A 72089-nucleotide genomic window follows, 5' to 3' on the forward strand; every position below is an offset into this window, starting at 1 on the left:
ACTCTGAGCTGCAGATGGAATAACAATAGATTGGCTGAAAATGAAACAAAACAAAATAGAGAGAATGAGCAAAGACTAAAAAAAAAAAAACATAGCAGAATATCCATGGACTATGGGATAACTATAAAAAGAATGGCATATGAACAGTCTGACCACCAGAAGTATAAGCAAGAGAGAAAAGAACAGAAGAAATATTTGAAACAATAATAATTGAGAATTTCCATAAATCAATGTCAGACACTAAACCACAGAGCCAGAAAATTCTGAGAATATAAAACAGGATAAGTGGCAAAAAAAAAAAAATGCTGTAAAAATTTTTTTATTTGTTATTTTTCTGAAATTCAAACAGAAAAGGATCAACCAGTGTTTTCACTGGGTGACCTAAGATTCATCTGCTAAACTTCTCTCAACACCTCAGACCCTCAGCCCAGGCCATCCACCCAGGCCTTTCCCATGACCCCTTTCCTACTTGACCAGAAATTCATTTTAAAAATTCATTATGGGATGCTGGGGTGGCTCAGTCAGTTAAGTGTCTGCCCTCAGCTTAGGTCATGATCTCAGGGTCCTGGGATCTAGTCCCACATAGGGATTCCTGTTCAGAGGAGGGTCTGCCTCTCCCTTTCCCACTCCTCCTGCTTGACCTATCTCTCTCTTTCTCTATCAAATAAATACAATCTCTCAAAAAATTAAAAAAAATTATTTAAAAAACCTTACATGTTGGTAAGTAACTTTCAAATTACAGTAATCAAGACAATGTGGTATTTGTACAACAGACAAGATCAATGAAACAGAATAGAAAGCCCAGAAATAAATCCCAGTAAGTATAATCAAGTGCTCTCTGACAAAGGAGCAAAGGCAATTCAATGGAGCAAAAAATGGTTTCTTTAACAAATGATTCTGGAAAAAGTTGACATCCATAGGCAAAATAATGAATCTAGCCAGTCACATATCTACCTTCACCAAAACTAACTCAAAATGAATCATGACATAAATGTAAAACACAAAGCTATAAAACTACTAGAAGTTTACATAGCAGAAAAACAGATGATTTGGGGCATGATAATGTCTTTTTAGAAGCAATACCAAAGACTAGATCCATGAAAGAAATAAATGATGTTAAACTTCATTAAAATTAAAAACTGTCCTTTGAAAAAGAATGTCAAGAGAAAGAGAAGTCAAGCCAAAGACTAAGAGAAAATATTTATAAAAGACATATCTTGGGGCACCTGGGTGGCTCAGTGGGTTGAGTCTCTGCCTTCAGCTCAGGTCATGATCTCATGGTCCTAGGATCGAGCCCCACATCGGGCTCTCTGCTCAGCAGGAAGCCTGCTTTCTCTCTCTCTCTCTCTCTCTCTCTCTCTGTCTATATCTCTGCCTACTTGTGATCTCTGTCTGTCAAATAAATAAAGTCTTAAAAAAAATTTTAAAAATTTTAAAAAGGATATACCTGAAAAAAGAGGATCATCCAAATTATGCAAAGAACTCTGGGAAACTTAACAAAAAAAAAAAAAAAAAAAGCAACCCAATTAGAATCAGGCCAAAGGTTTTTAACAGAGCCTCATCAAGGAAGATGTACAGATAGTAATCAGGCATATGAAAAGATGCTTTACATCATATGACATCATGGATATGCAAATTAAAATGATATACCACTACATACCTATTAGAATGGATGATGCAAAATGGTACAACCAAATGAAGTTTCTTCCAAAACTAAGCACATTCTTCCATACAATCAGCAATTGTACTCCTTGCTATTCACCAATACTTAAATTCAAAAACACACAAAACACACATGAGAATGGTTTTAGTAATTCATTCTAAATTGCTAAAACTTGAAAGCAACCAAAATGTCCTTCAATAGGTAAATGGATAAATTGTGGTACACCTAGACAATGGAATATATTTCATCACTAAAATGAAATGAACTGTCAAGCCATAAAAAGACATGGAAAAACCTTAAGTGCATATTACTAAATGTTAATAAAGGAGATAATTTATCACCTGGTGTACTGTTTTCAAGAGTTTATTATTGAAGAGCACAAGAGCAGAATTAACCTCCTATAACACAATTAATGAAAAATCAGCCTTATATTAATTAATGAAGAAATAATACATCTTTATAGAAAATACTCTTTCTTGAAAACAACTGCTTAAGCATAAGAGCAAATAAGGTCTATGAGGGCAAAAATGGTTGTCTCCTGATAAATACTAGGTGCCTGGAAGAAGACTTGTCATGTGATAGTTGCTTCATGTATATTTGAGGAAAGAAGTGCTGAAAATGTTTTCCTATTACAACTTATTTTTATTCAGGAAAGTTCTTTATAAGAAATGAATTATCTGAAATTCATTTAGATAATTTTTAAGTCGTTCTTAACACAAAGCACCTTTATAAAGGGTAAGGTTGAGTTTTTGTTCCTTGATAAACTAGTTACTAGATCTAAACCCCTGACAAATTTTAAGTAGCTGAAAATAATACTTTTTACACAGTGTGAATTTATTTTCTAATTTACCAAATGTTTTCATTTCTTGGTAATATGTGATTTTAATAATAATTTAACTTTTTGTTCTGAATGATTGAATTCTAGATTGAATTCAAGAATTCTGAATGATTGAATACAAAAAGACCAGAGAAAGTCTCATTTCCACAAAAACACTCTGAAATAATGGTGTGGGTGACCTATAGCACCAAAGGAAAAGGTGAAATAAATAGATGAACTGATTAGGAAAGTGAAACATGGTAAGGAAAAATAAGAAAATAACTTGCTATTTAATTTCCAGTTTTTGCTGGATGTTTCCTAAGAAAAAAGAAACTCTTGGACTAAGAAGTAAACTCACCCCAATGAACAGAGATAATTTATATCCCACTTACTATTGACAAATAAATAATCTGACAAAGATGATGATTTGATGTGAAAGGACATTGTTGTTTTCCTTGACTTTAAACCCACAGATAAGGATCTACCTTTATATCCATTCATCATAAAATGTACAGATGTACATTCCCACACAAAAATTTGTTTAAATCATATGTACTTTTTTTAAAAGATTTTATTTATTAATTTGACAGATAGAGATCACAAGTAGACAGAGAGGCAGGCAGAGAGAGAGGAGGAAGCAGGCTTCCCACTTAGCAGAGAGCCCGATGCGGGGCTAGATCCCAAGACCCTGGGATCATGATCTGAGCCAAAGGCAGAGGCTTTAACCCACTGAGCCACCCAGGCACCCCCATATGTACATTTTTTAAGAAATAATTTACATGACTTGGGAAAAGGAAAGTTAAAGGGAACTATTTGTCAGGTTATCTAACACTTTCTTTTCATATTTCAGTAAATTGTACACTTTCCATATAAAATTTATATCTAATTCTTCCTTTACTTTGAAGTTAACTTATTAGTCCTATTTTCATTTACTTCAATATTTTATACCTTTTTTCATTATATATATTTCTTGACATTTAACTATTGCATGTCTAAATAGACAATTACTCTATTGCATATGTTGAGTTTAATCTCCTGTAGCCTTAGTATATGTTGAGTTCTTTCAAATTGGAGATTTTGCTCACTTTGGAGGATACATGTGTTCATGCTGATGCTATGCAGATTTTTCTCTGTAAGGAAAAGAAATAGGTATTAATAATTCCAAATACTCCTAGTAAGTCTTGAACTGAAATTTTACACTAAAATATGGATAAATATTGTGCTCAAAATACTTGCTATGGCTGTAAGAGATGATAACTTCAGAATCAATCAGCTTACATTTTTGTATCAGTATGCTTGTGTTATCATGTTGAGAAAATGTTATTTTATTTCAAAACAATGATAAAACAAATTAAATAGAATCATGGAAGTCTCTTTAATGTGGGGTCTCTATTAATACTACAATAATGTCTATTACTTTACATATTTAAATAAGACCAGTGTATTAGATTAAATTATCAAAAGGGAATCCATTTCTAATTATAGTTTGACAAGTAATAACGGACCATTCTCTTACTGCATCGTCTAAAACATTCCAAACATGTTGCAAATCATATTTTTCCCTTCAATTAAATTTTTCCAATTTAAATTCAATTAATTACCATAAACTGTATTATCAGTGTCATATGTAGAGTTCAGCAGTTCATCAGTCTTATATAATAGTACCCAGTGCTCATTACATCATGTGCCCTCCTTAATGTCCATCACTCAGCTACCCTATTCCTTCTCCCTTTTTCCCTCCATCAACCCTCAGTTTGTTTCCTGAGATTAAGAATTTCTTATGGTTTGTTTCCATCTCTGGTTTCCTCTTCATTTTTCCTCTCTGCCCCTATGATCCTCTGTCTTGTTTTTTAAATTCCATGTACAATTGAGATCATATGATAATTGTCTTCCTCTGATTGACTTATTTCACTTAGCATAGCATTTCTAGTTCTATCCATGTCACTGCAAATGACAAGATTTCATGGCTGAGTAGTTTTCCCTTATATATACTTCTTTATACACATGCAAAGAGGAAGCAAATGTAACATCAAATAGTTCTCACTAATATGTTAAAGAAAATAGAGGGAAAGATTAAAAATGGATAAAAAGATGGAGAATTCCAGAAGATATTTAAAATTTATAAAATTTCTGATATTTAGAATTAATTGAGTTTAATAGCAGACTGGACATACACAAAAAGATAACTTGAGCTAACTCAAAGAGAAAGCACTATAAATATCAAAAGCAAAGCACAAAAAGGAAAATAAGAATAAAAAAATAGAATCAGGGCGCCTGGGTGGCTCAGTGGGTTAAGCCGCTGCCTTTGGCTCGAGTCCCGCATCGGGCTCTCTGCTCAGCAGGGAGCCTGCTTCCCTCTCTCTCTCTCTGTCTGCCTCTCCATCTACTTGTGATTTCGCTCTGTCAATAAATAAATTTTAAAAAAATCTTAAAAAAAAAATAGAATCAAACAAAAAAAGAGTTAATCCCACAACATTAATAAAATAAAGCAGAAATTCAAATGTTCATCTTAGGATATTCAAAATTAAGTTTTTGAAATTGAAACCACTTTTATTTTTTAAATTTCTGCAAAAATTAGGTAAAGAAACTTTCTTAAGTTTCTTGGTTGAAGGGCATTAAAACCCTCCAATTAACATCAAGCATGATGTTGATTTTTATTTAAAAGAGTTTATTAATTTATTTGAGAGACAGCTAGAAAGCAAGAGCAGGGGGAGTGGCAGAGGCAGAGGCAGAAGCAGGCTCCCCACTGAGCAGGGAGTCCAATGGATGTGGGGCTCCATCCCAAGACCCTGGGACCATGACCTGAGCCAAAAGCAGACTCTTAACCCATTGAGTCACCTAGGTGCCCACATAATGTTGATGTTTTAAATACTTTTCTACTAAGGTCAGGAATAGAACAGGAGTTCCAATATCCCTTTCTCATGTTAACATTGTACTTGTAGGGGAGGAAACATTCTCTACCCATATTGGATATCTGGCCAGGCCCAAGAATTAGACTCACATAAGACAGATTACAGAAGAAAACAGAAGAAAAGCATACAAATTTTATTGAATTTTTACATGTACCTGGAATCCCTCACAAGAGAATAAAAACCCAAGGAAGTGACCACCTTTGGAAGCTTTTATGTCTTTTAGACAAAGAAACAATAAATTTGTGAAGAATTGACAATACAGAAGGATTTGTCCTATAAGTAGTAAATGGTGAAGAAATAACGAGAAAGATAAGTGTTAGTTTAACATGCATTATTTTACAACCATTTTGCCCCTAGGATATCTTTCACATGAAAGATTATCTCCAGCTTTCAAGAGGACAAATGAGGTCAATGTCTTTGCACCAGCTAATTCTAAAATAACTTTGATTCAAAATAATCAATATGTTGGGGTGCCTGGGTGGCTCAGTTGGTTAAGCCTCTGACTTAGGCTCAGATCAGATCTTCCAGCTCAGCAGGGATTCTGCTTGTTCCTCTGCCCCTCCTCTAAGTCTGACTCCTCTCTCTCTTTTTCCAATAAATAAATAAAATCTTTAAAAAAAAATGCTAACGTTGCAAGCCGTTCAGCTGGAAGTTCTAACCATTGCAATAAGACAGCTAGAACAAAGACAGAAAAAGTTGAAAGGAAGAATTAAAACTAACAACATTCATTGTTGATGTAATTGTACAGCTAGAAAATCTACTTATGAACTACTTAAATTAATATATGAATTTAGCAAAGTTGTTTACAATAGCAATATACATAAATAAATCAATTTCTATGTATTAGCAGGTAATAATTGTGGCATGAAATTTAAAAATATCTTATACTATATATAATACCAAACAGCAATTGTTATTCAGAATTCAAATAATGAAAATTATGTAAGACTCATGCAATGAAAACTGCAAAATATCACTAAGAGAAATTAAAGAAGACCTAAATAAACAGGAGGGTGGACTATGATTATACTTCACAAGATCAAGAATTGCTAAGACATTGGTATAATGACAGATGTTATACCAGAGAGCCCAGAAATAGCACCCCCTCACTAAATCAAGTCTGTATGATTTATTTAAAACAAACAAACAATAATAAAAACCTCACTGTAATTAAGTGGGGGAAAAGATAACCTTTTCAGTAAATAATGCTAGAGCAGTTAGACACACATAACAAAATCCATATGTTTAGACCCTTTCTTAAAGTTTACATAAAAAAAGTAATTTGAGGGGCACCTGGGTGGCTCAGTGGGTTAAAGCCTCTGCCTTCGGCTCAGGTTATGATCCAAGGTTTTGGGATCAAGCCCCGCATTGGGCTCTCTGCTCAGCAGGGAGCCTGCTTCCCTTCCTCTCTCTCTCTCTGCCTGACTCTCTGCTTACTTGTGATCTTTGTCTGTCAAATAAATAAATAAAATCTTTCAAAAAAAAAGTAATTTGATATGATGTATATATTCAGTTATAAAATTTAAAAATAAAAGAGCTCTTGGGAGAAAAGAGAGAAGAATATCTTTATGTCCTTGGAATAGGCAAAGATTTCTTAAATAGGGCACAAAATTTAGCAAATTATTTTTTTAAAAGATGATAAGTTGATTTTTATTAAAATTAAAAACCTACATTTATCAAAACTTATGTTTATAAAAACTTTGTATTTACAAAAAATTCAAGTCAAAGCTTGGGAAGGAATACTGGTCAGACATATATAAGAAAATGGCACCCATATAATATAAAGAATTCTATAAAATTACTAAGAGAACAGACAAAATATTAATGGAACAAAAATCGTGGTAGGCACTTAGCAATAAAACATACAAAATAACAACAAACAAGACAAAAGTGAAAAACAAAAAATGGTTTTCAGTGTTGTGCCTTTACCTAACAAAACTCAGAGAGAGTACAGAATTAAGTATCTAAATTATAGTGCTTACTTTAATATCCAAGATCTTATCTTTCACCCAGTGACTACTGATTCCATATTTCATACTCAATCTTAAAGGTACCTGCAAAAGAAATTCAATTAGGAAAAGATAGCAATATTATCACGAGATATGCATATGAACACACACACACACACACACGTGCGCATGCGCACACATATAAATAGCATTCACACATGAGGCAAACTGTATAAAATAAATAATAAAACTTTTTGATCTAAGTGAGTACAAAAATTGAGACCCTGGTTGTGGGTGTTTACATTCCCTAACTCTTTTCTTTGCCTTTTTGGTATAAAATCAGATCTTAAATCATTTACTTATTGTGGTTATATTCTGTGTTACTATAGTAGAAACACCCAATCTAATTAAACTTAGATTGTTCTACTAGTAGTGTATATTTTTAAATCTTTAACAATATCTTTAAATCTTCACCTTCATTCAATCTTTCCAATGTTCCCATCTCTGGTATAGTTATCTAACTTTATAGTATGTGTATAGAACAGCCAAACAATTTTTGGCTTCTTACCATAATTTTCTGCATGATAGGCATGTTTAGTTTCCAAACTGCCCCTAAGCAAGTATGTGCCTTTGATGGCTATTTTAAGACAAATACTAAAAATACTAAAATTGAGTCTAATTGCTAGTTTTCATTCTAACACCTCTGCTGGCCTAAGAAGCTGCATGTTTCTCTCCACAATTTCTTTAATCTTACTTTAGTATGTTGATATTCTTGTAAAAAGATAACAATGTTTATTTTGAAAACTTACTATTTTATAGTAGTAAGTCATTAGTATTGGGCACAGTGTCATGGGAAGCAGCAGTAATAACACTGAAAGATAATACTGAAAGAGCAATAGTCTTAGAATCAAAAATCACATTGGTGAATCTTAGTTGCATCACATATTATCTTGTTCAATCTACAAAGGGTCTTTTTCTTTTGTTAAAAAAAAATTGTGGTTAAAAAAAACATAACATGATACATAGTTAAGTATAAATGCAATATTGTATCAGATCTTACATAACAAACTACACCCATTGAGTACCAACTGCACAGTTCCCCTTAACCCTTGTTCCTCCCAACCACCGTTCTTCTTTTTAAGTTTTTATTTAAATTCCAGTTAATATACAGTGTAATATTAGTTTCAGGTGTGTAATTTAGTGATTCAACATTTCCATACAACACCTGGTGATCATCACAACAAGTGCCCTCCTTAATCCCCATCACCTATTAACTCAAACCCTACTCCCACATCACCCCTCTGGGAACCATCAGTTTGTTCCCTATAGTTTGATTTCTCTCTCTCTTTTTTGTCTCTATGAATGTTTGTTTTGCTTCTCAAATTTCACATATGAGTGAAATCATATGGTATTTGTCTTTCTCTGACCAACTTATTTTGCTTAGCATAATACTCTCTAGCTCCAACTGTATTGTTGCAAATGGCAAGATCTCACTCTTTTTAATGACTGAGTAATATTTCTATGTGTGTACCACATCTTAATCCATTCTACTTTCTGTTTCTGTGAGTCTAGTTAATGTAGATACCTCATATAAGTGAAAGCATGCAGTATTTGCATGTAATTTTTAAAGAAAGTGTTAAAGATGCACCTTGGCTTTCTCTGACTGATATGTAAAAATGTGAGAAGAGGGAAATTACTTATAGATGGAATTATTGAGCATTAAGGAGGCAGAACTTAAAGATTTGGATAATTCTCAGCCTATCGAAATTGCAAAATGTGAGGACATTAAAGGTGAAGCCATGTGACCACTTGTTAAGAGTAGTATGATTAGTATGATTCAGCCATCTAAACAGAAGCCAGGAGATATTGTTCAAGATAATGTACAAATACCCCAAGATAATGGATAAACAACTATAATGGAAGAATGGCCTGGAAATGATTCAGAGATCAAGAAAGCCGCTCCCATCACAGGCCCAAAAGGCTTGATGCACCTAGGTTTTAAAGGATAAGGATGCATAGCAGAGCCCAGGTGTGGTACCACAAACTGGGAGGGCCACAGTTCTCAGCTTGCTGAGAACTACATCAGGGTGGGGCCCCAGTAAAGCTGTAGTAGGTTGTCCCACAGAGCCATGGGGGTGACTTACTACCCCACTGGGCCTGGTAAACAGAGCATGAGCATTGAGAGGAATATTCTCAAACTTAAGTTCCAGTGTACTTTTTTCCATTAGGTTTTGGGTTTATTTGGGACCTGTCCCTCCTTTCTTCTTTCCTATGTCTCCCTTTTGAAATGGAATGCCTACACTATCCCTGCTTCAGTGTTGTATCTTGGAACCACATAACACGTTTGGTCTCACAATTTCACAGCTAGAGAAGAGTGGCCTCAGAATGACTCATACCTTGAGTTTGACCCAAATCTGATTTACATGATGTTTACATGAGACCTTGGACTTAGTCTTTAAAGTTAGTGCTGGACTGAGTTAAGACTTTGGGGTCTAGGGATGCCTGGGTGGCTCAGTTGGTTGGACGACTGCCTTCGGCTCAGGTCATGATCCCAGAGTTCCGGGATCGAGTCCCAGCTTCATGGGGAGTCTGCTTCTCCCTCTGACCTTCTCCTCTCTCATGCTCTCTCTCACTGTCTCTCTCTCTCTCTCAAATAAATAAATAAAATCTTAAAAAAAAATTAAAAAAAAAAAGACTTTGGGGTCTTTGGGGATGGAACAAATGAACTTTGTATGCAAAAAGGACTGAATTTTGGAAGGGCCCATGTTGGAATGCTATAGACTAAATATGTCCTCCCAAAATTCATATGCTGAAAACTAATCACCAGTGTAATGGAATTTGGAGATGGGGCCTTTGGGAGGTAATTAAGTCATGAGGGAGGAGCCCTTCTGAATAGGATTAATGACCTCATAAAGGAGACCCCAGAGAGCTCTCTTTCACCAAGTTAAGACACGGTGAGAGGATAGATGTCTACCATCTCCTGATTAAAACAAGGTGAGAGGCAGCTGAAATCTGCTGCTTACAACCATGAGTCAAACCTGAAGTTATTGAAACTCCAGCCAACAGTTAGACTTCAACTTCATGAGAAATCATGAGCCAGAACCACCAAACTAAGTGTTTTGGGATTTCCTATTCTCAGAAACTGTTAGCAAATTTTTGCTGTTTTAAGGTATTAATGTCGGGTTCAAAATGTTATGCAGCAATAAATAATAATAAAATGGGAATTCAGAAACAAAACAAATTTATTTAGAAAGTATATAGAAATTATGATTATATATGGAAATTATATATATATATATATATATATATAATTACATATTTATTCAGTATAATAAATAATTGGTGCAATAGTAATTCTTAAAAACTAGGCTATTTTTATCCCCCAGGATAGATACAGCCTATGTTAGGATTCTGGAAACTCAGTCTAGTTCTAAATAAGTTACAAAATTCTTGTATTTCAAGGTCATTTGTCCGAAGCTAATCCCCTATAGACTTGCCTTTTAGATAAGAAGTTAGTCTCTTTCAAAGCCCCAGGGAAAATAGCTAAAATCCGGTGCTTAAGGCAATTGATTCTCAGTCAGTCACAATCCTTAAAATGGAGCCCCTGATCAAATAAGGGAGAGTTATTGCTTCACCAGAATAAATGCTGATATAGTCATTCCAGACAATGAATTGTCACATTGTGAACTGGAATTGCACATCTCTGGCCTCCCTCTGACTATAGAAGACATCTGTTCCTTAGAACTCAGATGGATAGATGGGAATGGAACCCAGGCTCTGATATGCTATGCATTCTGAAATCATGAAGGCAATGAGGCTAAAGAAGCCTAGTACTTCTTTAATTATTTATTTTAAAAGTTCAGTTTTCCATTAGTTGGGATCCTTTTGCCAGTGTCTGTGTCTCATCCAGGGAGATCTTTGTGTACCCATCTAAAATGCAAAAAGCACACTGCCTGTACATTAGAAGGAATAACAGGGATCAATTTGAAAATATATATATGAAACAATGTGTTCCTATTTTGAACACCAGTTAGTGTAGGACTGAGAATGTAAGAACACAAAAACAAACAAGATGAGCCCTACCTTCACCATAGCTTCTACATGTGGCAATTCTAAACTACACCACAGGAATGAGGAAGCCAAAGTAGAACACATTTGAGTTTGGAAAAGCAATGACAGCTAGAGTAAACAGAGCAGAATAACAGAGATGTAGAGCTATACAGAGAAAACAATAAATTGCAGAACCTGATATAGGGGACACCATAAATCTCTGGCTGAATAACAACACAAGCACAGATATGGTAAAAATCCACAAATCCTAGCAAAGGTGAACTTCAAGGAAAGAAAGAAAATCACAGGATCCTGCAAACTAAAATATTTCCCAAACACACAAATTATAGGGAATAATTCAAATTCCCACCACACAGAGTAGATAGGCCATGATAAATGCAAAGGTCTTTTGCTATCTATCCCAGAAGCACCATACTTTATTAACCAGCCAAAACTAGCCCTCAGATAGAAACTCCTCTGGACCCCTTCCCCTCAAAAGGACCATAAACATTAAGCCGTCAAAAAAAAAAAAAAAAAAAAGAGAGAAAGAAAATCCACCGATCCAATAAAAACTCTCCAGGACAAAACATGACATATAAAAGATATGGAGAAAAGCAGTAAAAATATATAAAATTTATAATTGCCAGCTTCTGACAAAAATATAATCGATTTATGAAGAAATAGGAAAATATTACTCGTAACCAGGAGAAAAATCAGTCAATAAAAGCATAAACAAAATGAAAGAGATGATAAAGCTCATAGACAAAGGTGCCAAAAATATGCTCAATGCTTGGTATTTCAAAAGGAACATTCAAGTAATGAGTATAGCAATAAAAGATATTAAAAAGCCACCAACTCTGACTCTTAAAGATAAAAAATATAGTATTTGAAATAAACAATTCCCTGAACTAGGTGACATGTATTTTAGTTTAAAGAACAACAAATCAGTGAACATAATGAAATAAATTTTGTTTTTAATTGAAGAAATACCAAAGACTTAAATAGGAGGAACAGAGACATAAAGATTTGTACTATACTATTAGGTAATGTCACATACATGCAATGGAAAAAAAAAGAGAGATGACATGGTAAAAAATTGTTTAAGAAATAATGGATTAAAAATTTTCAAATATGATGAATCTATAAACCCATGACCCAAGGAGCTTAAAATATTTTCAATTGTGAGAACCAAAGAAAATTATACAAGCATATCAAAATCAAATTGCTGAAAAACAATGTCTAAAAAAAAACTCTTAATAGCAACAAAGGTCAAAAACACATTATTTTCTGAAGAACAAAGATAAGCCAAAAGATTAATCAGAACCTATATTGTCTAGAAGACAATGAAACAATGTCTAAATAGCATATGTTAAGAAAAAAGCTGACAATTTTAAAATCACCAAAATATTTTTTATTTATTTATTTATTTATTTATTTTATTTTTTTTTTTTTAAGATTTTGTTTATTTAACAGAGAGAGATGACAAGTAGGCACAGAGAGAGAGAGAGAGAGAGAGAGGAAGCAGGCTCCCTGCCGAGCAGAAAGCCCGATGCGGGACTTGATCCCAGAACTCTGAGATCATGACCTGAGCCGAAGGCAGAGGCTTAACCCACTGAGCCACCCAGGCGCCCCCAAAATATTTTTTTAAATTAAGACAAAATTAAGCTTTTTGCAGACAACAAAAATTGCGAGGATTCATTGTCAGCAGACTTATAGTTTAAAAAAAAAGTTAAAGAAGTGCTTCAGGCATTAAAAAAAATCTTAGATCATTAAAAATAGAGAACTCTAGAAATGACAAACTGGTAAATATGTAGATAAAAATGAAATATTTTTTCTGATTGAATTAAGAAGTTCAAATTTGCAGTTATAAAATAAGTAAGTCTCAGAGATGAAAAGTACAGTATAAGGAATATAGTTAATAATATTGTTACAGAACTGCATGGTGACAGATGGTGATTACAATTACCATGGTAAGCATTGAATAATGTATAAAATTGTCAGATCAATATGATGTACACCTAAAACAAATATAATACAATGTGCCAATTATATTTCAACTATGGAAAGGGACTTATTTAAAAGACAAGTATTGGGGCACTGTGTGACTCAGTCCTTAAGCATCTGTCTTCAACTCAGGTCATGATCCCAGAGTCCTCCGATCGAGCCCCGCATTGGGCTCCCTGCTTGGTGGGAAGTCTGCTCTTTCTCTCCCACTCACTCTGCTTGTGTTCACTCTCTAATTGTCCCTTTCTCTGTCAAATAAATAAGTAAAACCTTTTTTAAAAAATAAAATTAATAAAATTAAAAAGTAAAAAAGTATTTTAAATAAAAATAATGCAATGTATTGAGGGATTTGTAACATGTAGAAGTAAAATGTTGGTAACTATAGCACAAAGAATTGGAAGGTAAAATGGAAGTTTAGTGATATAAGAATCTTATATTATATATGAAGTGATACAGTATTTGAAAGCAGATTGCTATAAGTTAAAAACACAATGATCATAAGTATTTTTTTAAGATGTTATTCATTTACTTGAGAGAGAGAATGAGAGAGAGAGAGAGAGGATGAGAGGAGTCAGGGTCAGACAGAGAAGCAGACTCCCCATTGAGCAGGGAACCCGATGCAGGACTTGATCTTGGGACTCCAGAATCAATGACCTGAGCCAAAGGGAGTCGCTTAACCAACTGAGCCACCCAGGTGCTCCTTGTAATTTCTAATTAAGTAATTAAAAATTAATTATTAATTATGTTATTTGTAATATATTAATTACCAAAGCTGAGTAACAAAAAAATAAAACATATAAATTAATTTATAACAATTAAATAAATAATAATTAAATATATAAAATTTTTATTTTATAAGAATTATAAAGAATACTCCATGCCTTAATTGTTTTACCATTAAACTCTTTCAAATTTTTAAGGAAAACATAACACAATCCTTAAATAAACTCATTCAAATATTATGGAAGAAAGATTTACTTCTAGCTCTTATTTTTGTAGCCAGTATTAGATTTGTACTGAAAACTAGATAAAGACATTACAAAAAAAGAAAATTATACATCTCTCATATAAATATCAACCAAATATTTAACAAAATATTTAAATCAAAATCAGCAACACATAAAATGATAATATATCATTAAGTTGGATTTATGACAGGAATGCAGAGTTGCTTTAACATTTTCAAAATCAATCAACTTAACCCACCATATTAACAGAATAAAAGAAAAATGCTATGATCTCAATAGATACAGAAAGAACATATCACAAAACTCAGAGTAAAGTTCAAAATTTTTTAAAAAAGCGAACTATTAACAGGAAGGAAATTCCTCCACCCAACAGAAGCATCTATGATAAACCTAGTATAAGTATCATAATTAGTGGTAAAATATTAAGTGCTTTCTAAGATTTGGAATAAGCACCTCACTTTCTTATTACAAAGGAAATTTTGCCTTAAGCCATAACACAATTAATGCAGTAAAAGTATACACAGTGGAGAAGAAATGAGGCAATCTTACTCACAGAAAAATGTGATTGTATTTGTAGGAAATCCTAGATAATCTATTTTAAAAAGCTGTTAGTATTAACAACTCACATTAGGAAAATTGTAGGATACCACTATAAAATAAAACTATGTGTTTCTATCTATCAAAAATGAATGGTTTTGAAGTTGGTTATACCATTCAAAATAACATTCAAAATAGTGATACATTTAACAAAATATACAGAGAACCTATGTGTACGGAATGATTATAGGGAACTACTGCTGAGGGAAATTACCCAAAGGTATTATGCTGAGTAAAATAAGTCAGACAGACAAAGACAAATGCCATAGGATTTCAATGATATGTAGAATCTAAAAAGCAAAACAAATGAATAAACAATCAAGAAAAGCAAAAGCAGGGGCACCTGGTTGGCTCAGTTGGTTAAGCATCGACTCTTCGTTTCAGCTCAGGTAGTGATGTCAGGGTCCTGGGATCAGCCAGTGTCAAGCTCTGTACTTAGCATGGAGTCTGCTTGTTCTTGTCCTCCCCTTCCCTGTCTACTCCCTTCCCTTCAAGTAAATAAATAAAGTCTTTAAAAATGAAGAAAGGAAGAAAGGAAGGGAGAGAGAAAGGAAGGAAGGAAGACAAGCAGAACAGACCAATAAATACAGAGAACAAACTGATGGTTGCCAGATGGGTAGAGTGTGAGGGAATGGCAAAATGGGTAAAGGGGGTGGGAGATACAGGCTTACAGTTATGGAATGAATAAATTATGGGGATAAAACATACAGAATAGTGAATATAGTCAATGGTACTGTAAATACAGCCATGTATGGTGACAAATGGTAGCAATACTTGTGGTGAACATAGCACAGCATATAAGCCTGTTGAATCACTGTAGTGTATACATGAAATTAATGTAACGTTGTGTGTCAACTGTACCTCAATTAAAAAAAATAACTGTTCTACTGGGATTTCATCAAGATCAAAAGCTTTTGCACAGCAAAGGAAACAGTTAACAAAATCAAAAGACAACTGACAGAATGGGAGAAGATATTTGCAAACGACATATCAGATAAAGGACTAGTGTCCAGAATCTATAAAGAACTTAACAAACTCAACATCCAAAGAACAAATAATCCAATCAAGAAATGGGCAGAGGACATGAACAGACATTTCTGCAAAGAAGACATCCAGATGGCGAACAGACACATGAAAAAGTGCTCCATATCACTCGGCATCAGGGAAATACAAATCAAAACCACAATGAGATATCACCTCACACCAGTCAGAATGGCTAAAATCAACAAGTCAGGAAATGACAGATGCTGGCGAGGATGCGGAGAAAGGGGAACCCTCCTACACTGTTGGTGGGAATGCAAGCTGGTGCAGCCACTCTGGAAAACAGCATGGAGGTTCCTCAAAATGTTGAAAATAGAACTGCCCTATGACCCAGCAATTGCACTATTGGGTATTTACCCTAAAGATACAAATGTAGTGATCCAAAGGGGCACATGCACCCGAATGTTTATAGCAGCAATGTCCACAATAGCCAAACTATGGAAAGAACCTAGATGTCCATCAACAGATGAATGGATCAAGAAGATGTGGTATATATACACAATGGAATACTATGCAGCCATCAAAAGAAATGAAATCTTGCCATTTGCAACAACATGGATGGAACTAGAGCGTATCATGCTTAGCGAAATAAGTCAAGCAGAGAAAGACAACTATCATATGATCTCCCTGATATGAGGAAGTGGTGATGCAACATGGAGGCTTAAGTGGGTAGAAGAAGAATAAATGAAACAAGATGGGATTGGGAGGGAGACAAACCATAAGTGACTCTTAATCTCACAAAACAAACTGAGGGTTGCCGGGGGGAGGGGGTTTGGGAGAAGGGGGAGGGATTATGGACATTGGGGAGGGTATGTGATTTGGTGAGTGCTGTGAAGTGTGTAAACCTGGTGATTCACAGACCTGTACCCCTGGGGATAAAAATATATGTTTATAAAAAATAAAAAATTTAAAAAAAAATAATAACTGTTCTTTATGATTTACACTCCCAAATATTCTCTTTACCTATAAGGATATTGAGTCACTAAATCAGAAGAAAGTAGGGTTATTTTTTCATGAACTATCCTTATTTTTTCCTGGCTTTCCTAGGTATTTTACAAAAGGAAAAAAAAAAAAAAGTCTTTACTTAGAAATTAGGCTGTGATCTAAATATAATAATAGTAGCAAATGTTCATTCAGCTCTTTACTCAATCCCAAGCACTGTGTTATCTAAGTTTTAAGTCCTTAGTCACTTAGAAGTCAAAGTAATTAGAAATAGTATAGTCACTTTATAATTCATTTATACCAGAGCAAGGAGTTTTCCAAAAAGTCTTAGAAAAGTATAACAAATTAATCTTGTTTCTCTTACTCTCTTTTTAGCAGAATTCCAGAACTTCAAGAAAAATTTCTAATATTTCTATTGTTAACTATAAATGAATTCACTCTTTAAAGCTAGATATTATTAATGTTAAAAAATTAAATCTGTTTTTTTTTTTATTTTCAACATTTTGAGGAACCTCCATGCCCTATGACCCAGCAATTGCACTATTGGGTATTTACCCTAAAGATACAAATGTAGTGATCCAAAGGGGCACATGCACCCGAATGTTTATAGCAGCAATGTCCACAATAGCCAAACTATGGAAAGAACCTAGATGTCCATCAACAGATGAATGGATCAAGAAGATGTGGTATATATACACAATGGAATACTATGCAGCCATCAAAAGAAATGAAATCTTGCCATTTGCAACAACATGGATGGAACTAGAGCGTATCATGCTTAGCGAAATAAGTCAAGCAGAGAAAGACAACTATCATATGATCTCCCTGATATGAGGAAGTGGTGATGCAACATGGAGGCTTAAGTGGGTAGAAGAAGAATAAATGAAACAAGATGGGATTGGGAGGGAGACAAACCATAAGTGACTCTTAATCTCACAAAACAAACTGAGGGTTGCCGGGGGGAGGGGGTTTGGGAGAAGGGGTTGGGATTATGGACATTGGGGAGGGCATGTGATTTGGTGAGTGCTGTGAAGTGTGTAAACCTGGTGATTCACAGACCTGTACCCCTGGGGATAAAAATATATGTTTATAAAAAATAAAAAAATAAAAAAATAAAAATTAAATCTGTGTTCTCTTTAAATGTGTATATTTTATTAAAATTGAAAACAGTGTTTATTAAACTGGAAAATCAGAAACAAAAGAATGTTTAAAATTCACAAATTTGGGGGGTGCCTGGGAAGCTCAGTCAGGCATTTGCCTTTGGCTCAGGTCATGATCCTATGGTATTGGGTTCCCTACTCTGAGGGAGCCTGCTTCTTCCTCTCCCTTTGCACTCCCCTACTCATGCTCTCTATCTCTCTCTCTCTGAAATAATAAATAAAATCCTTAAAAAATTAACAAATGTTCAGTTGGCTTTTACTGTAAGAAATATTATTTCCTAACCAGTTCCTCTAGTTTAAGTAACAGAGATTATAAAAAAAGCATTAAGTTGAAGTCATTTTAAAAAATCCATATTTCAATTTTAGGCAATATTGATTGAATTTCTGTTATGCAAGATGGGGAAATTTACACTTTTATATTCTCTCTCACCTCTTCTCCAGTTCATGTATTCTTATATTAAACAGAAAATATGTATTGATTTGTACATTTGCTGTTTTAAGCAATGACCTTTCTTGCCTCTTAAACTAAAGAAATGTTCGTAGTGATCAGTTAACCTCCAATGAAAGGGCAAAATTCAGCTTCTAAATCAAAGTGCAACAAATCCTAATACTCATAGCACATGAGTGGTTTTATAGATGAGTACCTAATTATTTGTTCTTCCATGGTTTCAGGAGATTTTTTAATGCTTCAACTGATTCTTCATTTTTTTTCCCTGTTATACACAGAAACTGAAATATTTCCCACTTATGTATATTAAACTGGTTTAGAATAAGTAAATAAGTGAATCATAAGAAAATGGTTATTCAAGAATTTCAGTTTATATAGCCAAATTGAATGGATTTATTTGGATTACAAAATGTTTGCTCTATAAAGAGGTTTACCATATTTCTTTCAAAAGCAAATTGTCATGAGACACTTAAAATGTTTTGACTCATACAATATGGTAAGTTTACATCTACAATTTTATAGTCATGAGTATGATTTAAATAGCACAAACCTAAACACTTTTTTTCACATCTCATGTACCTCTCACAATGAAAGCATAAGGTCAGTATTATTACAATCCTTCTTTTATGTATTAAGAAACTGACACTCTAAACTTTAAACAAATTAACCAAAGTTAGGTAGTTAATTCATCTGAATCTAAGTTTTGTGTCATTACCAAGTCTCTATGCTAATTACATTTTTCACGCTTAAAGGACCTGAGTTCTATCTCTATTGACTCTTAAATTGATGACTATGTATGTAGTTATGTACAGAAGTATGTAAGAAGTCTGTATGACTTCTTCAGGCTATTTTTAAAATTTGAATATTAATGTAACTCTATGAACTTAAAGGATAACTTCTTGTTAAACAAATAGAGAAAATTATAGTAGATTCGTACAGGCACAAATGAACTCTAGTAGGTCTTCTGTCCATTGATTAAAATAGTGATAATTGTATTACAGGTCAAGCACAGTTGGATAAGATTGGGAGTATTAGAGGTAAATACACTTATAACTCACAAATAAAAAATAAATATGTTACTCTTTCAATAACAACAGTATTCAAGGTGCTTTATAAGTTATACATATTGGGGATATATATATATATGTATATATATATGTATATATATATATATATATATATTCACACACATAACTTTACTTAATTTTCACATAGGTCCTATCAAGTAAGTAAAATATATGTGCAATTTTATGGAAAAGAAAACTGAAAGAATGGACAGTAAAAAGACTCAAAATAACCACAATAGTCACAAAGTCATCTGTTCAGGATAAAAGGCAAAAAAAACAATAACAAAAAACACCAGTTTTGATAAATTGAATATAAACTTATTTGGGATACAAAGTCCAAGAACATTCAATAACTCTGGAATAATAGCTTGGGAAAATAGCTATACCACCTCTCAAATGTTGGGGGGGGTGGGGGGCGGTGCCTGCAGCTTCTGGTTCAGGGCCAGCCCCCCAAGGCGTTGGCCACTGTCTCACCCAGGGCCCCCTTCTGGTTCTTGCTTTTCGGAATTACATTTAAAGAACACCACTGTCTCCCCTTACCCTTGCTTGATCTCCAAACCAGGTATTTTTGCTGTAATTTTTTCCAATGCCTCTTCCCCAAAAGGTGAGCTGCCATCTTAGGAAATTGGACCAGACACCAACTTGGGGGCTTTAAATCAAACCTCAAACCCTCAAATCTCTTCCTGTGTAGGCGTGCAACTCTCTGAACTCTCACTCCCACCCCTGGTCTGCATGGAAAATGTACTGTGACCCCCCCCAACTACCCTTGCCTTTGGTGTGAGATGTTTCCTAGTTCACCCTGAGCCCCCTCCCCCTCTGCCAGCCAACCCCAATCAGCAATAAGGGTCCAAGCCAGGGCCTCCTATCCACGCTCCCTGCCTCCATCCCACACTGGCCCTAGGGAATACCTGATTCCTACGCTGTCCACATACTGTAGCACTCATTCTCCATCTCCCTCATCTTCTCACCTGTGGTGGTTTATGGGTGTGATGGGGTTTTTAAGATTATTATAAACCAGTAAAAAGGAAGAACTTACAAAAAAAAAAAAAAAAAAAACCCTTTCCCTGTAAAACCCTCAGTTTGTTTCTTGGAGTCCATAGACTCTCAGGGTTCATCTTTCCTCTGATTTCCCCCAATTCACTTTTCCTTTCCTTCTCCTAATGTGTTATTCCTTATGTTCCACAAGTAAGTGAAACCATAGTTAATTAATGTTTTATCTCAGTATTACAAAATGCTTCAAAAAAGATGGGCCATTCAATAATTGGTACTGAACTCAGTATTTCTGTACCTAGAATACAAAGTTTACCTAGAGTTATAAAATGTCAACTTTACATGGATTTTTAATTTAAATTTGAAAGGCAAAATTCATCTAAAGAAAAAAGCTACATGTTTTGATGAATGAAGGAGATTTCTTTTTTTAATTGTGTTATGTTAGTCAACATAAAATGCATCATTAGTTTTTGATGCAGTGTTCCAAGATTCATTGTTATGTATAACACCCAGTGCTCCATGCAATCCATGCCCCTCTTAATCCCACCACCAGGCTCACCCATCCCCCAACCCCCTTTCCCTGTAAAACTCTCCGTTTGTTTCTTGGAGTCCATAGACTCTCAGGTTCATCTTTCCTCTGATTTCCCCCAATTCACTTTTCCTTTCCTTCTCCTAATATGTTATTCCTTATGTTCCACAAGTAAGTGAAACCATAGGATATTTGACTTTCTCTGCTTGATTTATTTGACTCAGCATAATCTCCTCCAGTCCAACCATGTTGATGCAAAAGGTATCATCCTTTCTGATGGCTGAGTAATATCCCATTGTATATATGGACCACATTTTCTTTATCCATTCGTCTGTTGAAGATATTTCTTCAACAAGACTCAGTTTGTGCAAAACTTACAAGAAACATTTAATAGACTCAACTCCATTGAAATCAGAGTTTTCCATTAACCAAAAGAAACTATAAAATGAAAAAGATAAGCTAAAACCAAATTTGTTTGCAACACATATTAATCCAGGCATTAGTATCCAGAACATAGAAAGACAAATAATCTACTAGAAAGAAAAGGGCTAAAGGCATGGGCAGGTATTTCCTAGAACACATAAAGGTGAAAGATGCTCAAGGGTTATTTAGGAAAATGCAAATTGCTTCATTACCTCACACTGAACTAGCTTAATACAAATACAAATAGCCTTGATAATATCAAGTGTTGTGGAGGTTGTAGAGTTTGGGAAATTCTCATCAATTGGAAGTTAATGTGTAAATTCATGAAATCTATTTTTCATTTACTTACTGAGATTGGAGATATGTATTTCTTAAAAATCCAGAAATGATACCAATAGTTATATACACTATAGGTAATTTTAAACATGTTTACCAAGAAACAAAAAAGAATATTTATAGTAGCTCTGTAATAGAAATCACCTGAAAACAACACAAATATATATTGATAAAATAATAGATATTGTGTGCAATAAAAAAAGAATGTTCTATAATTAAAACACATATAAGACTAAAAAAACCCTAATGCTGACAGAAGCAATTATAGATATCTATGTACATAAGATACAATTTATGTAAGTCTTTAAAAGAAAAAAATATGGTTTATAGATACATACTACATATATGGTTACACACACACACATATATGACAAACTAATGACAAACTAAGAAAACTTAAAGAATGAATAATAAGTAGTCATGGTGTAGTTATCTTTGGTGTACAGCGACAGGGCTGTGGTAGGGGAGGGGACCCCACTGATCTTCTAAGGTGCTAATAAAATTTTGTTTAGGGGGACACCTGGGTGGCTCCATCAGTTAAGTGACTGCCTTCAGCTCAGCTCATGGCCCCAGGGTCCTGAGATAGAGTCCTGCATGGGGCTCCCTGCTCAGCAGGAAGCTTGCTTCTCCCTCTCCCTCTGCCTGCTGTTCCCCTTGCTTGTCCTTTCTCTCTCTCTCTCTGTCAAATAAATAAATAAAATGCTTAAGAAAAATAAATAAATAAAAATAAAATTCTGTTTCTTAATGTATATGATGAATACTTGGATAGTCAAATCTTACTATTTTTAAGATATGCATAAGTGCCTTAGATCTACATTTGGTACAACCACTCTAAAACTCTCTGTTTTAATTCTAGATTTGGAGGAAAAAATTGATTTTAACTTTAAATGGAACCAATGGGTATAGCAGAAAAAATTCACGGGTTTTAGAACTGGGACATACTTATATTTGAATTTCCACTTGACAACTTCCAGCATTTCTAATAGCAAGCCTTAGAGAGAATATTCTCGTGGCTTCAGTTCTCTGAAGACTTGCGTGAATTGAGAACTTCAAAATTCTTGGCACATCATAACTCAGTCTAAACCTCTGCACCAAAAGATGACCAAGCCTCGACCTGGTGTTTGTCCCTAGAAGAACCCCAAACCCTCCTTAAAAGGCCTCAAAGAAAACTCAAGGCTGCCAGAGGCATGTTCTGTTTGTTTCAGCCAAAACCTGGTGATAGGCAAATAGGCTCCAGAATCCTCTCTTAGAGTAATTACTTTGTTTGTTTGTGTATTTTAAAGTCATTACTTTATAAATCTTGAAACTATAAACCCCTTCTCTGCCATATGAGATATAAAACTACAAACTCACTATCTCTTTGAAATGCAAGCATTTAGGGAGATAACTCTCTTTCTCTTAGTCCCCATGGGAGGAGAAAGGCCTAACTGCCAGAGATGCCTTGTTTTAACTTGCACCACTGCTTCCTGGAAAGGATAAGAAACTCCAACTGACAAATCCGAGTGGCCTAGTCACAAGAACTAACCTCCTTTTTAGCTTTCAGTGCTCTGCTCCTAGCATACCTCAGCCTTTAAACAGTCTCCAGTCTTGGGTTTCAGCAAAATTAGGTTCAGTTCACACTACGCTCTTTTCCCCACTGCAGTTGTATTACTGAATAAAACCTGTTTTTACCACTTTACTGTCAGATCTTATCTCTGAGACTAAAACAGAAAGCATATGTAAGGTACTTATATAATACTTGACCAATAGAAGGTGCTGAAAAAAACTCTGTCATTTCTACTCATGAATAATCTTACCCCCAAGTTTTCTTGGTAGTGAAATTTTCTCAAATAAAGAGAGAATACATTTAAGTCTATGACTGAAGTAAAGGACATTTAAATAGTACACCCAAATCCCCATAAGGCAATTGAGTTCTACTAAATCACTGAGTTCTACTGAAGTTAAAAGTTAAAACTTTATATAGTCAAGAAAGTAATTAATTGTATTAGCATAAATCAATGATTGTTAAACTTCCAAGTCATAGGCTCCTTTAAAGGTTATGTATGGGGGCGCCTGGGTGACTCAGTGGGTTAAAGCCTCTACCTTCGGCTCAGGTCATGTTCCCAAGATCCTGGGATAGAGCCCCACATCAGGCTTTCTGCTCAGCAGGGAGCCTGCTTCCACCTCTTTCTCTCTGTCTGCCTCTCTGCCTACTTGTGAACTCTGCCTGTCAAATAAATAAATAAATAAAATCTTAAAAAAAAAGAAAAAAAAGGTCATGTATGTGTCCTTTCTTCATATATACATAAAATTTAACTGGGCTCAAAACACTTATGGGCCATGATCTCCAAACAAGAACTTCTAATTTAGGGGCACGTGGATGGCTCAGTCATTTGAACAACCGATGCTTGGTATCTGCTTAGGTCATGATCTCATGGGTTGTGGGATCTAGTCCTGTGTTGGGCTCCACACTCAGCAGGGAGTCTGTTTGAAGATTCTCTCTCTCTGCTCCTCCCCCAACTCATGTGAGCTCTCTTGCACTCTCTCTTTCTAAAATAAATAAATCTTTTTAAAAAAAGTTCTTCTAGCTTGCATTGCTATTCACGGAAAACCATTTCAAAATCTTAATATTTAAAAAGACAAAGACAATAAACAAGAACATTTTTTTTTCAAGATAAGTTGGTATTGATTGAATGGAATTTTTTATTTCCAAATATTCCAATTATGATTAAGTGAGAGAGAGGACAGATGGAGTTTGCCTAGTATTTCTCTAAACTGTGTATCTTTCCACCCTTCTTCTAGAATAGTAATAACCAAGAGAAATAAAAATGCATGGGAGTAATTTACCATATCTGTAGTATATTAGATGATCCTGTGTGAAAGGTTGATGAAATCTAATCAGTTATTAATGAAATCAAAAGTACCTTAATAAGGTTACATATTGATGACCTCTTTTATTGTGGATAGTTATTCAAATATGTATTCTATAAAGGGTTTGATGTATTTGATAATGTCATTACCAATCAATATGCAAATGCATGGTATTAAGTGTAGTCTGCACCCGAGGATTTCATTAGAGATGAGAGAATTCACAAGTGTCAGAAGTCGAGAAAAGAAATGTGTATTAATTATATTGCCAACATTCTTTGAGACGTTTCCCCTGCAAGAGTCAGTTTAAATCTCAGAAAAAAATGATTAGGTAACTATATTTTGTAACTTATTGGCTTTTGATACATATCTTTTACTCAATTCTCTTGTAAACTGCTTGAAAACTTGCTTTTCTTCCCTTTGAGGAAAAATAGTTGTTTTCTTACTATTTGCTATTTAAAAAACTGAAACTAACATAAATACATAAATGCATAATAATCTATTCATTCGATCAGTCATTTAATGTATTAGATATGTATATATGAACACTATATATATATATATATATATATATATATATATATAAAGATTGGTATAGATATATACAGATATTCATTGAGCTATCCAATGGTTTTGTGCTTAACACCTATCAGACCCTGTTTTATGTATCAGGGATAAACAAAAGGAAACAAAACAAAAAAAAAGAGTCTCTATATTCAACAAGCTTACTCTCCTTTGTAAGACAGAAGTACAAACAGATACTCATGATGTGTATTATAATAAAAGTGTATGTCACCTTCAAGAGTGGTGTAACTGCAGAAAAAATTCACAGTACATTGTGATGTCATAGCATAAACCTTTCAGGAAACCTGAAGAGTGGCAATATCCGAAACACTAAGTGAATGCATGGGTGTTAGATGAGTTTGGAGATATTGTTGGAAGTTAAAGTAATATATAGGCAAAGTCATTCGTCCTCTATTCTGTAAACAATGAAGAATAAACAAAAGGTTTAATGTAAAAGAGTAATACAATTATTTTTATGTTTTAAGGGAAAAATATTTCATCATATTAGGGAAAATTGAAGAAAAATAATGGTGAAAGAAAAACCATCTTGAAGACTACTTCAAAAACCAAGTTAGACATTGGAAGAAAGTTCTTTAAGCCAGTAGCTATATGTAGAATGAGAAATTACAGAAATAATAAACTTAAGAATCATATTGTTTAACATATATTTTCAACTTATTTGAGAGAAAATACTGAGAAACTAAGGAAAATCCATAGCATTTAATTAAAAAATCTAGACATCAGTAGTGTCATGAACAAGAATAATGGATATCCACAGAAGTTCAATTCGTAAGAGAAGGAACTTGTAACTGTTCAATATTGTATTTGAGGTAATAAGGTGGAAATTTTTTAGGAGAGATCAGAGAATGTGGATTCTTGACTAGGGTTATAGAAATGGAAGCTATTCATTTTAAGAATTATCAAAACATGGGCTTTTGCTTAAAATAGCATTGAGGTTGTTTTTTGTTTTTGTTTTTGTTTTGTTTTGTTTTCCCCATAGAACGAACATTTGGCCATCTAGAGTTGTTTTGTTATTGGGTACATAAGAATAACCAAGAAATATGTCTTTCTATAGAAGATTAATAGAGTAGGAAAGATGGAAAAGTCATAAATATATACAACTAAATATAATATGATATTTGGAAAGTATATGCAATTTTAAGTAGAAAGGAAGAAATATTTATATTTGCCTGGGTGGAAATAGAAGATAGTTAAAGAGGGCACACAAAGGAGTCAGCAAGTCAATTTAACTGTAAAAGATTTAGTTAGAATTCATGAGACAAAGGGATTTATAAAGGATTGTTCAAACTAGAGAAAAAGCAGATGCAAGGTAGAGTAAGAAAGGAGGGTGCAAAAAATCTGGTTTGTGTTTCTAATGCATACTTAATCTATAATGGAGTTCTTACAATTCAAATATTAAAGTCAGTAACATTAAGTCAGTATATTTATGTGTGTATATACATGGGTTAATAAACACACATAAAAATTTACAAATCTAGTCTAAAATATTTCTTAAAACCTACCATTTACTTCTATTTTGGATCAGCTTTTATTACTTGCCCTCTATTTTACAAATGATTATTTTTCACACATGATCTACATCCCTTCTCCACCAGCAAAAAAAGATGAAACTCCATACACATATGATCTTGACTTTTGGGACTTAAGACTCAAGGAGAAGACAAGCAGAAGGCATGGTAAGGGCTCATATTATGGCAGTTGTAGAAAGTATATTCTAGTAATGAAATAAGTGATTCCTCATGCCTTAGGCAACAACATTTTTTTAAATTTTTTATATTTATTTTCAGTGTAACAGTATTCATAGTTTTTGCACCACACCCAGTGCTCCATGTAATCCGTGTCCTCTAATACCCACCACCTGGTTCCCCCAACCTCCCACTCCCTGCCCCTTCAAACCCCTCAGATTGTTTTTCAGAGTCCATGGTCTCTCATGGTTCACCTCCCCTTCCAATTTGTGGAGCATAACAAATAGCATGGAGGACAGGGAAGTTAGAGAGGAGAAGGGAGTTGAGGGAAATTGGAAGGCAACAACATTTTTAATTAAATAATTCCTATTCAGAGTTTGAGACCACTTAATCATTTCATGTAAAGCACCATTAAGAAGGGCAAGTCAAGGGCGCCTGGGTGGCTCAGTGGGTTAAAGCCTCTGCTTTTGGCTCAGGTCATGATCCCAGGGTCCTGGGATAGAGCCCTGCATCAGGGCTCTCTGCTCAGTGGGGAGCCTGCTTCCTCCTCTCTCTCTGCCTGCCTCTCTGCCTACTTGTGATCTCTGTCAAATAAATGAATAAAATTAAAAAAAAAAAGGAAGGGCAAGTCAAAACAAATGTATAACTATCAGTATTTTGGTTATATAATGCTTTTCATTAAAATGATCATTTTCTAAACAATACTTTATAATTTTCAACGAATTTTTTCCAAATATAACTTTGTTTTCCAATTTTATTATTATTTTTGTATCAACAGTGCTTAATGAATTGCCTATCAATAAAAGGCTCAAAAAGTATTTGTTAAGTGAATGAAAGAATAAATCAATTAATAAATTAATGCTAGCAGAGCAAAGATGTCATTTTAACTCATTATCCCTGAAGTCGTATAATAATTTGGATTTTTCTAGACTGAAGGAACATAATTATGTACAAAATCAAAGATGGTAAATTTTATTTCATAGAATGGCCTAATAATGTCTTTCATCAACATATTTTTAATGAATATTCACTGTATGTCAAGAATCATAAAAAGAAGACCAGCATCATAGATATTACAGTCTAGCTCCATATTAATTATGCATAAAGCTTAGTATTTAAGCAAAAATAAACCTTATTTAATATAGAACTCATATGAATTTTAGAAGCAATACTGCTGAATGTGTATGTTATATACATAATGTGTCTGAAGTCATTTTATTGAATGTGCACTTTCTAAACAATTTGAATATTTCCTACCTATTAGAATCAAAAGAATCCCTCTGGAATATATGTTGAGCCAAAGAAAAAAATTTTTAAGTCATTGATCACATACTATTACAATGATTTGGGGCTGCTCATAAAGACAAACCTAAAAGCTAAGTAATGTTGATCATAATAATAATAAAACTTACAAAACTATTTTTTAAAAGATAATTTCTTAAGCACAGCTGTTGGGAAAATTTTTGTTTAATTTTATGCATAATAAGCCTCTTCACAGATTTTCAGTAAGGATAGAATCATATAATTTCAGAAATGAAAGAACTTCAGAGATAATCAGCCCTAAAAACCAGCCCTACTGCATTTGAGATAGGAATGCCAAGTAAATTGTCTAGTTTCACTGAATAAACTTAGGGTCTGATTTAAGCCTAAACATAGTTTTCTGACTCATATTCATCATTTTGTTTGAAGTACTGTATCAATCAGAGTAGAGCTAGGATGTGCTGTACAAACAAACAAGCCTAAATTCTCAGTGGCATATAACAATAAAGGTGGCTTTCAAAGTTCCTGCTCAAAATGTCATTCCCAGTTATCTAGAGTGTCCAAAGCAGGTAACATGGTTACTTCTGAGATTGACAGGGTGGGAGTTTCTATTCACCACCAAATGTGGAGCAGTATATGTTTAGATCAATAATAAAATCTATCACAAAGACTTAGTGAATGACTTCCTCATGAAACGACAGATTCAGTGACAAAACTCTCCTCTGATTCAGGTGCATTCTGTGTCTTTAAGTCCATTTATAAATAAAAGTTACACGTGTGTAAGATGATGGCATTGTACTGACTGGTATTTCTTGGAAACTTCTTATCCACGCTAAATACATAAATCATGTTATAAATACCTCATGAAAAAGGGGAAAAGTCTAAACATCACCTTTGCTATAATTTACCTTCTCTGTCTAGGATTTTTATTGAATTATGTATGAATTATATATATATGTATATTTGAATTATATATTATATTTATATCTATATTGAATTACATATATAATGGTAATTATTTCAGAGTAAAGGAGGGGAGGAGAAAGACTGTGAATATAATAATTTTACTTGAAATCTTCCATTTGCAGTTGTTTTCCTGTAATAATTACAGATAAATAGTTTTGGATACCTTTCCAAGAGGAATTATTAACTTTGAGAAATTATTTTTAGTACATCCTCACTGAACTGGCTCTCTTTCTGTTGTGTTTATATCTTATTTTCAGCAAAGATCTGAAGTGATACATCTAGTTTCCTATAAAATTTATCATAACAAGTCTCAAGAACTATTTAATATCTAATGAATTAGATATTAATTCACATAATTCATTAACTTAAAAAGATTTCCTAAGCAACTTTTAATTTCCCAGCAATTAGCCTATGAGATGTTCCAAAAGTGTATTACCTCTTCTAATTTATTAGTTATTATTAATTAGCACTTAGAATTATAACAATTCATTTTGTTCTTTCTGTTTCCTGAAGAGAACGCCATTAAGGAAGTGGATGTGGATACCTACATGAGGATCTAGCTTGAAAATGAAAGCCCATGTTATGTAGTTTGATAGAGAAATTTAATAATTCCAACTACTAAAGAATTAGAAAGAGGGGAAAGAAAAAAGCCTTTGTACAGTTGGAGCCACAGAGATAGAAACTGTGTTCTCTCCCAAGTCCAGGAGAGGAGCTAAGACAGATGCTGCCATCTGTGGGCTGGGAGCATGGCGGGGTGGCCTGCCTGGTAAGGGCTAGAATCCTGGGGATTTTACAGAAGCTGAGGGAAAGACGACTCAGGGCATCTCCCATCCTCCTACCCTGCATGTTTGTATCAGATCCTGTATTGAACAAAACTATTCCAATGCAATAGACAAAAAAGAAAGTGAACAAGCCTCCTAAGGACAAAGATGTTTTCAAAATGCAGTTTGGGGGCACCTGGGTGGCTCCGTGGGTTAAGCCTCCGCCTTCAGCTCAGGTCATGATCTCAGGGTCCTGGGATCGAGTTCCGCATCGGCCTCCGTGCTGAGCAGGGAGCCTGCTTTCCCCTCTCCCCTGCTGCTCCCCCTCCTTGTGCACTCTCTTCTTCTCCCACTCTCTGTCAAATAAATAAATTATTTTTAAAAAATGCAGTTTGAATGAGACTTCCCCCTGAGGTAGGTATAGAGCCCAGTAAGGACAGAGTGGATCAGAACATAAAAAGGTAAATATTTATGCCATTTTTTAGTATTCACATGGTTTTTGCCAAAGGATTTTTTTTTCTTTTTCAGTAGATTTTGCATGTTCTCATATTTAGAAAGTAGAAGAAAAGAATCATCCAGGAAAGAGTGAGAAATATTCGCATACCTACATCTCTTATAAGACCTTTAAAGACAGAGAATCATGTAAATTGAACGTTTTTGCTTTAAATCTCAGACTTGAAAAGACAGATATGTGTAGGTCTTCAAAAGAACTTATGAAAGGGATTCATTCTGCCGACTATTCACTTGCTGCCCTGACAAACTACCATAAAATAATTTCCTTTGTCATAAGACAAAAGGATCTCTAGACACCTCAGTAGGCATAGGAAAATAGTATTACAGTGATCATGGATAATCCCTAATATTTGAAGAGTACAAAGAATAGATGGTAGTCACATACCATATGTTACATTTTTATTGTATTTTTTATTTCATTTAAATTCTAGTTAGTTAACAAAGAGTGTAGTGCTAGTTTCAAGGATAGAATTTTGCAATTCACCACTTGCATATAACACTCAGTGTTCATCACATCAAGTGCCCTTCTATTAACTGTCACCCATTTAAACCTCCCTCACCTCCCTTCCAGCAACTCTGTTTGTTCTCTATAATTAAAAGTCTTTTATTGGTTTGCCTCCTTCTCTGTTTTTGCTTTGTTTTGTTTGTTTGTTTAAGATTTTATTTATTTGACACAGAGAGAGAGAGGTAGAGAGAAAGAGGTAGAAACAGGCTCCCCACTGAGCAGTGAGCCCAACATGGGGCTCAGTCCCAGGGCCCTGGAATCATGACCTGAGCAGAAGGCAGCCACTTAAACAGCGGATCCACACAGGCACCCCTCCCTCTCTGCTTTTATCTTGTTTTATTTTTCATTCCCTTCACCTCGGTTCATCTGTTTTGTTTCTTAAATTCTACATATGAGTGAAATCATACGATAATTGTCTTTCTCTGCCTGACTTACTTCACTTAGCATAAAACACTCATATATTACACATTTTAAATCAACTAAGAAAAGTTTTTTTTTTTTTTAATTTTTTATTTTTTATAAACATATATTTTTATCCCCAGGGGTACAGGTCTGTGAATCACCAGGTTTACACATTTCACAGCACTCACCAAATCATATACCCTCCCCAATGTCCATAATCCCACCCCCTTCTCCCAAACCCCCTCCCCCCGGCAACCCTCAGTTTGTTTTGTGAGATTAAGAGTCACTTATGGTTTGTCTCCCTCCCAATCCCATCTTGTTTCATTTATTCTTCTTCTACCCACTTAAGCCTCCATGTTGTATCACCACTTCCTCATATCAGGGAGATCATATGATAGTTGTCTTTCTCTGCTTGACTTATTTCGCTAAGCATGATACGCTCTAGTTCCATCCATGTTGTTGCAAATGGCAAGATTTCATTTCTTTTGATGGCTGCATAGTATTACATTGTGTATATATACCACATCTTCTTGATCCATTCATCTGTTGATGGACATCTAGGTTCTTTCCATAGTTTGGCTATTGTGGACATTGCTGCTATAAACATTCGGGTGCATGTGCCCCCTTTGGATCACTACATTTGTATCTTTAGGGTAAATACCCAATAGTGCAATTGCTGGGTCATAGGGCAGTTCTATTTTCAACATTTTGAGGAACCTCCATGCTGTTTTCCAGAGTGGCTGCACCAGCTTGCATTCCCACCAACAGTGTAGGAGGGTTCCCCTTTCTCCGCATCCTCGCCAGCATCTGTCATTTCCTGACTTGTTGATTTTAGCCACTCTGACTGGTGTGAGGTGATATCTCATTGTGGTTTTGATTTGTATTTCCCTGATGCCGAGTGATATGGAGCACTTTTTCATGTGTCTGTTCGCCATCTGGATGTCTTCTTTGCAGAAATGTCTGTTCATGTCCTCTGCCCATTTCTTGATTGGATTATTTGTTCTTTGGGTGTTGAGTTTGCTAAGTTCTTTATAGATTCTGGACACTAGTCCTTTATCTGATATGTCATTTGCAAATATCTTCTCCCATTCTGTCAGTTGTCTTTTGATTTTGTTAACTGTTTCCTTTGCTGTGCAAAAGCTTTTGATCTTGATGAAACCCCAATAGTTCATTTTTTCCCTTGCTTCCCTTGCCTTTTGCGTTGTTCCTAGGAAGATGTTGCTGCGGCAGAGGTCGAAGAGGTTGCTGCCCGTGTTCTCCTCAAGGATTTTGATGGATTCCTTTCGTACATTGAGGTCCTTCATCCATTTTGAGTCTATTTTTGTGTGTGGTGTAAGGGAATGGTCCAATTTCATTTTTCTGCATGTGGCTGTCCAATTTTCCCAGCACCATTTATTGAAAAGGCTGTCTTTTTTCCATTGGACATTCTTTCCTGCTTTGTCGAAGATTAGTTGACCATAGATTTGAGGGTCTATTTCTGGGCTCTCTATTCTGTTCCATTGATCTATGTGTCTGTTTTTGTGCCAGTACCATGCTGTCTTGATGATGACAGCTTTGTAATAGAGCCTGAAGTCCGGAATTGTGATGCCACCAACGTTGGCTTTCTTTTTCAATATCCCTTTGGCTATTCGAGGTCTTTTCTGGTTCCATATAAATTTTAGCATCACCTTGATCCCAAAACCAGACAAGGATCCCACCAAAAAAGAGAGCTATAGACCGATATCCTTGATGAACACAGATGCGAAAATACTCAACAAAATACTAGCCAATAGGATTCAACAGTACATTAAAAGGATTATTCACCACGACCAAGTGGGATTTATTCCAGGGCTGCAAGGTTGGTTCAACATCCGCAAATCAGTCAATGTGATACAACACATCAATAAAAGAAAGAACAAGAACCATATGATACTCTCAATAGATGCTGAAAAAGCATTTGACAAAGTACAACATCCCTTCCTGATCAAAACTCTTCAAAGTGTAGGGATAGAGGGCACATACCTCAATATCATCAAAGCCATCTATGAAAAACCCACCGCAAATATCATTCTCAATGGAGAAAAACTGAAAGCTTTTCCGCTAAGGTCAGGAACACGGCAGGGATGTCCATTATCACCACTGCTATTCAACATCGTACTAGAGGTCCTAGCCTCAGCAATCAGACAACAAAAGGAAATTAAAGGCATCCAAATCGGCAAAGAAGAAGTCAAATTATCACTCTTCGCAGATGATATGATACTATATGTGGAAAACCCAAAAGACTCCACTCCAAAACTGCTAGAACTTATACAGGAATTCAGTAAAGTGTCAGGATATAAAATCAATGCACAGAAATCAGTTGCATTTCTCTACACCAACAGCAAGACAGAAGAAAGAGATATTAAGGAGTCAATCCCATTTACAATTGCATCCAAAACCATAAGATACCTAGGAATAAACCTAACCAAAGAGACACAGAATCTATACTCAGAAAACTATAAAGTACTCATGAAATAAATTGAGGAAGACACAAAGAAATGGAAAAATGTTCCATGCTCCTGGATTGGAAGAATAAATATTGTGAAAATGTCTATGCTACCTAAAGCAATCTACACATTTAATGCAATTCCTATCAAAGTACCATCCATCTTTTTCAAAGAAATGGAACAAAACTAAGAAAAGTTTAAGTAAAATATTTCCTTTTCTTTCAGAATACACTTTAGTAATAATCAAAAACAAAAACTGGCTCAAAGTTAGTAAAAAAAGATGATTGCATTTGTTCTTGAACATCAGCGCCAGCAAAACTGAGATGAGACACAAGATAAAGATGTATAAAGCATATGGTCTAGGGGCACCTGGATGGCTCAGTAGGTTAAAGCCTCTGTCTTCAGTTCAGGTCATGGTCTCAGGGTCTTGGGATCGGGCCCCACAATGGGCTCTCTGCTCAGCAGGAAGCCTGCTTCCCCTTCTCTCTCTGCCTGCTTCTCTGCGTACTTGTGATCTCTCTCTGTCAAAATAAATACAATTTAAAACAAAAATAAAAAAAAATTAAAGCGTATGGTATATACTTATACCAGAATTGTATTCAGTGTAGAAATGTTAGCTATGTCTAGAATGCTTTTCCTTTCTTTCCCTACAAATCCAATCCAGACTTAATTTCTACCACTTGTCTAAGTTTTTCCTGAGCACCATACCAAGGTAATCTGTCCCTACTTTGAAATTCTCTAATTGTACAATTAATCAGATAATTACTTGTGAACTGTATTGTTATACCACCTTTTTAATTTTTTTAGACTTTTTTTTTCCACTTTTCATATATCTCTATTTTCCTACAATACTGTTTTCCCACAGTGGTATCTGTTTTTATTCTTAGCTTGAGAGCTTTTACTCTTCAGGTATCCAGGGCATTGCAAGTCAGCTTTGTGTACACATGGAGGGTAGTCAGCTAAGATTGCTTGAGAAATTCTGTCATTGATCAAAACCCTATTCGGAATCACTTAAGTCTATTGATCCCTTCAGGCTTCCATACACATTCATAAGTGAATGTATGGTCTGTCTTTTTCCATGGTTTGTCTTTTTCTAGAATTCACTGTTAAACTGCCTACAACCTGAGGATGCTCATCTGACTTTTAGTCTTAACCTAAAGAGTAGATATTAAACTGTCTGCACAGGTGTTCCACTTCAGATTATCAGAGGCATAATGGCACATGGTTCCAATCTCAGCAACTTTTATGGAATACTAGATGAATGCCAGTGAGTAATAGCCTTCATCTGACTTCTTGCTCTGTGTCAGGGACTTTACATAGGTCGATTGGATTTAGACTGCCTGGGCTCCAATCCAAGCTCTCTGTGAATTTAGGCAAGCTGCTTTCCAGTCTTTAATGTTCAATGCTCTCACCTGTCAAATGGGCTTTTATGAATATCATTATAATAACAGTTATCATAAATTGGTTGTGAATATAAAATGAGCTCAATGTAAAGTACTTTAATGTGTGAAAGAAAATAAGTACATACCTGTATTTTATGTACCTGTATTTGTAACTACACACATGTACTCCATGATGGGGAAAAAACTTAAATCCTCAAAAAAATGGTGAGATCCTTGAAACATATTTTTAATTTATGTTTCATAAATTGTATTTCTGGGACTTCAAATTTACATAGAACTCCATAGCCACGCTCAGCGGTATAATATATTTATATAGAGAGCAATGTGTATCCATTTATTCCAGAGTTAATACAGCCTAAACTTTATTCTTTTCTGGTTTAAAAAAGAAAGTGACAAGAAATAAGTTAGTGTGACCATTATGGAATCTATTTGTTAGCAATAGCTGACACTGTTAAAAATAACAAAGTGCAGTACTTCGGTGTTAAAAACATCTGAAGGGTCTCATGAGCTTGGGGAGTAATTACTTTATTTTTGTTGCATTTTCTTTTTCCTGAAGTTCGAGAACAAAGGTTAAATAATTGTGATAATTTCAAAGGATGTAATTAAGGCCCTTAAGTAGATATGATTCTGGCTTAGAAATTAAAAAAAGGTTCAGGGTATGGATTTAAGTACTGAAACTCTGTACCTATAATATGCTTCTTATAACAAATAGGCAGCCCATCTGAAACCCACCTGGGAAGTAGCCGTGTACACAACCTTAGCACACTGCATCCTAATGTCTGTATTACAAAAACCTATCCCCCCTTGCTGAGACTGTAATCCCTCTTTCTGTAGTCTCAAGCATTTGATGAAACTTCTCATTTTCAAAATGCTACCAGATTGCAAACCTGTGATCTAATGGCATTTCATTTCCAGACACAGATACAAATTGTATCTTTAAGGAAATTTACAGAGGCCTAGCTTCTTATACTGATAGGAAACATAGATGTAACCTGGCCCAGGTTCATATTTCACAAAATGAGAAAATAATGGATTTAAAAGAGAAGTGTATTGCTTGAAATCAAAGACATATGCAAACCTCGATCTGAGACTATGACATTGTCTCTCTTTGCTCAAATAACTTTAAATCTACCTGGCTGCATTCCCAGAGACATGAGAGCAAATATAAAAAATTATATTTATACTAAAAACATCTGGATATTTATTTTCATTTGGCATTCTGAAAAAGTGAAAAGTGCTTTTTAAGAGAAGAACCAAATCCATACATACAATTAATAAAAAGCTAGGACTGGGACCTCTGTTAAATCACTTACCTTGTGAGATTTTTGAGGACAGAGGTTCTATCTTACTCATTGGCTTTCTTCTGAGTATTTCATATGGTGCCTGGTATATAGTAAATATGCAAAGTATGCTTGTTGAATGAAATTGCCTAAATTTGATCTGTCAGAGTACCTACCAGCTGTCAGATTTATGATTGTGTCGTATGTTCTGACAGCTGTGCAAGTTCCTAACCATTGGGTGGGTGCCTGTCCTATCCACTGAACTTATTTCTGAGCCAATGAAAAATGAAATGACTCTAAAGCACAAGAGGAAAAGAAATTATATTAACTCTAATAAACTGGTATATACAACATAATAATAATTCTGATCTTAGGTTCACTAAGTAAAATGTTCCCACAAAATTAAAGATTCCCAACATATCCACAGATAATGTAATTAGAATAGTGCACCAAACACTACCAAACTGCTGTAGATTATTCAGGGATTACTCCTGCAATTTTCCAAAAGATAATGTGTAACATTTCCTAAAGAACAGTTCCAAACTTCGATTAATCTCAGGAAGAGTACATAGCAGCCAAGATAAGTACTTTGGAAATTTCAGTGAGTTTAGTGAGTAAATTTTCCATGGTCCTTGAACAATTAGTTTTATATTACAGGAAACTTCAAAATTAAGAAGATTGAGAGTTTGTTGCTATCATTTTTTAATGGAATCACTGTATTGTGTCTTCTTTATCAAATATTCTATGAAGAATATTTCTGTAGCACAAGTTAGTTTGTACACAACTGATATATAGAAGAATGATGCAATTATAATTCACCGTTCAGACTGGTTCATCTTTGATCTCACCAAGAATCGATATGAACGCTAATAAGCATGTTAACACAGCTGATTACTGAATGGAGAAATACAATCTCATGCACAATGAAGACTCACCCCATATTTTTCATCTTTGCAGTATTTGGCTGTGTGCTTAGTCATAGAAGTATTTATTGGCCCATTCTATTTCCCATGCATTTTGTGACTTTTCTCTTGTTTCCTAACAACAGCATCAAATCTACCTTAAGCTCCCTCTATTGAACTAATTTCAGCTTTTATTTTTAAAGTTCCTTCTTTATTATGGTCTATTCTATACACCAAGGATTTTGCTATTTTTTTAAAGTGTTTTAGAAGTAAAACAATCACCAGATCCTTATAAATCCATACGATTTTGTTAACTGTTGGTGTTTTGCTTATAAACTCACATTAATGTTGAGTAGCCTATTCACCCATCATTCTTTCCCATTGGCTCTGTTATTTTCAGTTCATAATTCTACAGAATGCAAGGTTTTTCAGGAATTCATCTGTTTTTGCAATCACCCAATACTGTGCCCAATCAGAGAAACTAAGATAATTAAGATGAAGACAGAGTCTTAAAAAGCTGTTTCATAAAACTCTTAGATGCCACAACTATAGATCTAGAAACAAGGTATTATGAGAGAACAATAAAAGAAAATACTTGATACAGCCTAGAGGTAGGGTTTACCAAAAAGTTTCCAAGAGGCATTGCCATCTGGTTGAACCTGGATGGGTAGATGAAAGGAGTAGAGAATGAGACAGTCCATCCCAAGCATGTTCATAGTCACCAATTGAAGAAAAACAAACAAACAACAAACCAACCAACCAGCATGGTTTAGCACAAGGAAGACTTTCCTAATTCTTAGGATGTCTAACTCAGCTCCAGAGTTTTTGGATTCATCATATGTTTTTGTCCTTCATTATTCTGTAGGTTATGCAAATGTTATATTATTAAGATTGAATGAATGACTGAAGAGCCAGCAGTGGCAAAAAGAGCAAGACAGTAATAGCCAATGAAAAAACAAATAGTACAAAAGAAAATGCACCCTATGGTCAGAAAACAATGCTTTCACAAAAAGTAGATTTTATAACAAAGCATTTAGGTTTTTATATTGACATCATTTACTTTACAGAAAAGAAGGGGAAGATGCTAGAAACCAAAACTAATCCAAGAGTTCACAGCCTAAGGAGTGTAATTCACAAAAGAAATATTAGCATAAAACTTGGAGCCAGCCAAGTGCAGAACGCTCTCCCAACATACAGTTTTTCAAACATTACACAGAGAACTAACAGACTGACATTTGCATTTTTTCCTGAAAATAAAAAATAGTGGATTAATCTGCAGTGAACATATTCAGAATTTCATTACAAAGAAAGGCCAAAACATGAACTCAACTTCTAAAATCAGAGGAGCAAATATGCTGTGAAAAGACCTGTGACAACAAGGTGTGTGTTTAAAGGCTAGAGTCAGTAAGAGCAGCTCTGCTGGGCTTACAGAGGCGATATAAGAAAATACAATCTGCTTCCTATTGTTATATATATATATATATAAAAAAAAAAGGATACGTTTCATCTGGCTCTTATTATTCTTATAATTCCATAATTAGAGATTAGTTACAAAATGCCAGTTAACCACTGTGTATTCTTTGAGAATGCAATAAAAACTCAGAACAGTATAAAAAATATAAGGCTTTGTAGTTACTGAGCTATTTTGATCCTTTGTAGCTATTCAATTAAAATAAACAATTTATTTTCAATGCCCTATTCAATGAAAGTCAAGAACCAAGTGAGTATTGACAATTATTTACAAAACACGGGATTGGATAGATGGTCAAAAAGCTTTGCTAAATAACCAGTGGTTTTGTGTAAATCTTATTTGAGGGGAAAAAAGAATCAATTTTCAAAAACACTGAAAGATTTCTTAAAATATTAAAATTCAGAAGATACAATAAAAGGAGGAAAAATAAAATATTATTTGGGTTAGAGGGCTCCATCATTTTAATTTATTTTTCAAAAAAATAACCAAGGTTATATTTTAACAAATTAACTGGTTTTTCAATTTTATAATTGCAAAATATTTTAATACTTCCTCAAAGATGATAAACAGATTTTTAAACTCTGCTTCCCAATTTAATCAATTCTGCAAGACTTGTTAAGTGCTTATTATGTGCAGAGGTATGAAGAAAAGCATGATCCTTGCCTTCAGGAAGCTGATACTAATTATCACAAATAAATATGCAAGAAGACTGTGAAAATGACTTTTTTTTTTTTAATGAGCAATGAGCTGGGAAAACACAAAAAAGAAAGTCACCGATGCTCAAGGAAATAAAGAAAACTTCTTAGAAGAAGTGCGTCTGAGCTGAGCCTCAAAGGTTTGGGAAGTGGTTTCATAGGCACAGGGGAAGATAGCGTATTATGAAGTACTGGTTTGAACAAATGTTAGGAGAGTAGGAGATGACTAGTGATTCAAGGCCCTCTGAATGCTTTTTGAAGCCTGAAATGTGTTGGGGAAAGAATGAGATTGAAGAATAGACTTGATTTGACAAAGATTATAGAGGCTGGGGCAACATTATGAGGAATTTAGAATACACTTTGTTCACATAGATATCTTCAAAAATTGCTGATGAGTAAGTGAGTGGTTGGGTCAGGATTTTTCCTTAGGAATTTCCATCAGTGTAACACGTGGTATCTGGATGACTCACAGAAAGCTCCTTTAACTGAGCAGAGTAGTAGAAAAATGCAGTCAACTACATACATTACCAAAAACTCATAATTGGCTAAATGATTTCTATTAAATTTATGCTGGTGAAAAATAATCATCAAAAATTTTATTTATGTGTGTATATGTGTGTGTGTGCACATGCATACATAATATTATGGTAACCCCTAAGAAATTGTTGCTATTCAACTGTTTTTGAGTTAAAAAAATGATAATTCTGTGATGTTCAGTTGAATCTAACCCATAATGATTTGGGTGCTATAAAATTAATTCATTTATCAAGGTGTCGGATTTATGTCTCCAACAGAATACAATTAGCTTTTATTTTATGGAAAAAAGAAACTTTTGAGTATAATGGAGAAAGTAAGAAAAAGCAAAGGGGAAAAAAAAAGGAAAGATGTCTGGTTTTAGAAACATGACGGACTGAGGCAATAGACCATCTTTTATTCCCCTGTCCTCTGCTACTAAAGTTAAAATACTGAATGAAATCAAATTATTTAAGAACATTAAATACACAGAGAGGCCATAAAGAAAGGAAAATCCAAGTGCCAGAAATAAAGAAGAACTTGGAACCAATGTGACATGTCCTATAGATTGAAGGCTGGTGTTTTAATATCAGAAGCACAGCTCTGGATTCTTGCAGTCCAGGGAGTGAGGAATGAAGCTGCTCACAGAGTGAGCACCTGTGCTTCACCTGTGCTTCCTCAGTGAACAGCATATGTAGACTCCAGTCCTGGGCCAGAGAAGACAAAGGAAAGCTGTATCTGCCCCACATTTTAGAAATTAAATACATAGAGATAAATAGAGATGTGGCTATAGACCTAATTACTATATATTTTATATATTTACACATATATAATAATTACATATATTTATTATTACATATATCTTTATTATTATGTTACTCATATTTTATTATATATGTATATATATGCATATGTGCATATATACATAAAAACAAACCTTGAACTTCATGAAAGTGCAGCAACAAACTTACAAACGAAGAAATTCATACACAAAAAATTATCTTCCAGTGGCCTAACAGAAGCAAAATGTCATGGAAAGAACAAGTCAAGAGGAAAATAGACAACACAGTGATGACAAAATTTTTATTGTGTCCACTGTCATTATTGTAAATATACTACTTTGGCAACCTAATGACTCTATGATGTAAGTCTTATGATTATCATCCTTTTTATAAATGAGGAAACTGAGGCATAGCTGGGTGAAGATATATGGATAAAAGTTAAACTGCTAGTAAGCAGAGTGGTTCAAATATGTCAGTCTTATCAGCCTCACCAAAATAGTTCTCCAAGGTAAGTAAGGCTAGACTAACAAATTTCTGTAAGTGACAATCCATCTTAAACTAGGTGAAAATGCAAGTCATAAAAGGGGAGATATATATTATAAATACATATCATTGAAAAAGAGTAAGAAAAATGCTTGTCTCGATTAAAAAAAAAAAAAAAAGAGGGGTGAGAACTTAAAACATGGGCCAAATTATAAACATTTAATTCAGAGAATATGAGAGTTCAATTTCAGAAAGCAGTAATAAATTCTCAGTACCACTAGGGCATAAGGAAATGTGGGTTTAAATCATAATTCTTTACTATTTCACACATGGCAGTAGGAAAAGAAAAACAGTGAAAATATCAAGTTTCTTAGAGGATATAGAAAAATACCAACTGGTAAAATATATTACAACCCAGCACTTGCACTACTATTTACACACTTTACAACAGAGTTTCCCAACCAGTATGCTTTAAATAGATTACAGACCTGCTGAGATTATGATCTCTTTGGCCTGAGGGGTAGCCCAGAGGTTCCTGGGTTTGTAGGGAAGCAATAATAAAATATGGTTCAGATACACAATAGAAACATGAGTGAACCTCACTGCATTTAACGATATGGATAAATCGCAAAAATTTAATTTTGAATAGTAAAAGGAAAGTTTTTAGGCAGCAAAAACAATTCATGTTCATCAAAACATATACAAAATACATCTACTTGGGGGGGGTGCCTAGGGGCAAGTTTGGTTAGGCGACCACCTCTTGCTTTTCGCTCAGGTTTTGATCTCAGCCCGGTGAGATCAAGCTCTATATCTGGCTCTGAGCTCAGTGCAGAGTCTGCTTGAGGTTCTCTCTTCCTTTGCACCTCCTGCTCATGTTCTCTCATAAATAAATCTTTTTTTTTTTTTAAGATTTTTATTTATTTATTTGACAGAGAGAGATCACAAGCAGGCAGGGAGGCAGGCAGAGAGAGGAGGAAGCAGGCTGCCCGCAGAACAGAGAGCCCAATGCAGGGCTTGATCCCAGGATGCTGGGATCATGACCTGAGCCGAAGGTAGAGGCTTTAACCCACTGAGCCACCCAGGCACCCCTAAAATAAATAAATCTTAAAAAAAAAAATACTCCTTGTTTCATTGATTCTTCTTCTACAAGATAAAATTGGGAGGGAGACAAACCATAAGTGACTCTTTTTTTTTTTTTTTTTTTTAAAGATTTTATTTATTTATTTGACAGACAGAGATCACAAGTAGGCAGAGAAGCAGGCAGAGAGAGAGGAGGAAGCAGGCTCCCCACTGAGCAGAGAGCCCGACGTGGGGCTCGATCCCAGGACCCTGGGATCATGACCCGAGCCGAAGGCAGAGGCCTCAACCCACTGAGCCACCCAGGCGCCCCACCATAAGTGACTCTTAATCTCACAAAACAAACTGAGGGTTGCTGGGGGGAGGGGGGATTGGGAGAAGGGGGTGGGGTTATGGACATTGGGGAGGGTATGTGCTTTGGTGAGTGCTGTGAAGTGTGTAAACCTGGTGATTCACAGACCTGTACCCCTGGGGATAAAAATATATGTTTATAAAAAATAAAAAAAATTTAAAAAAAAATTAAAAAAATAAAAAATTTAAAAAAATAAAATAAAAATAAAAATAAATAAAAAATTAAAAATTAAAAAAAAATACTCCTACTTGTTTAGACATAGATAACAAAAGCATAAAGTCTGTATCTGAAGAATGTGTACTAACCTCAGGGCATCATGTATTAGTTTCATTTTTGCTTTTTGTTTTTGTTTTTGTTTTTTTCCTGGGGAGGAATAGAAAAGATGAAGGAGGGTAGCTCTAATTGATTTCATGTTCTTTCATTTTCTTTAAAACAGATTTCATGGAGCAAATATGGCAAAATGTCATCATTTGTTAGATCTGGGTCATGAGTACATAAGGGTCTATTGTATGGTTTTATGTATTTTTGCATGCTTTCGCAATATTTTGATTATAAAGGTGGTTGGGGGGTGGGGGTTTTTGTTTTTTTAATAAGAATGTTAGAATGAATGAAAATAATATCCTAATAGTATTCTGGCTATATTTTTAATTCAGGATCACATGTAATGGACTTCAGTGTCAACAAGATAAAATGACATGTAGGAAACATGCAAATCCTCTTTAAAAGAAAGAAAATTTGATCTAAGATTTCTTTTCACTGCATGCAATATTTATTAGAGAACAATTAGAATACATGAATTTCATAAGATATAATGGGAAGGGGCACCTCAGTGGCTTAGTCAGTTGAGTGGCTGCCTTCGGCTCAGGTCATGACCCCGAAGTCCCAGGTTCCAGCCGCCACCCACCATCCCCCCAGCAGGGTGGGTGTCCCTGTAAACAAGGAGTCTGCTTCTCTGCATCTCCTTCTGCCCCTCGCCCTGCTCATACTCTCTATCTCTCCCTAAAACAAACAAACAAACAAACAAAAAAAGGAAAGAAAGAAAGACACCAAATGGAGTCACTTTAAAAAAGATTATGCCAAGTGAAATAAGTCAATCAGAGAAAGACAATTATTATATGTTCTCTCTCCTTTGAGGAATTTGAGAGGCAGGGCAGGAGGTCGTGGAGGGAAGGAAGGGAAAAATGAAACAAGATGGGACCAGGGAGGGAGACAAACCACAAGAGACTCTCAATCTCAGGTAACAAACTGAGGGTTGCTGGATGGGGAGGATTGGTGGGGAGGGATAGGGTGGCTGGGTAATGGATATTGGGGACGGTATGTGTTATGGTGAATGCTGCGAATTGTCTAAGACTGATGATTCATAGACCTGTATCCCTGAAACAAATAATACATTATGTGTCAATAAAAAAAAATAAAAATTTTTAAATATGTTGTAATGGGGAAAACTGTTTCAATCAGCACTATTCTACATCATTGCCCTCCTGTTACATAATGTAACTCACACATCTCATCACATTTCATCCCAAATATAACAGGTATAAATTGGCAATAACACATGAGACAGGTGCTGTTATAACTTTATTTTCCTAATAGAATTTAATTTTCTTTATGAGCTTTTATTTCCATCTGATACAGGGAATACAGTTGCTTCAAGATATTTTAATCTTTTAGTCTATTATAGATTTTAAAAATTAGTAAAAATTCAAGTCAGATTTATACTTAAAACTCTCTCTGAACTTTTCCCTCCTCATCTCTTTATTCCAATTTCTGTTCTTAAATTCACTGACCTCACCTGGGCTCCTTGACTGACAATAGCACACAGGTGTTAATGTTAGCTTAAATATTTCCACATTGTCCTACTTCACTATTAAGAGTAACTGAAGAAGGGAACATATGACTTACAGTATAGAAATAAAATATAAAATGATTTTTGTTTCTATATTTCTGTGTTTTCCATCATATACAGGATGTACCTGATCCATGCATTTCCAGTATAAACACATATTAGTAATAAAATTCATATGCATATGTTCTCTCTGACAAATTCAATTTAAGCAACTATGTTACTTTTCATTTAGCTAAACCTGAAATCAGACTTGGCTTAAAATACCCCATGCTTAAAATACCCCATATCTATGAATCAAATTCTAATTAAGCAATCCTTTTAAAATTTTTTTTTAAAAATACACTATGTAAAACAAAATACTTTAAGCTTATTAAGAAATAGCATTTAATGGGGCACCTGGGTGGCTCAGTGGGTTAAGCCACTGCCTTCGGCTCAGGTCATGATCTCAGGGTCCTGGGATCAAGGCCCGCATCTCTCTCTCTCTCTGCCTGCCTCTCCATCTACTTGTGATTTTTCTCTGTCAAATAAATAAATAAAATCTTAAAAAAAAAAAAAGAAATAGCCTTTAATGAAAATTATCATTTAATTAATATAAATATGAGAAGGCATAATAGTAAATTAGTCTTCAGCTATTATCAGCTTAAACTCCTAACAATCTACATACAATTGTAACAGAGTAGATATGTATTTAGCATTTATATCCATAGTTTATTCATTGTGATCATTGTAGTCTATGTGCAAGCACGTGTAGGAGTTTAGTTATGAGTCTAAGTGAAAAAAGCTATGAAATGTGAACAAGTCTATCAACTGCAAGTTTCTTATTGCAGCATAGAGCTTGTTCCAGACATGGAGACAGTGCAAAAGTTAGAAAGAGGACAAAAACAGTCAAAATTCAGCTTTTTAGTTAACCTCTTGAATTACTATCAACTATTTTACAAAAAACAGTAAAAATAAAAATACAATTTTTTCATGACTTCATTTTTTTCTCAAGGTTTGCTATTCTACTATACTTGAGTAATTCAATTCAATATTAACCTAAAACAGACATTACATCTGGCTATTTAATATCTCAATCAGCATTACAATCACTGTCAATGTGTCAAAGTTAGAGACACGTTTTAAAAGACTATGTTCTAATGTAAGATAACACACAATTTATAACTAGATTCCTCCCTAATGAAGCATATATAAATTTCTACATACCTGTCACTTAAAATGTACCATATGCCTCATCTTTTGGATGTCTTGATTTAGTAGCAAGAATTTTCTATTTTAGGGGTGCCTGGGTGGCTCAGTTTGTTAATCACCCGCCTTCAGCTCAGGTCATGATCCCATCCTGGGGTGCAGGAATAGAGACCTGCTTAGGGCTCCCCTGCTCAATGAGGAGTGTGCTTCTCCCTCTGCTCTGCCCCCTCCACCTGTTTGTGTGTTTCTGTGCTCACTTGCTCTCTCTCTCAAATAAAAGAATAAAATCTTTTAAAAAAAGATTTTTTTTAATTTAAAACTTTCATAAGTTTATATAATAAAGACTAATTATTGCCTGTTCACTCCTTTTCAGGAGGCATTCAGGATCTTTAAAGGTGATCTAATTTGTTCCATTTTGTTTCCAAAATTCAATATACCAAAGTTCAGCTAAGATATAAATATGCATGCACATTTCCTCTCATACCTAGGAATAGCATCAGACCTGGGAGTTGGTTAGTACTTCCGTTCCCTTTATTGCACTCCAGAGCATTTCTCTCTATCTTCTATTAACAAAATAAAATAAAATAAAATAAAATAAAACTACAACAACAGCAACAAAATATAGTTTATAAGTTCAAACCATGAGCTAGAGTTCCCAGAACTATTCCCTTGATTCCTAGAATGTGTAGGTTTTGGCCCTTTCCATTTTTCCCAGTCTGCCCATATTTATCATCTTTCTTGATCAATTTAACATATCCAGACTTGATCCAGTCTCTCACTTCTTTGACTCATTCAATGATCCTGATCTCCTCACTTTCGCAAGACATTCCCATGACAAATACCCACTCATAATTACACTTCTAACAAAACTCACTTTTAAGTTTTTGTTTAAATTCCAGTTAACTAATATCCAGTATATTAGTTTCAGGTGTATAATATAGTGATTCAACACTTCCATAAGTGTCTGACTCACTGATTACCTCCATAAGTGTCTGACTCACTGATTACCAGTTTCTATTTTTCTAGCTTGTTCAATTAATGGCCGGATTCCAACAATCTCTCACCTCCTACTTTATCCAGTTTAGATCCATGGCCCATTGTAATAATTAGGATAATCATTTCCCTTCCTGTCTCTTAACCTTTCTTCTTGCCTTTCATCTCTGTATTCAACAGACAAAACCTCAGGCCCAATTAAAACCAACACTTCCTACTAGTTGTGCCCCTTGCAGTTGAGGATTGAAGAAAAACTTACAACTTAATCAACTGGCCTCAATTAAATTAATCTTTCCCAACTTTAGGTGAACCCTGAGTGCTATCTGGCAATCTTACTGTTTTCTCAGAGTCCAAAAACTTTCTCGTATTAGAGAGAAATTAGACCCCTATGCCATAATTTCCAACCTCACCTCAAATCTTGATATCACTTCTACCCTCCACATTCTCGGCTGATTTCTTGAGTTCCTGTTTCTCACAGAAAATAGTCACAATCTAGAGAATGTCCACGTGGTCCCAATATTTTACTGACCTATGCATTCATATTGGGCCTTCTTTCCAATTGCTATAGATGTCCTATTTTACTATTGTCTAAAGCCACTTGTAAAGTGGAAGATACATTTTCTTATTTACTCATGTTTATTATTCTGTCCTCCTTCTCGCTACATTATAAATTTTCCTTTCCCATTGATCATTCCCATAAGAGGACAAAGATAGGGGGAAAGGACACATGCCAAATCATGGAGACAGTGTATTGTAGAATGTGTTTTTAAGACCTTGTGTAAGTCTACCAACTGGACTATAAATGCATGCAGCAGACAGTCAAGAAAATTCATATTATGAAGCAGTTGGGTATTGTTGGTCAGAAAGTTGAACTTAATTTGTTTCATTCCTCCTTTTTCCTATTGTATTTCCTTCCCCAAATGAATTATTTGACTACTGTTTAGAGATAGGTTTGTAGTTCAGCCTTTGTTTTAATACACAACGGATAAATCACATTTACAGACATCTTTTTATTTCTTCAAAAACTACAGTTAGTTCATTATTAATGTCCATAGTTTATAAATATAATGTCAAAAAATGAAAAAAAGTTTTATCTAAGACTTAATCAATGTATTTAAAGTTTATTTATATCTCATTCTACTTAATGATAGATGATTGGCTACTATAACAGAAAACTGCCAGAAAGATTAATTTTGAACTAGAGAGAAATTAAGAGACTAAACTATGGTTTTCAATAAAATACATACTATTTTATGGTTAAGCATCACATTATGAGAGCAACTATGGAAATTTAAATTAAGACTACATATTTAATAATAGTAAGTTTAGTGAAAATTAAATTTCTTGGAGTGTCATATTTTATTATACTTATGTGAGAGAATTCCTTTGTTCCTAAGAGAATGGTTCAGAAAAAATATATATATTTGAATCAATTGTGGTAAAATAGTAATATATGGGGGTGTTTATTGTATTATTCTTACAGAATTTATATAAATTTAGAAATTAAAAAAATAAAAATTGGGAGAAGTAAAATAAAACTAAAGAACAGTAAAAACTGTGGGATTTCATTTTAATGTATTTCTTTAATAAAAAATAAAAAATATTTCAAATATACCTACAGTAAGGCACTAGCAGGACTATTCAAATGGTTTTCATGTGTATGTTCAAAAAAATCTTAGTAATCTCCTGTCACTGGTAACATTATTTTATTTATTCTAATGCCATTGTACATACTCCCTGTATTTATTTCATGACAAGAATTAGAATGTAGGTAGGTTTTCACATCAATCATTATTGTCTATCTCTTTGAATATAGACATTTTTTTTTTCCTCTAACCACCTCCTAGAGACACTTGGCTGACTTTCTCAGAATATATTTTCCAAGCCTTTATTGCCTACTTCTTAAATTTGGTGTGCATGTATGTGAAGTTCCATTTTTGGCTATGTGACTAGGTTGTGTTTATTATGTTTTATTATTGAAATTGTCTTAAGGCTATTAAAAATGAGAAAAAAATACCATATTTCATAAAAACTTTGCTTATGATATTTTTAAAACATCCTTAAATATATTTAGATTTGAATTTTGAAACTTAAATATTACTCTAGGAAGTTACTATTGTCCAAAACAATATTATCCTTCTTTTAGGAGAAGTGGAGAGCACTTAAGATTTGTACATATGAGCATTGTATGAGTGGAATTATCCAGGTTAGCTCAATGTCCGATTTTTGACAGGTTTATTGAGATAAATTCACATACTAAACAAATCAACCATTTAAACTATACAATTCAGTGATTTTTATTCTACTCCAGAGTTGTACAACCATTGCCACAACCTTAATTTTAGAATATTGCCATCATCCTAAAAAGCAGTGTGTACCCAGTAACACTACCTCTCCATTCCCATACCTTCCTCTCTAAACTCCCTCCATACCCCTAGGCAACCATGAATTACTTTCACTTAGCATAAAACTTTCAAGGTTTATCTTTATTGTAGCATGTTTCAGCACTTCATTTCTTTTTATTGCTGAATAATATTGCATTGTATTTACTCATGTATCAGTTGATGGACATCTGGGTTATTTCAACTTTGGGGGTATCATGAATAGTTTTGAATAGTATTGACTATGGACATTCGTGTAACAAAATGTTTCTTCTGGGAATGGAATCCTGTTTCATATGGTATCTCTTTTTCTTTTGGATGAACAAATTCTTCTCACAGATACAATATATTATCACAAGAGTTATCATATAAACTACAACTATATAACTATATAACTAATAAAATATTTAAAAGGAGTATCCTTGAGTGCAGGGATTTAGACTTACTCAGATTTATTCCCATCAACATTTTTGTTCATTAGGCAATTACAACCTTCAAATATTTTTGTATCAAACTAATATATTGCTTATAATTTTCATTCTTTTATGCTTTTTGAGGGGGAGGGTCAATATTTCCTTCTAATTATTGACTTATAGAAAGCATCTCAGAATCTTACACTATTTATAACCAAGAAACTAATTGAATTTTTAATTATTTTAAAAATATCAAGCAATCTGACATTTTTTTCATGCATTAGATACATTTTGACTGAATTATGAATACAGATAAATTAATAGTGTTCATATTATTAAGGACATTAGAAAGAGCTTTGCTCTCAAATTGGCCTTTTTTGTGCATGGAAAACACACTAGCCTCCCTTTAGCCTTGAGGGGTACATGTGTTTTTTAATAATCATAAGGAGATTAATTTTCTGTTACACTCTTAAGCATTATCCCTTCTAAATTATGTCTTATGTGATGTATTCAAATGAAATGTGATCAAATAGAAGCCTTGAAATTAAGAATTTTAAATATCCCCTTCACCTTCCCAAGTAACAAACTGGCTGTAAGTGCAAGTCTCTGTATTAATTTGCAAATGAACAAGGACTTTGGAGTTATTTCTACACTACTCCCAGGCTGCTGTTGTATTAATTATTAGATAGATTAACTACACACTGAGCTGGCACTTCTCATTAAACAGCTGCTAAAACATGAGGGATGAACAATGCCTTGTGCTTTAGCTTCAGATGCTTGCACCCTGAGGCTATTTAATATGCCTTAATAAGCTACTGTTTTCCATGCAGAGAAATTTCACTTAGTTGGAGAGTGTTCTGAGACACCATAGGTCGGGAATTGTCAGTGTCTGTCCTCAACTTCAAAATAACAAAAACATCAAATATTCATACCTACTTAACTTTCTGTATTCATATTAAAATATTTTAAATATTTTAATTAAATTTAGGAAGTAAAGATTATAAAAACTACACCATGATATAAAAACCAATGAAGGGGCACCTGGATGGCTCTGTATGTAGAGCATGAGACTCTTGATTTCTGGGTTGTGAGTCTGAGTCCCACATTGGGTGTAGAGATTACTAAAAAAAAAAAAAAAAAAATTGGTGAAGGTTAAATGACATCATAAGGGTGAGTCCTTGATATGATAGGATGAGTGTCCTTATAAGAAGCAACACCAAAGTGCCATCCCTCTCTCTCATTCTTACTTTCTCCACAGCAGGTATTGCAAAAAGACCATGTGAGGACATAGCAAGAAAGAGGCTGTCTACAGCCAGAAAGAGAGCTCTGATCAGAAACTAAATCAGCTGGAACCTTTAACTTGAACTTCTCGCTTTCGGAACTGGGATAAAATAAATATTTTGTTATTTCAGTCCAAGGAAACTAATACACAATCCAAGATGCAGAACCTCCTTAGAATCAGAATGAGATAAATCAGAAAAGGTGTGATCCAAACAACATATAGTTTTCCTTTAAAGCACATTTTTGTTCCACAGAGAACTGACTCTTTCCTTGAGCTTCAAGGTGATATATGTAAAATTCTGCGGAATAGATACAATTCAACTCCCATAGGAGCTTTGATTTTTTTCATATCTGGTTCTAAACTTACTTCCTTTCCACCCAAATCAGCTCCTTTCTCATTTATTTTTTATCAGAATTCATGAAATTATTATGGCCCCACTAATCTCGACCCTTCCTTGTCCTATCTTCTTCATTCCTTCAACTAGACAATTTTGCCAGCTAAATATGTCTTAAATCTGCCTCCCTTCCCATGGTGAGCACTTTATAATCACTCCCTTAACTATCCAAGTAGGCCACATTTAAAAGATAATAATAATATAATATATGTATATTATATATAATATGTGTGTATATATGTGTACATACACACACACACAAAATACTGGATACTCACAAAAGAAGTTGTGTAATGTCTATCTTGGCTTTACATTCTACTTATTCTTCCAATTATTTGTATGAATTCATAAACAAAGAAATGCCTGCATGATGAAAAGGGAAAGGAAGAAAAACAAAGACATGCTTCCCAGGCAGAGATATCTGGATGCTGACTATTACCTATCACTTACATAGTTTTCTGTAAATTCATGAATGTAAAAGATTTATCTGCACATATGTTTGTGACAATTCTCACCATTGTCAGTATATGATCATTTTAATAACTTCTATTATGCAGATGATTGGTTTGTATCACTAACTACACTCCTGCAATTCTATTCTCCCTCTTGTAATATAGTGGTTGGAAAAAGTTATGATGACATCTTATGTCTATGGATTTATTTTATTTTTCTTTCATGCAAAACTGGTTGATAATTGTGGCATTTCAACGGAGGACTTATTATTATCTCATTAGCACTAAGTCTCTAAATAATTAAACAAACAAGTATTAAATTCCCCAGAAGGTCACCAGCTCTATTCACATTCCAAATTTTATGAGATTCATAGATCATTGTAGCTATTTCTAAATCAATATATTTCACATGCAAAACAGATATGTCAGAATATTTTAATATTCTATCTATCTATGCAACAGTTACCTAACACAAACTACCAAAAGTCAAAAATTAAGTAGATAATATAAATAGGCCTATATCCATCAAAAAATGAGTCAATAATTAGTAACTTTCAGAGGAAATAATTTGAATTTTTCAAAATTTCTTCCAGAGAATACAAGCAAAGAGAACGCCTCATAACTTCGATGAGGCCAGCATTACCCTATTTACCAAAACCAGATAAAGTCACTAAATAAAACTATAGATCAATATCTCTCATACAAGTAAATGTAAATATCTTCAACCAACTATTAGCAAATAAAGAAAAACAATGAATAAAAATAAATATTCATTGTAGTCACTTGAGATCTAGTTCAGCTATGTAAGGCTGGTACAACATTTAAAAATCAACTAATGTAACCTTCCAGATCACTAGGCAAAAAAAAAAAAAAAAAAAACAATCATATGATCTTATCAATTGGTACAGATAATTTTTTTACTAATCCAACACCCATTCATGAGAAAACTCACAGCAAACATGGAATAGTTATCTACAAAATCTACAAAAAAAAAAAAAAATCCCAGTAGCTTCTATCAGACTCGATGATGAGGAACTAGACGCTTTCTGCCTGAAATAGAGAACAAGTCATGAATATCCCCTTCCATCATTCTTATTCAACTTTGTAATGAAAAAGCCCTAGCTATTGCATTAAGGCAATAAAAATAAATAAAAGATGCACAGATTGGGAAGGAAGACATAAAACTCTTTGTTTGCAGATGACATGATTATTTGTGTAGAAAATCCCAGAAAATTCATAATAGTTTTCAGATTATGAGGTTAATATACAAAACTGAAATGCTTTCCTGCATAACAGCAATGAACTATTGGCATTTGGAGTTAAGAGTACAATACCATTTATTATAGCGCCATAGAATGAAGGAAGGCAGCCTGAAAAGGTTATTTGATTTCAATTATACAACAATCTGGAAAAAGACAAAACTATGAAGACAGTAAAAGAGACCATGGTTGCCAGAGGTTTGGAGGGAGAGCGGGAAAGTTGAATAGATGAGTCACAGGAACTTGGGGAGGAGGCATGAAGCTAATACTCATGACACTGAAATTGTGCATACATAGGATTCTACCTCTGGCAAAGTTTATATAGTTTCACACCACAAAGAATTAACCTAATGTATGAAAATTAAAGAGAAAAAAAGATTTAGGAGTTTGAGTAATACCAGGAAGGAACACAGACCATGACAAGACAATCTAGCTATATAAGAAAAGCACGAGATACCTTTAGTTAAGGAGGTAGGGATAAAAGGTGCTGACCAAATAATTTCCATGATGAATAGAATATTTAAGATTAAAGGTAAAGATGCTGTACATAAACTTTGCAAAGCTGATAAAGCTTATTTTTTCCTATGGAGGTAAGAGTTTAACAATTCTGATATCACTCAACATGTATACTGGAATTATACAACTAAAGAAATAGATAATAGATTGTTAGTGAGGTAGTTTCCATAAAGAAGGGAAGGAATCTAGCATGATCCATGTGGTAATGGATTAAAATTAATGACCTTGATATAAACTCCTACTTAATACAGGAAAGATGTTCCATATAGAAATATCTATACATATGTGTCAGTATACACAAATAATTTAAATTGTTACTCTACTCTCAAGGAGGATTAGCAAAATTCCTTGAAATTTAAATGTGAACTATGCATAATTATTTCCTTCAAAGAGCATAGTATGGAAAGGGGAAAAAAAGTATCTTTAAAGTGTAGAAATCTGACAAAATTACGCCATCCAGATGATCAAGATCAATATCAACAGTAATATTTCATGTCAATAGTAGGTATGCTTAATATGAAATAATGAAAATGACACCTTAGCTCTGTGGTCTTGCTCCTGAAAACCTATAATCCCAATCTAGTCATAAGGAAACATCAGACTAATTTCAATAGAGAGCTATCCTTCAAAATAAGTTACTAGAACACCACACAAATATTAAGATAACCAAAAAACAATGGAAGTTAGAGAAACTCACACCCAAGAGGAGCTGAAGGAGATCTAACAACTTATTTTATAGTGTGCTCTCCTGGATAAAATCCTGGAAAAAGGGCATTATATAGAAATTAAATAAACCTGAATAAATAAAAGATTTTAGCTTTAAAAAAAAAATGGCACTATGGTACTAATTGTTTGAATAAAATGTGGTCCCGAGACCCAATATTCAGGCTTAAAATGCATGTTTTCCATAATTATCATCAAATATATTTATCTGACTATAAAAAAGTAATGATGAAAAGTTAAATTTTTAGGCTTCAATGAACTCATTTCAGTTTTATTGCCATTAAATACATATATATATATATATATACATATATATGCATATATATTTTTCTGACATACACATACAAAAATTATACATCATGAAAATTACTATTTATTATCAACTATAAATCATATATACATGTATGCACATACACACTATGTACATAAAGCCTTTTATATATACATATATATATGTATGTGTGTGTGTGGAGAAAGAGAGATTAAAATAGGACCCAAATTCATACCAGCCTTAGTGCAGTAGGCATTAGTATTTCTATGTCCTAGAGAGATTATGGATTACCCAAGATTATTTCTAGTGTTTGCTAAAGCCTAGACTTGTACACAGGCATAGTTATTTCCAAACTATAATCTTAATTCTAGAGTTCACAAAGAAAACACCAACATATTTTCCAGAACCTTTATCAGCTTCTTGAACTTGACAGAGTTTCAAGTGCATTGCTGAATAAATGCTCAAAATAAGGTAAATTTAATAATGTAATAATTTCCCTGAACACATTGCCTAACTTTTCTAGTCATCTAAAACAAATAAACAAATAAATCTATTGACCGTGCAAAACTTAGTTTCTTGTATCTGTTGCAGTAAGGGAGAAAACCACCTTGACAGAATTTTAGGCAGTATCTCAATGTGGAAAAATAAAGAAAGGATTTATAGAATTTTAGGATATGGGTGAAGGGATTTTAAGGCAGATTTCATAAGGAAGTGAACTGGTTGAGATTAGAGTTTATGACAATAATAGCTTTGAATTGGTAGGCAGGGAAAGTCAAAGGTCTTTGCAAGTCCTTATTACCAAGTTTTAATCTTGGAAAGTAATATATTTAGATTGCTTGCAGTTTTGCCTTTCAGGGCAGTATTTCCTAGAGCAAGCAGCTGGGTTATTGCGTGCACTAAGTGTAGTTTAATATAGGGACAAGGAAGTACACAGCAATAGGAATTATGAAGGTTCTGTATCTTTCGATAGTTATAACCATCCTCTTTCCTTTTCAACTGCAAGAGAAAACAAAAAAACAAACAAAATAACAAGTCTGAGGAAACAGTTTTTTGGACATACACATGGGGTAAATTCATGAATTATAGGAAGGATTAAAAGGTAAATTTGTTTGCCTATCATTTTATTATGAAAATTTTGAAATATACAGGAAGATTTTTTTAAAAATTGCAATGAAGATATATGTATCTGACATGTATATTTCACAGTTAACATTTTTCCACACTTGCTTCTAGCCATATGTCCATAAATCCACTATTCACCCAAATTTCCATTTTATATTTTGTTCCATTTTTTACTCTTTTTAAAATAAGTTGTAAACATAAAAATGACACTGAATTTTTTTAAGTTTACCTTGTCAGTATAGAAAATTTAATTAGAAATATAGAATAAGAATTCTGTTTAAGAATCAAGGGCTCAAAACAAAACAAAAAGAATCAAGGGGTCACACAAGAAAGGGTATGGGTGAAAAACAAAAAACAAATCTTAGAACTGAGATGAGGAAGTCAACAAGAAGTTTTACAATGGTCCCTGATGTATACAGTGCAAGAATCTGTCTTGGGCCTAGATGACAACAATATATATGTATGCACCAAAAATCTTTCAGGAAGAAGGTTGTGAACATTAAGAAAATAAACACTGTAATTGTGCTAGAATGTTTTAATAGTTATCATCCTTTGAATCAAAATGTATGTAAGAATTTCTAAACCTATTTCCCCTATAGTCCTTCCAGAAACCTTCATATATATGTACTGTTACCCATATTTTATGTAGATGAAAACTGATATTTAAAATATTTAATCAGGGTGCCTGGGTGGCTCAGTGGGTTAAGCCGCTGCCTTCGGCTCAGGTCATGATCTCAGGGTCCTGGGATCGAGTCCCGCATCGGGCTCTCTGCTCAGCAGGGAGCCTGCTTCTCTCTCTCTCTGCCTGCCTCTCCATCTACTTGTGATTTCTCTCTGTCAAATAAATAAATAAAATCTTTAAAAAAAAAATAAAAAATAAAATAAAATATTTAATCACATCTTCAAGATACCAGAACTAGAAGAGGTTGAGTTTAGAATCAGACCCCAATCACTGGTCCGTTTTAGACAGGTACTTAACTTCTTCCTTTCCTATCCAAGAAAGAAGAGTTTGGGCAAAATACAAACTATAGTATACAAATCCACAATATTTATAGATTTCTTCAGAAATTTATCTTTTTAAAACCACCCTCTCTCCCCTACACACTGAACCAAAGGTTGCTTCTGTCTGTGTTCAATTTGTAATTTCTATTTATAACTTCCTACTTCTGTTTTTCTTTTTAAGATAAATTTTACTCCCATGATTTCTTACACTGTAGAGCTGAGATTGTCTCCCTTATCTAAATGTCAATGGTTTCCTAGGTTACAGTTAATTCTGTTTAAGTACCACAACACTGTAATTAAAACTTCAATTATCTGTATTTGCAGCCTCATCGGTTCAGTTAGATAATGTTGTCTATACTAAATGACAAATGTCTATGTTCATATGACCTATATAGTTAAAACTAGTAGCATGACCTTGAATGTAGTTTCAGATGTGTATAGGACAGGGGGCTTAATTACAGATATTCTAAATTGGTTATTTTGCTTCTGAAATCTCCAGTTAGAACACTAACCTAAGTAAATTAAAGTACTCTCCCTTTTTGAGAATGTTGATTTCTTTTTTCTTTAAATTTATGGGAGAAATGAAAACTTTAAAATTATGTCATAAAAGGGACGCCTGGGTGGCTCAGTTGGTTGGACGACTGCCTTCAGCTCAGGTCATGATCCCGGAGTCCCGGGATCGAGTCCCGGGATCGAGTCCCGCATAGGGCTCCCAGTTCCACGGGGAGTCTGCTTCTCTCTCTGACCTTCTCCTTGCTCATGTTCTCTCTCACTCTCTCTCTCTCTCTCAAATAAATAAATAAAATCTAAAAAAAAAAAAAAAAAATTATGTCATAAAATACTCCAGAAAGCCATTTTCAAATAATTACTTTTGTAGTATAAATTGAAGAGTTGGGATAAATGAGTACACAACTAAATAATGTCTGTACCATGATGCTTTAAAATTTCATGTTTTCTGTGTTAATTTATTAATTCAACAAATCCCGAGATGGACAAGGTCTGTGTCATAATGGCACTGGCCTTACTGGGAAGCTTTATATAAAAACAAATATACAAACAGAGAGTATACAGAATTCTCCAGTGGAAAACAAAGAAATAAAAGTAGGACACTGGCATTGAGAATAGCAGGAAGAACTTCAGATTGGATGGTTGTGATTGTCCTTATTAAGGTGATATTTAAATTAAGGTCTGATAGGTAGTAAGGAGTCATGATCAAAACTGAGGATGAGAAAGGACCCTAATATTTACTAGGAAGTAATAGAAAGTTTATAGAACAGGTAGGTAACAATGTAGGGGTAAAATTTATGAGAAATGATGCCTTTGGAAAGATGGCAGGAACCATATGATCTAGGCATGGTAGGCAACATTGTTTAATGTTTTTAAACAATTAAATTACAGTGGGAAGCCATGTCCATGCTTTACATGATCTTTGCACACACATACACACACACACACACACACACACGTAATCCTACAATAAGATCTTCTCCTGACTCATAATTATCATTTAAGAATTAGTTAATTGTTGGGGTACCTGGGTTGCTCAGTGGGTTAAAGCCTCTGCCATCGGCTCAGGTCATGATCCCAGAGTCCTTAGATCGAGCCCCGCATCGGGCTCTCTGCTTGGCAGGGAGCCTGCTTCCTTCTCTCTCTCTCTACCTGCTCTCTGCCTACTTTTGATCTCTGTCAAATAAATAAATACAATCTTTAATTAAAAAAAGATTTAGTTAATTGTCTTTTTCTGTTGAGGTAATGGAAATATTGAAAGAAGAGAGAGTGTTGAGGACAAATGTGACCGAGAAGAGTAGAGGCTGGAAAATGAAATTTCCCTACTTTGAAATTCTATCGCAAGCAGAGAGAGCTAATAATATTCTGATTATATAAAATCACCCTGAGCATGTCCCCGATGGCTACAAACAGAAGAGAAAATTTGCATTTAAAAGTAAATGTAAGTTACACTCATGCAATACCATGGGTCAACAAGCCACTAGATGATGAACCTGCTAAGACTTTGTGCCAGTGCTGTGTCTGTCCAATTTTTCCATGGGAAAGATCTCCTCAGAGAATTCTCCTAAGTCAATGATTCTGAATGGTGTAACCTGTTCCTTACCCCTTTTTTGTTTTTCTCACCCTAAGGAGGTGGAATAAAATGGTGGAAGAGAATGGCCTTGGGAAACATAAACTAAAATCCCTAACTTGGTAGTGATTGTTGGTTTTTGTTTTTACTTCCACCATTTTTTAAACTTTGTGAGACTTAAAGTACACATGTTGCTAAGTTGTTTTGAAAATGATTTGAAATTAGTAGCATTCCATAACTATTATTTACCTCACCTTCCTATTCTTTTGCTCTTGTAATTGACTCCCAAGAGGTTTTGAGTTTGAGGAAGGAAGGAAGGAAGGGAGGGAGAGATACCTATTGTATCACTACAGGATAAAATCATAACTCCTAATGATCTAACAAATAAGAACCTTAGAAATTTCTAAAAGTAAATAAACTACTAACTAAAAAGAAAATATTCTTTATGGACATATATTATCTATACTTTCAAACAAACTGTCTCTGAGACTACACAGGCTGAAGACAAACCCAACTAGGCATTAGTTCAATTTCTGACATCAGTTTAATAAAGCTAGTGAAAAAAAAATCATAGGACTTTGAGCAGCACCAATTGATTAATACATGAATCTAACGTAGAGTTACTGAAGTTAAAAAAAGCACTTAGTGTTTAGTATACCCTAAATGAAAAGTCAAAGACCGCTTGAGAAAATTGGTCTTGATGTGTTTTATTACCTAAAAATATTATAGTAAAATTTTGGTTAAGCATATTTCATGTAGTAGTTATTAGAATAGTATATTATAGTAATTAACTTTGAGGGCTTTTTTTTTTTAATAGTAGTTAAGATTTCTAGCACTTGAATATAAAAGCTGTGGAGTTAGAATTCTGACTTCATTACTTCTTAAATGTGACTTTGCAAAATTTGACTCTCTGATTCAGCTTTATTATCTGAAAACTTGAATAATTTTGACAAACAAATGAGTGTGTGTAACTCTATATTAGTAATAATTGGTGATTACCAAAACGTCAAAATACTAGAAATATACATATACTTTGGGAAGGATATAATAATAGCAAATACAATTTGAAAATCTGTAATATGATATGTAATTATACCTTATTTTCCCTTTTTGGATGAAAATTATTTCCAAATAAATAATATTTGAAATGTATAAGAAAAATCAATTTTGTCTTCTTACTCAAGGTCAGAGAAAAAAGCTCTGCTTATTTAAAATCAAAGAACCTGGTTAGTTGGTGGCCAGGTACAAGATAAATGATAAAAAAAGAAAATCCATTAATTGTTTCCATTTCATCAGCAAGCAGTTACAGAATCTAATTGTTAAAATTTTACTTTATCCAAAATTTAAAAATATAGTATTAGTAAAAATACAATAAAAATATAATATTAATAAAACCCAATAACAGCTAAAGGAAAATATTATATAAATTTATCAGAAACTGAAGTTGCTGAAATGATGTGTTACTGGAGAAGGTAATTTAATATTGTAAAAATGTTAATTTCCTTTAAATTAATCTGCCAATTTTTTATTTTCTCAATCTACATGATGTAAACATTTTAAAATAAAACTTGAAAATTATATGTTAATTAATATGAAATAAAAAATTGAAAAGAGGGATGCCTGGATGGCTCAGCTGGGCATCTGCCTTGGCTCAGGTCATGATCCTAAAGTCCTGGGACTGAGCTCCACATCTGGCTCCCTACTAAACGGAGAACCTGCTTCTCCTGCCCCTCACCCTAGTTGTGTGCTCTCTCTCTCTCTCTTTCTCCCTCTGTCTCTTTCTCTCTCAAATAAATAAATAATCTTGAAAAAATTGAAAGGAGTCCAAAAATAGTCTGACAAAAAAACAAAAAGTTTTGTCCCATCAAATGTTAGTATCAATTATAAAAGCCTGCTTAATTTATGAGATGATAGTTTTGCACAGAAATTAGTGAATACTCTGTTTCTGGAATGCCTTCTAGGGAGATTGTTGTGATCAATCTTTTAGTTCATTAATTCTGTCTATTCCTTAATACTTTTTTTAAAAATTTCAACAAACATTTTTAAAATTTACTTTACTTTAATTTTTTTTTTCAGTGTTCCAAAATTCATTGTTTATGCACCACAACCCAGTGACTCACCACCAGGCTCGCCCAACCTCCCACCCCCACAAAAAGCCCTCAGTTTGTTTCTCAGAGTCTACAGTCTCTTATGGTTTGTCTCCCCCTCCAATTTCCCCCACCTCACTTCTAGAAGCCTCATGTGGTTGCTTATTAAGTTTCTTTTCATTAGTTAAGATTGCATCATTATTTGCTCATCTAGGAGATTTCAAAAAATTCTTTATACATTTTTAACATGGCTGTTTAATAATCTGTATCTGATCATTTTTTGTAGTACTTTGGGGTCTAAATCTGTAGTTTTCATTTCTACAAAAGTCTAACACAAGGCGCTTACCATCAATCCTGCCTGGCAATCTTTGATCTGGAGGAGTTATTTTATCTGAATATGTAGAATTTTTCAATGAAGACACTCTCAGACATGAACAATTTCCTAATGTTCCTGATAGAATACAGGATAGCTTCCACCAAACTGAAACCATGTCAATCTCATCCAAGGTCGGTGCTTATGTTTGCATCTCAAGTATAGCTCTAAACTCACTGCAGGACCAACAGGACAGACAACAACTGCAATGCTGTAATTGCCACCACCCGTAAGGTCACACTGTCCTTCTCTGTGCACCTCTCTTATTTGTGTGTGTGCAATAACAGCAATATCTCAACAAGAATGCCCAATCGTATCGACTTAGTCCAATCGGCTTCCCTCACTTTATATAATTTTTCCCAATATTGGAAACAGATACTAGTTTGATCCTCAACTTTTCCAAGAAAAATAAGACTCAAATATATGTTCATTCTTTGTGGATTTTTGTCTCTTTGGGTTTTATCTTTATGTTTCTTTTTAAATTTATACTAATATTTGCAGCTATTTCTCAATTTTTATTGTTGTCAGAGAAAGATTCATGTAGAATTTATTTTTTTGGAATACCCAGGTTTTTTTTCTTTGTGACCCTATGTGGAATTATTTTTGTAAATAGCCTATGTTATTTTAAAACATATACGTGTTGACAATAAGTAAATAAATAAATAAAATATATATGTGTGATAGGCTAATAAGTCTGATTGATACTGTTTAACAATCTAAACTTTTTAAAATTTATATTTAGTATCATTCATATTTTTACTTCACAGAGTTATTAAAAATATAACTAATAACACTAAATAAAAGAGAATATCTTCCCCAGTTTTGTATACTTAGAGCTTTTACTCTATTCATTTTAATGTTTAAAAATTATTGCAATACATTTTTGAAATTATAACAGATATGTACATTTTACTCTATTATAAAATGTCAGTTTAAGGGAATGATTTTTGGCTTGTTTTTATATTTATTTGCCACATCTTTGTTTTAGGTTTATACCTTATAAATTCCAGTTAATAAGATTTTGATGTGTAATATATTTTTGAAGATTTTATTTATTTATTTGACAGAGAGAGAGAGATCACAAGTAGGCAGAGAGACAGGCAGAGAGAGAGGGGAAGCAGGCTCCCTGCTAAGCAGAGAGCCTGATACGGGACTTGATTCCAGAACCCTGAGATCATGACCTGAGCCGAAGGGGAGCTACAGGCACCCTGTAGTATTTTTTAATATGAGAATTTTCAATGCAATTATTTTAAGGTCTGCATTTTTTTTATATCAATTACTGAATATTGGTTTAATGACTTTATTTACCATAACTAGCAACAATTTAACCCACAAAAAAAAAAAAAAAACAAATCTAGGCAGTTTATATTAATACATGATTTTGAGAATCCAATACAGAAAATGTACAAACATAAAGCCACGCTGAGAAATGTTTAAAAAGAGAAAGTGTCAGGGGTGCCTGGGTGTCTCAGCTGGTTAAGCACTGGAGTCTTGATTTCAGCTAAGGTCATAATCTCAGGGTCATGGGATCAAACCCCATAAGAGGCTCTGCACTGAACCTGGAGACTGCTTGTCCCTCTCCTTGCCCCACTGCCCCTTCCTCATAGCCCACATGCTCTCCCTTTCTCTCTTTCAAATACAATCATACATATATACGTACATACATAAAAATCTTAAAAAAAAAAGAGAAAAAAGCATGAAATAGCATGCTGGAAATAAGATCACACTTGTTAGGAAAATAAAAGCTGATTTAAAAATCATATTAATGTATTTTGCTTAAGTTAATTGAAAATAAAATCTCAGGTTTATTGCAAGAGTACATTTGTCCAGTATATAAGATATTTTCCAATATATAAAGCACTTTGCATATAAATAATTTTTACTGTTTTATTTCCTCTATGAGTTATCTGATGGGCTAAATAACACATTCTTAGGATAAATTACTAATGCATAAATGATTTTTTTAGGGTGACTATAACTGAAAATATGTTGCAATAAACAATGTTTCATAATCATTTTTATGAAAACATTAATAGTATTTTGTGTCTATTATATGTAACTTAAAAATTAAAATGTCTTATATTTCATTTAAACTGCCAATAATCACTAAATTTCACTTCTATTTTAATTTTTTACAGATATTTTGGGAATCCACAACAAATCATACAAGCTTATCACGTAGATTTTCTCACTTGTATTTGTAATGATACTATCAATTAATATCATCAATAGTAACTACTAACAAGTTTTCTAATTCCTATTCAAAGCACTACCTTAAATAGATTTAATAATCCTCTTCCTCAAATATGTCAAGATCAAAGAAAAAGATGGAAGGATTTTTAAAATAACGTCGGTAAATATTTACTGCTTTTCTTGATCCCGAAGAATCCCTAAAAAAGCTGGAGAACTTACGCAATGCAAGCTACTAAAAGGATTTTATTTTCTTTCACTAATGTCTATTCTAAAAGCTGTTTATTTGTCCTTGCATTTTGGCATCTCAAGAGAGCCATTAAAGCATTTGGGGTAATCATAAACATTATTGACAGGCCATAACTGCTTTTGAAAATATTCATCCAAAATTACTATAATAATCTTATTTGCATTATAATAGAGCTGCTTAAGCTTGCAGACTATTTAGAGGAGAGAAAAACTGTTGGATCCATTGTTGCTCCATAAATGATACTCTATTTGATATTAATTTCATATCAGGGTAGAATATTGTAAAGGATTTGTACAGAAAACTTGGTTAACACATAGAGATTGAAATTCTATTAAAACCCATCATCTATATATCTGACAAAGCTTGAGTACAAACAATGGGAAAAGTATTTTCTGTCTTTTCTATTTATCCGTCTGAAATATTCTTGATTTGTCCCATCTTTCCAACTGTTCTATATTTTTCTCTCACCTTTTTAGTGCAGATTTAATTTCTCTTCAACTGAATTTATGTCATGGACACTGTACCCTCAGTTAGGCCTTATTTTGCTTTCTGGTATCAATCATCCATAATTAAGAAGTATTTGTATATTTTATTGTATTAGATGGTACATGTTCTAGGGTGCATTTATTTAATAACTAGCATAACAAAAATATGTCCTCTGATTTCTATAAATATATGAATGATCAACATCAAATTGTCATTTAATGCAATCAAGAAAGTATAATAAAGATAAAATATTCAAATATTCAAACTCCTGGTTAAAATAGTCAAATTTATACACAATGTTTGGAAGTCTTAAAAACACAGCATAGGCCAAAGCATTACAACTGTGAGAACCAATGCCTCCCACACTGTAGAATCTAAAATGATTAGGATGGAAAAAACAAACTCTCCACATAGATCACTAGCTGTAATGGTGATAGGGGAGAACTCTGCATGAATACATAGTTTCTCAGACAAATATATTCCAGCTATTGGGTACACAGCCCATGTATCGGGCTTTGTCATGTTCATATGCCTTTTCTGATTTGGAATATAGTACATGACTTTCTCAGGATGTGTGTTCTGAGGTGGCATCTTAGCCGAGAAGTTATTGAGTTATTCCACTTTTATACTACAATGGCTGTCTCACATTTGATGGATTAAATTATTAAAAACTAAAGCAAACCTACTAACCAAATGAGCAAAGACAGTGAATCCTGTGGTCATGAGCTTATTGTCATTAACCTCCTTGCCAGAAGACGCATCTGTCTTTAAAGAAGCTATGAAAATGTTTAGAATCACTGAAACCCAAACACTTTGGGTTGATAGGACTCTAAATTTCCACAATGTTTATTTTCCACCTTCTGGAATGCACTTATCTTATTAGCCCATCTGGATTACTTCAGAGATTTTGCTCAGCAGGTTCAATTTGCATAATATCTCTAATCTAGAAGACCAGCATGATATACTCCCAGTTGTCAAGATGGTCCAGATCCCTAGCTATATCTTTGCTAAGTAATAATTGCTATTACCAAGAAGTTGTTAGAAATTTAAAATCTCAGATCCCACCCAGCACTACTGAATCAGAATCTGCATTTTAACATCTCTAAAAGATTCATATGTGCATCAAAATTTAGATGCATTCCACCATATTATGACAGAACTCAGGAGAGTTAACATAGCCTGGAGACAAGATAGTGAAAGTACAGTGCTAAATTTCTTGGGTAAAAGTGAGTTCCTTAGAAACTACCCTACTGATGGATGTTGAAAAAAGGCTTTGGAAAATCCATAGCCACTTAAATGCCAGAGCCTATGTTGCTCTGCTCCAGAAAGATAAAAGATCTTAACAGGACAATCTATGATTGTTAAGTTTATGTTAGCTGATCATAATCTCACATTATCCATCTGGTTTTTGCAAAGGCCAGAAAAGGGAATTGAGTGGCAATATGATGGAGGTCACAACTTTTGTGTATCAGGGTTTCCTAATGACCATGTTATCTGCCTACTACAATAATTATGTCCATCTTTCATCTTATGAATATGCTGCCACCTGGCCTCTGTTATTTGAGAATCACAAAATCACCACTTATGATAACATCCAAGCTATTGATCATGGCATGCATGAAATACTCACAATTGGACTTCTCAAATGTGCCAGTGCTTCCTTCCTGTGCATTCTTCATTACCTTTGGTAAAGATGTTCCCTTCCCTTAACATCGGGAAGGGAGCAATCAGGTGCTGGATACTGCCACTTATATAGTAAATTAATTCTAATGTGGACATATTTCTGAGTCTCCTGATATTCTTCCTACATATTAATTCAGTGAAGTTCCAACGCATCATCTAACTTTCTGTGTATCATGTTCACGTCCAAGTGTCAAGGAGACATCCTAGCAAACTAATGGGACAAATGTCTAAGGGCTCCTGACATAATACTGAGTTCTTTGTTACAATGGACATTTGCACATCAATGTATTCGCCGATAAACACTCCTCTATTTTGTTTCCTTTGGCCTAGTTCCCTAAAAACCCACACACATTTATGTGCTGCCACCTCTTGTCTAGTCTTGCAACTGCTTCGCCTCTAGGCTGTTTCTGAGAGCACAGCTTGTGTAGTGTAGCTATTCCGAGACTTCACTCTGTTTTTTTGTTTTGAATATTTTTTTTTTTTCCTGAAAGCCATGGATATTAGTGAGGTCAGATCTTAAGAAAAATAATGATCTTACAAAGTTTCTAGAAAGTTAAGGAAAGTTTCAGGGGCTAAAGTAGTTCTATTTTGCTTCCACTATCTAGAAGTGGTTTTAGAGAGTCAATCATTCTCAGTCTTGTTAACTCAAATATTCCGTACTTCATTTAGGTATGCTTTCTCTCTCAGGGGTTTGAAATGGGAGACCTTTTGAAACTGCATGTTTAGTTTCTTTTTCAGCTCTATTACTTTTTCTTTTCTTTCTTTTTTAAATGTTTCAAGTTGTTATTTAAATTATAATTACTTATTTTCACCTCCAGGTCAATTTCTCTGTTAGGAAGACCAATTCCAAAATCAAGTCCTCAAAGGTTTTTGTTTTGTTTTGTTTGTTTTTGTTTTTGTTTTTCCTGTACCATTCCCAGGTACCAAAGGCACTCTAGGGTCTAGTCTGTATTTTTCCTAGGGGAAAAAAAAAAAAGCCTCAAGAAAACATGACATGTGAACATTTACAAGGATAAGGGAGGAGACAACAATGGATGGGGGGACTGCTGATACAAAGGGGTATGTTATTGAGCTAACCAAATTTCCACAACCAATATAGGTGTTTGCTTAGTCTTTGTGGGATACCTTCAGAGAAGGCACATGAAAGTGGTGTATCTTGGAACGATCCACTGTGGGTAGGGAAGTCCACCCATCTGCTTTCTCCCATGGGTTTTCTTACATTGGAAAAATCCAAATGCTTCTCATAGGCCCCATGTTCCTGTGATTTTATGTTGGTCATTTAGCCTTTATAATACATTTTTCAGACCAATGAAACTTCTATGCATTTATGCCAGCCAAAGTACAAGTGCCATTGTCTCTCCCTGTTAGTTGGTGTTTGCACATGATGGCAACAGGGACAGCAGTGGAAATAGTAGGAACATGTAGGCAATACGACTGTAGAGATGAAGTGGCTTTTTCATAAGGGCACTCCAGACTGGAATCAAAGCAATAAATATTTATTGGCTGTATATTATATATATTATATGCTATATATACGATACCTCATCTATCTTGCACATGTACAAGAATCTGGATATAAAGTGATGAAAAGGGAATTTTACTCTACTTTCACAAAATACAGTTTAGACTACAGAAAGATAAGTAATGATAATAAAAAGTTATAAATGTTGTACTAGAAAAAATATACAATATTCTGGGATCACTCAGATTTAAAGGATCAGGGAAGATTTTCAATAAAACTATACTAAACCAAGAACTGAAAATAGATTGGGAAATAAACAGATAAAGATTATGAGAGAATGGATAAAGTTGAAACTATATATAAAGCTGAAGCTATACCAAACTGGAAGATTTAAAATATTTTAAAGTGCTTGAGCTTTCAAAAACGCATTGATAGTAAAAAAGGGTTTTACACATAAAATGACACCATATTTGATTATAAAAGAGATTATTCTGATTCCAGCAGAATATTGAAAGAGGTGTTTCTAGAGACTGGAGGCACATCAGGAGGTTATTGTAAGTAATCTAGGGAGGCTGGTAGAATTTTGAAATGGGTAGAGTAGAATGGAGATATTAAAAAACAGAACTAAGAGGTCAAATTCATAGGCTGTCGTGATTGCAGCAGGATAAGTGCATGAGAATAATTCTTGCTCAGAATTTGGCTTTAAAATGTATAAATATAAACATAAACATAAGTATAAATATAAGTGCAAATCCAGCTTATTATTTCACTGTATGTCTGTTCTTCATTTTTCATTTTGAATTTTAAAAAATAATATAGCACAAAAATCATAAACTAATTATGAAGTGTTTTACACCTATTTTCATTAGTTACTGATCTAATATCTTTACTTTTTTTTAATATTTACAATAGATCATTTAATGACAAAATAGATCATTTTTTGGGTAGTTAGGAGGGCACTTGTTGTGATGGGAACTGGGTGTCATTTGTATCTGATGAATCACTAAATTCTACACCTGAAAAAAATAACACCACTTCAGTTTTTATAATTGTATTTCCCCAGAAAACTTTTATTTTTCAAGATAAAACAGGAAAATTGAACTTGAAACTCTTACAATTTACTTGGTAGAAATAAATTATACTAATCTGTATGGTTATTCTCATATACTTCACTCCAGATTCACTCTCCATTTTCCATTGTCAGGGTCTAAGCCTGTGATTGTCAGCGCCCACTTTCTCTTGCCCTCTCTTGTCCCATTGACTATAACCAATGGGAAGTGCCAAGAGGAGACTGAAGAACACACAGATATGAGATTATCTCTTGTACTGCTCAATTCCTGTCTCCACTTCACCATTTAGGCAGCATCAGTAAGATCTTACTCTAGTCTTGCCAGGCCCCCTGTGAGACCTAGAGGTAAGAGGGTCAAAAAACATCATAAACTAAATGAAAAATATAGACCATAAAGTAGGAGAAGAAATTGACAGCATGTAAAATGGACAATGAGTTAGTATAAAGAATAAAAGCAATTCCTACAAATCAATGAGAAAAAGACAAATTTACAAATACAAAAAAAGAGGAAAGTGTAAATAAGCATTCAACAGAAGAAGGCTAAAAGATCCAGTAGCATCAAAGCCCAATCTTATAAAATAGAGAAATTAGTATATTCAATTAGTATGGAATTAAAGTGTCAAAAAGTAAAGTCTGACAATACCAAGCAATTGAGGCACAACCAAAAGAAACAATTATTCGGGGCTGGTGGGAGTATACATTTATAAACATATTTTGGAAAATATTTGACATTATCTAGTAAAGATGAACTTCCATATACCCAAAGACTCAGAATCTAACACTGGGTACATGTACAATAATTCTAAAGCAATAGTATTCATTATTGCATCAAAACAAGCAATCTAAGAAAAAATAGATTAACTTTTTTTAATAGAATGACTTTTATGGTATATTCACAAAATGGAATGATACACAGTAGTCAAAATGAATGGACTACAGCTGCATCCAACCCGAGTGACTCTTAGAGAAATAATGATTACAAAAAGAACTGATAATTAAAAAATCTAATTAAATATATAAACATGTTTATAGATGCATGCATAATAATTTCAAAAGCATCAGATTAAAAAACTATTAACATATTGTGTTTAGATACACATGTACTAAAACCTTACACACACACAAACACATCTCGCATACAAAGGAAAAATAAAACTTTGCAATGGTAATTATTTACTGAGGTAGAGACAGGAAAGATTTTTGTAGAAAGATCCACAGGATTTCATAATGTCCTATTACTTATTTTGGGTCGTAGGTATACAGAGTTTATTATAACACTTTTCATACCTTGTGTATATTTTAAAATTTATTTTGAATTCATCAAATATTTAATAATAAAACAGAAAAGCACTAAAGTTTCAGATGCTAGTTGGAAAAAAAGTGTTTTCATGTGCATGTGTGTATGTCTGTGTGCATATGTGTGTCATACCCTCATCTTTCTATACTTATGTATGTGATCTTTATATACAAATATAACCTGTAATTATATAATTGTGATCTACAAATATTTATGTGTAATATGATGATTCTTAAGTTCACTCCGAAATTCTCATAGAGCTTCAAAGATGCACCCTCCATTTTATTTCAACATCATTTTCTTCACTTAATGGAGCAACATATAATGAAGAAAAATGGTATTTCAGACTCAAGAATGAAGAAGGCAGGAAAGCACGTATCAAATAAAACATCTCCTTTTATTTCCCATGAAGAACCCACTCCTCTCACTGTGGAAAATGAAATATTGCACACGTAAAAATGGTCTCAGCGAAACATCCATTACACATCTGTGAATAAACTTTATATTTATTGTCTATAAATCAGACTTATTAATTAAGCTGAGCTTGGCATACTTTAGACCCAGAAAGCTGTCTGTAGAATGTGCTTTCATTTAGTCTGGCTGCTTTCAGAACTGGAAGCCGTATCTTCCAAGGCATATTTTATAGGAGTAGATTGGCCATCACTAATTTAAAACCTTCCAGCTGAGTAGCTCCTTCACGGTGCGAGAGTGTGCTGCAGGATTTTATCAGGCTCTAACATATTCAAAGTCTGTTAAGGATTTCTGTTCCAGGTGTCTTATAGGTATTTTTTTCACAATTGTAATTAAGAGCTTGTAACTGAAGGACGTTAACAGTTGAGAAATGCTACCACCTCTTGACTAATAGAAGAACTAATCACAAATAGTTGACAGACATTAATACATTCTGCAACATTTAAATGTCCTCATGATATTTAGATTCCTAATTCTGCATAACATCTTCAAACCAGATCACAAAGGAAATTTCAATCTGATTGTTAATTGGGGAGATATATTTTGGAGAAGAAAATATGTTTGTAATTTTTTTGAAGATTTTATTTATTGATTTTACAGAGAGAGATCAAAGGCAGGCAGAGAGAGAGTGAGGTGGAAACAGGCTCCCTGCTTAGCAGAGAGCCCGATGCAGGGCTCGATCCCAGAACCCTGGGATCACGATCTGAACCAAAGGCAGAGGCTTTAACCCACTGAGCCACCCAGGCACCACAAAACATGTTTGCAATGTTTTAACAAGCTTGCTCTCTTTCTGTTTATTTTTAATAGAAAGCTAAGTTATTTAATTTGTTAAATATATTATATGTATGGATTATTGCTGTATCACTATATATGTACATATACCATAATCATTCTTACAGGTTTTGGAAAACACTTTTTAAATCAGGTGCCTGGGTGGCTCAGTTGTTAAGCAACTTCCTTCTGTTCAGGTCATGATCCTGGAGTTCCAGGATGGAGTCCTGCGTCTGGCTCCCTGCTCAGTCTTCTGAATGCTTCTCCTTCTGGCCCTCCCCTCTTCATGCTCTCTCTTGCTCTCTCTCTCTTTCTCAAATGAATAAATAAAATTTTTAAAAAATAGTTCATATTAATCAGGTTTTATAGAAACAGTGTTTCAATTCTCCAAGTAGATCTCATTTTTTACCCCACTTTTTCCGTAATTAAATCTAAACCTGAAGCTGGTCCTACAATCTTCTGAAGAAATCTTAGTTAGGGACATTATAAAGGAATTAAGAGGATGCATTAGAGAGAGATGAAGCAACACATTGTGTACAACATCAAGAAATCCCCTAGAAAAATATATATTCATAAATAGGTGAATGGTAACATTTCTAAGTGAAACCCCATGTCCACCAAATCTTTACCAAACTCTTGTCTAATGCACATAAATTACCTACAGATATAATGTGAATATCAGCTTGGAATCTGAGATGAGGGAGAGAAGATTCAGGATTAGTGAATATGCAGAAAGTATAAAACTAAAAGGGTAATTCAAGTGTGGTAGAGAAAAATGGTAAGCATCGATTTCAGCTTGCTATAAATGATATTATTTCTCCTCTGATTGTTAGAATGTATGAATACAAAAATGGATTCAAGGACAACTCAAGGGCATTGGTAAATGTATTTATTGTTTGTGACATTAATGTGCCCCTTGTGCTTTCTCAAAGTATTAGAGAAGACCATGGTTGAATACACTTAAAACCTTCCAATGGCCTCACCAAATTTACCTGCTTTTATGGAATGACATAAGGGAGGGTAGAGAAAAGAACAAATGAAGATTTATCTGCACGATTGGGGAAATTTAAAGATCATAGTACACATAATACTTGCTCAGTAAAAAATCAGCTAATAAAACACTGTAGCTGAATATATTTTGTCATTTTTAGCAGGTTGTCATCTGCACAATATATTATACTTTCTGCCACT

This window comes from Mustela lutreola, chromosome 4, assembly GCF_030435805.1.
Source record: "Mustela lutreola isolate mMusLut2 chromosome 4, mMusLut2.pri, whole genome shotgun sequence".
In the NCBI taxonomy this organism is placed as follows: Eukaryota; Metazoa; Chordata; class Mammalia; order Carnivora; family Mustelidae; genus Mustela; species Mustela lutreola.